Here is a 72089-nt window from a genome sequence, read left to right as displayed (position 1 = left end):
TCAGTGATAAAACTCTTTGGTAGTTAAGAGACAGGTGATCGACTCGAAGTGGACAACCAAGTTTCACTAACGGAAAGATGACTTGGTGGACACTGCTTAGGATATGTAATGTGCCCTGTTGATTAACCTAAGACTAGGACATTGATTAGTTTCAAGTCACGAGGGTTCCAACGAACCAGGATGTCATGAAAGTGACTAAAATATATGTACAAGCAAAAGTGCAGATGCAACACTTCATTATAGGAGATAAGACTAACCTGGATAAAATCCAACAGCCATACTGATTGATGTCATTGTTTTGATTTGATAATTGATAGGAATGTCTAGTTTCAAAGAGTAAGTACCCCGTATAAGACCGATTTGTCTGGTTTCGAGTGTACCCTTCCTTGTATAAGACATGTTGATGTTTGATAGAGTTTGATAGATTGATTAACAAGACATGCGATAAGTTTGATTGCAGACTTTGAGAGTTTTTCTATGGTTGATTTGGTTTGAAGGATAGTCTATGCTTTCTTGCTTGAGTTTTTCAGCTTTTTTTTTTTTGTGAGTTTTTGATTTTTAGGATTTTGTCCAAGACATTTTAGGAATTTTTTAAGGATTTTCTCAGCTATGCCCCCAGTGTACAGACCTATATGACAGGATGATCTGCAGAATGCATGTGGAGACAATGAATTCTCGATATGACCTATGTTAATGCAGTATGCATGATGAAGATGCATTTCCTATTCAAACAAGGATGACCGTGCTTGTTTAGCACTTTGTAATACACCAATTCAATTGGAGGTACAAAACATTTCATAGATAAGCGATCAATAGATCCTTAAAGTCCCTTGGAACATCCAAATCAACACACTTAGTGAATAGGATTTACAAATGGAGACACAAAAAACTTCCCCATAGTTTCTTGAAACTTTGATCTTCTTTTACCCATGTGAGTGCAAATGAGTTAATTCCCTCTCTTGGGTTCACTAAAGATCCTTAGCATCCTATATGACTAGCTATATGGATTATTCTAACTTCAATAGCATCCCGAATAGAGCCTCGCTGCCAGCAAGCCTTGAGAACTCCGACGAGGTTATAGACTATAATTTCTTGAATATTGCTCCATTGCCAGTAGGCGTTCATAGCCCTGATGGAGTTACTCGCATGGTCCCATAGTCAAGCTTTTTGTCACACTTTGTATGCATGATATTTCAATTATGTATCATTGCTCTTTTGCCTTAAGAATATTTGGCATAGCATTTTTTTTTTCTTTTCTTTTTTTTTTTGCCTTGACTTGTAAGTAATTAAACCTACTTGGGTGTGAAAATTACAGCGACACTAAAGTAGAATTTTAGATTTTTCACCAGTCATATGATCAACTAGGTGTCTAGAATGAATTAGAGATTTTTTATTGTGTTTGAGATATAGCAATTGATAGATTTTGGGTTAACAAGTCTCAAATAGTGAAATCACTACCCAACCATAAGTAAATCGTCATCACAGGGTAATGTTGAAAATGAATGACCTTAGGACATCCAAGACTTCATGTACGAATATCTAAGAAAGGAGATGACCCTTGTTTGTCTTGAATGCAAACAAATGATAAACGTGGACAATTGCCTTGTTTTATTAATGGTACTATATGCAAATGCAGAAATTGTATGAATGAGATGCATTTGAAAAATAAACTATATGTGATGCAGTGCTTTGAATAAAATGATATGCAATGCAAAAAGCAAAACCTGAACTAACCCAGCCCTTAGATATGATATTGTTGAAGGTGCATGTTGTTCATAGGGTCAGGGAGTTTTGTGTAAGTAGTTCATTGGTCTAGCATAAAGAGGTCTTTCCAAGAAGGACTCAGTGAAGTGTACATTTCCAGCATCTCCAATGTTGTTTTCCTTAGTTTTTTGGATTTTGTGATGAAACTAGGGTAAAGTCTTATGCAAAGGATTGGATAAAGGGTATGGAAGGATGAAAAGGAGGTGTTGGATAATGGATCAAATATTGAAAGTTTGGTGCATGAGTGAATGGAAACATTTGCGGTTTTACCATTGACACACATCTTGAGGGATGGTGGATTAATGGAGGAAAAGTGGATCTCAGATTTTGAGATTTGGATGGAGGAACAATCAGGGACTTTGGGACATAAGGTTCCAAAATATATGAAAGAGGTTATGGAGAAATGGATTTGGAAGGTTTGAATGGAGGAACAATAATCTTGGCTATGGATTTAGATTTTTCTTTAGACAGTTGTGCTTCAAGGAGATGCTTAGGGATCCATATGGTTTTTGATTTTCCATTCTTTTGTAGTTTCTCATAACACATTGCCTTTACAAGTGCCTTAGGAACCCGTATAGCTTTTGATTTTGCTTTCTTTTGGTTAGTTAACCTTTGTGTCTTTCTATATGGATGGAAGGTACACGAAGATGTACACCTTTGTTGATCCTGCACAAGGGATGGAGGAATATAGGGTCCTAAAATAGATGGAAGAGATGAAGGGGAATGCGTGTACCTAGATTTTGGTTTAGTAGGGATACCACCATTTTGAGGAGTGTCACTTAGACCATGATTCTTAATAGTTTCTTTAACATGGAGGGGTTCTTGCTTGTGAAGGTCTACCCCTTTACGTTTATAAATATTTTGACTTGTAGGATCATGAGAGGGATTTGTAGGCATTATGGATCCTTGAGGTGAACGTGGAGGATTATGAAAAGGAGATGAAGGTATACTTTGATCTTGACATGGAAGAGGACCATTGGATAGAATAGGAAGGGTGTTTGACTCTCCATTTTGAATAGGATCATTTGAAAATGTGGAAGAGGCATTATGATCTTGCTTAGGAAGGATGATTTGCTCTTGAGATGGAAGGGGATAATCTTGGAAGAAATGGAAAGATATAATGGGATCCTCATGGGATTCTAGTGGGTTAAGATCCTTTTCAACCATTGGATGGGATTGAGGAGCTTTGGTGTCTTGATCTTGATTTATGATAGGACTTGTTTCTTCATTCTTCAAATTATCCTCCTGGCACGAAACCACTTCCAAGGAAGGAATAGGATTTTGCATAGGCATAGGGGATTCTTGGAAGGTCTCCATATTTTGGCATGATGGCCTAGGATCTGGGTTTTTTAAATCATATGAGGAACTTATATCAAGATTGAGATTGGCTTGGATTTCCATGGGAGATAAACCCCGAAGGTCGACATGAAAAGTTTCATCATTAGGTTCATTGTTTGAAGGAGATGGTATGGATTGTTGCTGAGAAACTTCAAGACATGAAGGCATCATGGAAGAGATGGAGGCCACATATGGAGCCTTTCTAGACATAGGTTCATCATTTTGATCATGCTTGGTAATGACATCCGGTTTCTCTTTAGGTGAGTCATTAAGATCTTCAATTTCGATAACATCATCATCAATGAGGTCTTCAATTTTATGTTTTATTCTAAGCAATGTGAAGTCTTCTGTTTGTTATGTCTATGGTATGCACAATAATTACTCCAAACTTCACATCCCCATGCGGTCTTTTTAGGCAATATGATAAGATTGTTCTTAAGAAGCTCTTCCAAAGCTTACTCAATAGATTGCCCCAAAGGTGTAAACTCTCTATCTTGGGAGTAGATGTCTTTTTGTCTTGGTGAAGGTGTCTTGTGATTTTGTATGAGATTTGGCTTTTGATTTTCAGTTACATCCTGCTCCTCTTACGTAATTGTTTTAGCATTTCTTTAAGTCTAGTGTTCTTGATATCATGAAATTTTATCTCAAGAGGGGTCATTGAATCTTTTCGTTGAGCTTGAATATCATATATTTCTCTCTTGAGAACTTCAATTTGTTGAGCCAAGGTAGTCATGGGTTTCTTACTTTTGTCAGAATTTTTAGAAGAGCTTCTGGTTAGAGTAGACATTTTTACAGATTAGTGTGACCTAAAGTTGTTTGTGATGTAGAGGTCAAGATCAATTTAAGAGCTAGTTGTTCGGTTAATGTACTATTTGAGAGAAACAACTGAGATTTTAGTCTAGTTTCAGGAAAGATCTATACTATATAAGACATCTATCTAAGTTGATTCTAAGAGTAGTGTAAGATTCAGTCTGGTTTCAGGAATGATCTATCCTATGTAAGATGTTATCTAAGTGACTTAGGTTTGATAGGTAGTTGATTGAACTAGCTGAAAGATGATCGACCAAATCATGCAACACAAATGGCAGAGGTACACTGTCTTGATCTATTTATGCTTAGGATAATGATAACCAGTATTATGTTTGATGCAAACTATTTTTAGGCAAGTTTAAATGTTCTGTTCTGACAAAACTAGAGACTCATACAACATGATTTTCTGAACCAGACGATAATTTAGCAGATATAGGATGACAACAGTTTTGTTTCGTATGAGTTGTTGCCTCATACCGTATGATAGATGGGTATGTGCAGGACGACAAAAGAATTAGTGTAGTTTTGTTTCGTACGACACAAAATTTAGCTCTAGATGACAGATGAAAAGACTCGTACGACACAAGATCTGGTGCAGGATGACAAATCAGAAGACTCGTACGACACAGGATTTGGTGTAGGACGACAATTTACTAGACTCGTATGATTGTTCACAGAGCAGAGACTAAAAATTCTGAGTTTTTTCAATTGTTGAGTTTGAAAAATTATGAGATGGACTGATTTTTGACTTAGATAGGCTAGTTTTGGTCAAAATTTTGACTTAGGATGGACAAGTTCTGACACAGACAGAGTTTTGACTTAGGATGGACTAGTTCTAACACGGACAGAGTTTAGACTTAAAATTGACAAGTTCTGACACAGACATAGTTTTGACTTAAGATGGACAAGTTCTGACATGGACAAAGTTTTGACTTAGGATGGACTAGTTCTAACACGGACAGAGTTTCTACTTAAGATGGACAAGTTCTGACACGGACAGAGTTTCTAATCACTGAGTTGTTTCTTGTCTTCTCCAATTTTGGTAGTTCAGTTTTTGTTTCAAGGATGAAAACACAGAAAATACGTAGTATAAATAGTGACTCCAATCACAACATGCAAACCCTAAGGATTTTGGTGAGAGAAGAAAACCTTTGCTTGTTGACTTAGGTACACACCCAATAGCTAATCAGAATATGACCACTGAGTCTCACACAATGGATTCTCAATGTCGTATTAGCCGGCTCCAAACGCTAATGGGGGCACGATATGGCAAGTGTCTTGGGAGAGTTACTATCTCTCTTGCACAAAGATTATCCCCCCTTTCGGAGGTGAACTGGGTAGCTTCTAATTTTAATTGGAACTAGTAAGGGATCCGTTCAGTACGTCGAGGTATAAACTCAATTAAGAGGTCTTCCAGCCTTGAAAACCAAGGTTTAATATACCTGAAGGTATGGAGGAGAGCTATTCCCGAGCATTGTCATTGACTTTATTTTCATCAAATCACGTTTATTTTATAGTGGGCTGGAGTACTTGGCATTTAGCTGTTCCCACTTAGGTCATTCCCCTCACACCAGCCGTAATGGCTTTAAGAGTTTTTCAACCCCTCCGGAGGGCAGGCCTGCTAAAGATGTACAAACCTCAATCAAAGAAAAAGCCTCAAGGGTCTGGATTTCTGATTGTCTAGAAAAAGACAAGAGCATACTCTCCTATCTCTCAGAATCTTCTAAAAAACATGACAGACATATTTATTCTTTAACCAGATAGCAATTTAGGTGCTTAAAAAATGAATTAAAAGAATACACGATGTTTGGTCGATTTTCCTTAGGCAACCTGCAAAGAGAACGAATCAGTAGTCATATTGTCTTTGTGCGACAAGCATATTCTTTGGTAAGCATTCTGCAAAAATTGATTAGGGTGTGAAAAATTCTAAGATAGACATATAAACAACCATAGTCAGTCGTCAGAATAATCAATTTGAACAAAAAACCAAAATCATAAAATTTGCTTCTTTTGTCTTTTTAACCAAAAAAATACAGAATCGTACGACAATATGTAAACTCGTACAATACAGGATTCCAGCTCGTACGAGACAAGATTCTAGTTCATACGACACCTGCAATTTGTCGTTTCAGCCTGTGGGAAATGTCGTATGAGATGTACAGATGAAAATCCGAAAAATCTAAAATCTGGAAAATAACAAAAAAAAAAGCAGTCAATCTTGGAGGCCGAAAAATGTAATCTTCGGCCCCACGGTGGGCACCAAAGATGTGTGTGTGAAAAAGGGTTTGTAGCTGTAAGCACAACACTTCAATAAAGTCATTAAATGTATGGTTAGTAAATAAATAATCAATAAATAACAAACCATAACAAAGCTACTAATTGCCTTCTAAAAGATGCGAGTATAAGATTGCTTTCAAATTTTTTATAAGCAATACCAGTGACTAGACTACACCAAGACGAAGGATTTAATCTATATGATATTAACTATATGGATGTAAAATGGATGAACAATTCAAGCAATAACGAATTCAAGCAATAACGATGCAAATAATCTAAACAGCGAAATTAGCGTGATAATAATCTCCAAGCGTGTTCTCAAAAATCTTTGGGGTGAATTGAAATGAGAGCTTAAGACTGAATTTATAGAGAATTACAAGAGAAAAGCTCAATTTAGGATTAATTGAAAATAATTGAGAAATCAGTTTTAGTTAACTTTGAGATAGAGTCCAATTATAGTTTAATTGAAATGCATTTAAATTAGAAGTTCATGTTGCATTGGAAATAATATTAAATTAATTCCATGCATTCGTGATAAAAATAGATAATTCTTTGATTTATTCAAGAAAAGAGTCTTTTTAATGCAACTAAACTTCTTTTTTTTGAAAAGCTTTGAGTTCCAATTTTAGAGAATAATTCAATAATTCAATTTAATTGCTTTTTTGATTTCAAGTTCTAAATTTAGAAAAAAAAATAATATCTCAAGTTTGATTTCTCTCTCAATTCAATTCTTTTTGTTTAATTTTCAATTCAACTCTTGCTTTGTAATTAATTCCTTTTTTTTGTAATAAATTAATTCCTTTTGCATGATTAAATGGCAAATTTATTAATTAATTAATTAAATATGCTAGGATATTTAATAAATTAAAATAGGATAATTGATCAAAATGATATTCTTGGAAATGATTCAATTAATTGAATAAATATTTAATTAATATTGAGTAATTGATTTGCCATGTGATATTTGATGATTAAAGAATTAATAATGTGCCCAAGGTTGATTTAATTGCCTTTGGTTAGGACCTTGGTGTTGTTGTCGAGATTAAGGGCCCATGGTTTAGATGACCATTTTTAGGGTATTACATTTGCCAACAATGTAGTTCTAGCTGTCGGTTCTCTGCTAGATTTCTCTCCCTTTTGTTTTTCTGATGATTGTGCAAAAACACTTATCTCAGTTTAAACTTCCTTTTCCTTATCTCCTTCCTGATTTTTCTCTTTATCTTTTTCTTTCGGTTTATTTTCTCCAATATCATCTTCTTTTGCATCGGTGGCTTTGCCACTTGGTGCAACATCTGTTACTGTCAGTTCCATATTTGTTGTATCCACAACTTGTTCATTTTGATTCGAAGGACTATTTGTTGGCATATGTGCAGAAGTTTGATGACATGATGATATTGTATGTTGTCATTGATGTCAATATGCTAAAGTATGAACCGGTATATTGAAGTAGGCAAACTGGAAAGAGAACCGGTATATGTGAAAAAGTGAAGCGGTATGTTTGTTCAAGTGAACCGGTATGTTGGAATGTGAACCAGTATATGGAAAGTTTTGTATCGGGGTTTCATTTGGTATAACTACCGGTTGGTAGTCTCAGCTTCAAGGTTTCTGGTTAATGCATTTTAAGTCTATGTGATTCGACCGACAACATTTTGTGATGGGTTAGCATTTAAATGAAGATCAAATCATGCTGCCACGTCAACCTTGTGCGCGTGAAGGATTTCCTTGAGGATATTGCATGAAGAAGATTGATCCTATCTACCTCCAGAATGTGCCAAGTCTCAGTAAACGGTGGAGAGCGCGTGATGGGTTATCAGCTTCCAGAAGTGGCAAAGAACGAATGATGGAGAACATCTTGAGATTTGTTCAAGACTATTTTATTCAATGCAATGTGTTTGAACGGTCGGGATTGGACTGACTGTACTGATAACCTAAATGTTTAGGGTTTAGGGTAAATGCTACCGACTTATCTGTTTCCTATAAGGTCGATGATGACTTGCATTGAGAAGTTGTTGGCAAATGTTATGTGTGTATCCAAGTGAGAGATACTTGATTCTTGCCAGACTGGAGAAGTGTGTTGTTAGCTGCAAAGTGTGATTGCAGAAGTAAAGGAGCTAAAGTGGATCTACCTTGGCATTGTGTGTTGTTATCAAATCAGTGTATTACCTGTTGACTTCTAACCATTTCAGCAGTTAGAAAATCCCTTAACTGGGTAGCTTTAACAGGCTTTGTGTAAATATTTTAACAAGGTGACTCAATTCAATGAGTTATTCAAATCCTCTTGCGAGGTAACCTTTAACCGGGTATTTAGCCATCCCTTAACTGGGTGATTCCTAGCAGGATTGGTTCCTAGCAAAACCTATTGTAAAGTCCTTACCCAGATTAGGCTCCTAACAGAGCGGACTTCAAAAGAGTTCAAAGAACAACTTGTGGGTATTCATCCCCACCATGGTTTTTCCCAGTTGGGTTTCCACATGAAAAATCTGTGTCATGTGTGATGCCTTTTCATGTGATGATTAGTATTCTCTGTTAAATGCATGCTGATCCAATGGTCTTTATATTTTTGATGTATTACTTGTTTATGCATATGGGTGAAGTGGAAAGGAGATATTAGGTGTGGTGAAGATCTAAGTGTTACCGGTTTATGTCTTTCACGGTCATTTTGTGTTTTACCGGTAGTACCCTATTTTAGATCGATGATACTGTTTACCAGTTAGTGTAGTCTCTGCTGTTTGAGTTGTTGAGAAAAATTTTTGTCCATACTGATTCACCGCCCCTCTTAGTATCTGTTGAGTACTTTCTATTCATCATTATTCATCAACTGGTATCAGAGCGACCTCCAGGTCCTCTGTGTTGTAAGCTTAACCGCTTGAGGAAAATATCCTACTCTAATGATGAAGAGGGAAGGTCCTAAGTTTAACAGAGATAACTTTAAGATATGGAAGGACATAATGAAGATATACATTAAAAGCATGGGTGCTCAACACTGGAGCTATGTTGAGAATACTTATGTTGTCCCTACAGGTACTCTCACCGATGATCAAAGAAGAGAAATTCAGGAGAATGGACAAGTCATGGAAGCTCTTATCAACAACATATCTGATGTTGAGTTTATTTACGTTCAAGAAAAAGACAATCCCAAAGATGTATGGGATACTTTGGAGTCTATCTATGGTGGTGATGAGCATGTGAAGCAGGATAAGGAAGAAAGCTTTAGAGGAAAGTTTGAAAACATGTGGATGGTTGAAGGAGAGACCATTCAACAATATGGGATAAGGATTAAAATAGTTGTTGGAGACATCAAGAGTGTAGGAGGCACAATGGATGATTCCACAATTGTTAACAAAGTTTTGAGAACCTTGTTACTGGTCTATGCAATAAGGGTTGCCACTATTCAGGAGTTGAGATCTATTGACAAGACAAAGGTGTCCCTTGATTCTATCATTGCTAAGTTGACTGCTTATGAGCTAAACAGTTATGATGGCAGTGTTCAGAAGACTGATTCAGCCTTGAAAGCATCTGCTACACTATCTAGAAAGGGTAAAGAAGTTAGTACCAGTTGTGAACCTAGACAAAGCAGAGATATGGATGATGAGGAAATCCTGATGGAATTTGAAGCTCTTCTGGCCAAGAGACTTCCTAAGGGAACTAGTAAATACAAAGGCAAGCTCCCTTTGAAATAATTTTCTTGAAATAGGATAGGACACATTGTTGTTAACTATCATAATGGTGATAATAAGGACAAACCAAAGAGGTTCAAAAAGTTCAAAGGAGGAAATAGGAGAAACTGTCTTGTTGCAGTTGATGAAGGTGTTACTAATGATGAATTAGAAGATGAAGAAAGTGAAGACATAGTATTTGCAGCTATTAAGGAAGATGTGTCAGACAAGAAGACTATTGTCTCTCGCTTTGATAACTCTAATGAATGGATTATTGACAGTGGTTGTTCTCACCACATGACTGGTGACCAGAGAAAGTTTCTGTCTTTGGAAGAGTATGATGGAGATGTAGTCCGATTTGGTAATGATGCACCTTGTATGGTAAAAGGAAAAGGGTCCATCTCTCTAAATGGAAAAAGTAGTGCTGATAATGTGTATTGGCTAGAAGGTCTCAGGCCTAACCTTTTGAGTGTTGCTCAGCTGAATGATAATGGAATCACTCTTGAATTCAAAGATGGAGTATGCAAAATAAAGGGAAAGAATGGTAAACTGATGGCCACCGGTATGCAGACCAAAGGTAACCTATTTCAGCTAAATGCAAATATCAACCAATGTCTAATGGCTAAGTATGATGATAGTTGGATATGGCATAGGAGACTCTACCATGTAAATTTTGATAACATTGTGAAGGTCGGTAAGATCAAGGCAATTAGAGGATTGCCTATGCTAAACAAACCAGAGAATCTTTTGTGCAGAGAATGTCAACTAGGGAAAATGTCTTCCTCAACCTTCAAAGGTAAATCTTTCACAGCAGATAATTTACTTGATCTTGTGCATACTGATTTGTGTGGTCCTATGAAAACTAGGAGTATTCAAGGAGATAGGTACTTTATGATTCTTACTGATGATTGCTCAAGAATGATGTGGGTCACATTCTTGAAAGACAAGTTTGAAGCTTTTGGAAAGTTTAAAGCCTTTAGAGCACTTGTTGAAAAAGAAAGTGGTAAGAGAATCAAATGCCTTAGAACCGATCAAGGAGGTGAGTTCACCTCTGGAGAATTCAATAAATACTATGAAGAAAATGGCATCAAGAGGAAATTGTCTGCCCCCCAAACTCTACAGCATAATGGGCTAGTAGAAAGGAACAATCGGATTGTAGTTGAAGCAGCCAGAACAATACTGATTCAAGGAAACGTTGCTCAACCTTTTTGGAGACAAGCAATGAGCACTGCAGTCTACACTATGAACCGGGTACTCATCAAGAAAGGTAAGGATAAAACACCTTATGAGTACTGGACTAGTAAGACTCCTATAGTAAGCTACTTTAGAGTGTTTGGTAGCAAGTGTTATATCAAGAGGAGTGAACAGCAAAGAAAGTTTGATGCAAAATATGATGAGGGAATATTCCTAGGATATTCCACCAAGAGAAAAGCTCTCAAGTGTTTCAACAATAGGACTCAGAGAATTGTTTTAAGTATCAATGTCAAAGTTGATGAAACCTCTGAGAAACCTGAGGAAACCGACAGTGAGCAAGTGGTAGATGAACCGGTTGTAACCTTCTAGGAACTGGTTGCAAAACAACCTAGTACTAGTAACTGTGCTCCTATACCAGTAGATGTTGATGCTGATGAAGATGAGGATGAAGAGGAAAAGCAAGAGGAAACAACTAAGATCATTCCTAGGTATGTAAAGATGAATCATGATCCAAAGAAGATCATAGGAGATAAGGATGCAAGAATTCTTACAAGAAGAAAGGTTAGAGAAAATTCTTGCATCATATTTGAATTTGAGCCTAAAACATTTAGAGAGGCACATAAAGATGAAGACTGGATCAAGTCTATGGAAGAGGAACTTGACCAGATAGAAAAGAATGGTACATGGTCTTTGGTACCCAACCCTGAGCATAAAAATGTTATTGGCACCAAATGAGTTTTCAGAAACAAGTTGAATGAAGATGGCACAGTGGTAAGAAACAAAGCCAGACTGGTGTGTAAGGGTTATGCTCAAGAAGAAGGAGAAGACTATGGAGAAACCTTTGCTCCAGTAGCCAGATTGGAAGGAGTTTGAATGCTTCTTGCATATGCAGCCTTCAAGGGATTTAAAGTGTATCAGATGGATGTAAAATCTGCATTTCTGAATGGTATACTTGAAGAGGAAGTGTTTATAGAACAACCAGATGGGTTTGTCCTATCATAAGATAGTGATATGGTGTGTAGGCTACATAAATCCTTGTATGGATTGAAGCAAGCACCTAGAGCATGGTATGAACGCTTACACTCACATCTTGTAAAGATTGGATTTGAAAGAATAAGTGAAGATAGCAATATCTATTTGAAGTCAGAAGGAGATCAGATTCTGATCTGTGAAGTGTTTGTTGATGACATAATTTTTGGTGGAGATGACAAGATGAGTCATGATTTTGCAGATGAGATGAAGAAGGAATTTGAAATATCACTAATTGGAGAGATTCAGTTCTTCATTGGACTACAGATTCAACAAATGAAAGATGGTATCTTTATCACTCAATTGAAGTATGTTAGAGAGGTGTTGAAGACCTTTGGCATGGAAGACAACAAACTAGTTGGTACACCGATGGTGACTGGTTGTAAATTGTCAAAAGAAGATGACTCAACATTGGTGAATGAGAAGGAATACCGATCTATGATTGGTAAGTTGCACTATGTAGTACACAGCAGACTGGACATTGCACATGTAGTGGGCATTACTGCACATTTCCAGAAAGGTCCAAGAGAATCTCACTTGGTAGCAATCAAGAAAATTCTTTGATATCTGAAAGGAACTATTGACTATGGATTATGGTATCCATATAGCAATGATTTCAATCTCAAGGTGTTTACCGATGCCAATTGGGCTGGTAATGTGGATGACCGAAAAATCACAACCGGTGGTGCATTCTTTCTTGGTGGTAGACTAGTTTCATGGATGAGTAAGAAGCAGAGTTGTATCTCTCAGTCTACAGCAGAAGCAAAATATGTAGCAACATTTATGAACAACACTCAAACAATTTGGATGAAGCATGTATTAAGTGGTTTCAAAGTCCCTATATTTGAACCGGTGAGTATATTTTGTGACAACGCAAGTGCAATTAATATTTCCAAGAATCCGGTTTTGCATACTAGAACCAAGCACTTCGAGCTCAAGTATCATTTCTTGAGGGAGAAGGTTCAGAACAAAGAAGTTGTATTGGAACATGTTTCCAGAAAGGACCAGTTAGCAAATATATTCACCAAGCCTCTACCAAAGGCTACATTTACCTATTTGAGAGGTGAATTAAGGGTACTGCCCCTTCAAGAGGTGAACTAAAGGTTTGTGCTCCACATCAGTCAGGTATTGCATTGTCAAATCTTTTCAGGATTGGTGTGTTGAAGGATGCTACTCCTCAGGGGGAGCAACATAGTGGAACGTAGTTGTTTGTGCCTCCACTTTGGCATTGTTGTCAAAGGGGGAGAACATGTGAAGTGGAGAAGATATCTATAGTATTGGGGAGAAGATGTGAAGCAAAGAGATATCTTTGTATATTGCCATCAATGCCAAAGGGCGAGATTGTTGGAATATGTGCAGAAGTTTGATGACATGATGATATTGTATGTTGTCATTGATGTCAATATATTGAAGTATGAACCGGTATATTGAAGTAAGCAAACTGGCAAGAGAATCGGTATGATGATGTGAACCGGTATATGTGAAAAAGTGAAGCAGTATGTTTGTTCAAGTGAACCGGTATGTTGGAATGTGAACTGGTATATGAAAACTTTTGTATCAGGGTTTCATTTAGTATAACTACTAGTTGGTAGTCTCAGCTTCAGGGTTTCTGGTTGATGCATTTTAAGTCTGGGTGATTCGATCGATGACATTCTATGATGGGTTAGCATTGAAATGAAGATTAGACCATGTTGCCACATCAACCTTGTGCGTGTGAAGGATTTCCTTGAGGATCTTGCATGAAGAAGATTGATCCTATCTACCTGAGAAATGTGCAAAGTGTCAGTAAATGGTGGAGAGCGCATGATGGGTTATCAGCTTCCAGAAGCGGCAAAGAACGAATGATGGAGAATGTCTTGAGATTTGTTCAAGACTATTTTATTCAATGCAATGTGTTTGAACGGCCAGGATTGGACCGACTGTACTAATAACCTAAATGTTTAGGGTTTAGGGTTTTATGCTACTGACCTATCTATTTCCTATAAGGTCGATGATGATTTGCATTGTGAAGTTGTTGGCAAATGTTATGTGTGTATCCAAGTGAAGAGATACTTAATTCTTATCAGACCAAAGAAGTGTGTTGTTACCTACAAAGTGTGATTGCAGAAGTAAAGGAGCTAAAGTGGATCTGCCTTGGCATTGTGTGTTGTTATCAGATCAGTGTATTACCTGTTGACTAACCATTTCAGCAGTTGGAAAATCCCTTAACCAAGTAGCTTTAACAAGCCTTGTGTAAATCCTTTAATATGGTGACTCAATTCAATGAGTTATTCAAATCCTTCTTGCGAGGTAACCTTTAACAGGGTTCTAACCTTTAACCAGGTATTTAGCCATCCCTTAACCAGGTGATTCCTAGCAGGATCGGTTCCTAGCAGAACCTATTGTAAAGTCCTTAACCGGATTAGGCTCCTAACAGAGCGCACTTCAAAAGAATTCAAATAACAACTTGTGGGTATTCATCCCCACTGTCTACTCCAACTATAATAATAATAACTCTAATTGATATCTCAACCCGAAGTTTGGACATTCATTTGGTAAAGTTACTATTTTCATGGCTAGTGTTAATTTAGTTATCAACCCAGGGACGTGAAACTTGAAATGGGTATGCACTATATATGCACTAAATTCCTTCAATGGCTATTCTGCATTGCTGCAGTAACTAACATTATGCAGAAAGGAAAGGCAGGCATGGAAATTATAGAAGGCTACAAGAAAGCTTATAAAAACAATGTTGGAATGATCTAATATAAATAACAAAAATCACTTTGTTCTGGCTTGGCTACAGGAACAGTCAGTGGATCTATTTCCAGTGGCTGCAGGAATAGTCAAGGTATGAACTTCTACTGCAACTAAAGAAGAACTAATTTCAATGAGCATAAACACAAGATCACTCACCAAGTGGGCCCCCTTGGATGAGTGATATCAAGCTTCTAGAAAAATACTTTTAGTAGATCAGAACAACATATATTTTATTCATTGCTTCCTGAAAATGATTACATGTTTTAAAAAAATCTAGAATACTTATCAAAATTCTCTTCTCTATTCCTTTCTATTCTGTCTAACCTCTAAGAAAAAAGGAAGAGCTTATTAAAAAGCAAAGATCAACTACAATGGACAAATCAAATCACACCCAGAAGAAGAGGTGGATGATTGACTGATGAAGAAGATAAGTAGAGCTTGGCTGTAGGAAACGTGGATCTAGACCGAAACACAGTCTTTGCATGTCGTAGCAATATTTTGTGAATTCAATGCCCACTAGAGTTAAACTTCAGTAGTGCTACTTGGCTACTCTACTCATGCCATACCTTGCGCTCACTCGACTCCTCTTCAACTTGATCTCCAGTTATTTCTTTCGTGATTCTTCCTTCTTCGGGCGAGAAAGGAGAATATCCATTGCGACATCATTTATTATCTACACTACAAAAAAAACAACATACAAGGACATGCATACGTATTTTATTTAATTAATACATTCATTAATTCACATATGATATTACCCTAAATAATCCGCATAGCAACTGGAACAAATCATTTGGCTGTAGGAATAAATGGCATGGCTACAGGAATAGACCGACAAAGTTCAAGCATGATTTCATAAGTTCAGGTTTAACACATGGAATACATATAGTCAATTTACAATACTTCATTACTACTATGCAAACCAAAAGATGTCAAAAACCTAAGAGTTTTGATGATAAAAACATGACAAAGTCTCAACTTATCATGCCCCCCAACTTTAAGAGTTTGCTGATCCTACAGCAAAAGGAAAATTTCTAACTCTTGTTGTAACTCTTAAATCACCAACGGTGCCCTGACCTGTCCCCCCTGAAGCCAAATTCCAGTAAAATCCTTTCATTTTTTCCAGCCTGGACCATCTAGTTGTTTCTTCTGTGACTGCATCATAATTCTGCTCTATAGGCTGACATGCCAAAAGTGACCACATAAGGATTGGGGGTTGAAAGATCAATGGTAGCCAATTGTTGGCTTTCTCCCTGCCTAACTGTATGTATCTGGGGGCTCTTTGCATGGCTGCATGAAAATTTTGTAGTGAATAAAGTTCTCCCTGTTTTAACTATTCCGATAGGTTATTCTAGCGCTGAGTTAACCCTTCTATTGCAACTGTCTTGTTAGTCTAAATCAAATGCTCATATGCTTGATAGACTTCTTCTCTCATTGGAAGAACTAATTTTTTAACATCATCTCTTACCAGTAACTGCTACCAATCATAATAAAGAATTATTGGTGCTTCTAATTCCCTTCTTAATGGTAATGGACAGTCAAGCTCTATTTTTTCATACTCCTTGGCTTGTGCCCCCATGATAATCTCATTTTGGATCCATGACATTAAAGCTTTGATATGGATATCCCCAATATACAATAAAGGGTTCCATTCCCTATCTGAGGGTACAACATAGTTATGTAAGTATAATTCACATAGCAAATTCTTCACAGCAGGTGGAGAGGTTTGGTAAGCATAAAAGAATTCTTCGGGTGTTTCTAAAGAGGGGTTAAGGTCCCTAACAATGCGGTTTAGTTTGAAGTTTAGATACCGCTCTTTCAAATGTACTGCATAAACTCTTGGAGGTGCCCTACACTGCATCAACTCAGTAACCATGCCATAAATTATTTCTACCTTAGCCTCTAATTCCTCAATTCTGTTATCTCTCTTTTCAATTTCTTTTTGCTGTTTATCAATAATACCCTGCAACCTAGCCTTCTCTATTTCCCATTATCTATAAAATGTTAAAGCAATAGATAAACTACTTAGGGATGAAGGAGGTCTAATAGGTACTACCTTAGACTGCGGGATTTCTTCAATAAACTCCTCAATCTGAGCTGACATCTCTCCAATATTTTCATCAGGCTGCTATAGAATATCTTCAATAGTTTCTTCAAATTGTTGTGCCACAGAAGCAAGATTTACTAGTTTATCCTCAGCAACATTTTCTTGAATTTTATCCTTTGCAGGGCTTCCTTCTTTTGAAGTTTCCACTGTAATAACCTCTACCGGATTACCCCCAAGATGAGTCTTCTATGTCTTGCTACGTGTTCTTCTTACATAAACTTTTAGAATGGCTGCAGGAGTTTTTATTTTTGTCCTACGCCTCTTGGCTGCAGGAGGAATATGAGTTACCTGCGGCTGGGCCATAAGTTTTTCATCTGTTTCATCCCTTTCCTTCTCTTTCCCTTTCCTTCATAGAACTGGCAAATCTCTTTGAAGAGAAGTAGAGGGTTGTTCTTCACTTGATTTCACTATCTTTTCTTCCATAATAACCACGGCTCCTTCAACAACAAACAAATCCTCATCTGCAGCAACTACGGGGGAAGAGGGTTCTGCAACATTTTCTTCCTCAACCGGCGAGTTATCTGCAACAGGGGCATCTTCGACCCTAAATTGTTGTATATCCTCAAATACACCCCATTCCATTTGTGAAGCATCTCTAAGGGATCGCTATACAAGTAACTTAACCAATCTATGATGGCTAATAGAGCAATTTCCATTTATTCGTGTCTCCTTAGCACTTGTAGAAATGAGGTGGTATAAGAAATTAGGAACATTCACTTGCCGGCCATACCACAGATGACTAAGTAATTTAAAATGAGGTGAATGCAGATTTGAATACCGCCCTTCACATGTAATGTATTTCATAACATACAAAGCTACTTGAGGCCAATGTGCTGGTAGAGAAACCCTTCTAGTTCCTTGTTTGTCCACCATTAAGGGTTCACCCATGGGAATTGTGAATTCTGCTCTGGCACTCCTTGCATCTTTTGATTATGGAAAGAGTTCTCCTTCTTGCGGAAACCTCGTTACTTCTGCTATTCGCTACTCTGTAGCAATAACCCTCAAACCTTTAACTGTAGCCTCTCCTTCATTAAAGGAATGCATAAATTATGCAGCAATTTCTTCATTATAATCCTTGATTTTTAAGAAGTAATCCAACCAACCGTGGTGTCTGAAATAATGCTCACAAAGAGCATCCTACAGCAACACTTCATGAACTATCGACTCATGACGAATTGGATCACCACCCATCTCTTACTCTACTATTTTTCTATCTCTTCCGCTGAACCAAAATATCAGATAGTCTTGCTAAATTGAAATTCCCTTACATATCTCAATTCTAGCGGCAGAGTTTATTATTCACTTGCGTGAAATAATAACATAATAAGTAATGATGGGGAAAAATCAATTCGGAGTACCAAAAAGGACTGATAATTAATCACTTTGGAAATTGAACCATGAAGCACCCCCCCCCCCCCAACTTAACCTAGCACGTGTCCACACAAGCTGACAAGATTTCGGGTAGTGGAGCGGATTTAAACAGGATATAATCATAATGAACGAATAAATGCATAATTAAAATAAAACACAATATACATGTACCTGCAATTGTACGAAAATGATGGCGAAATGAAATGACAGGTAAGAACATGGGATGGAATGTCGTGGATGGGATTTTATGTACGGAGAAGAATATTCCCATATAATATGAAAATATTTTATTATGAAGTGAAAAATATGTTCACTGCAGAGGCTGCAGGAAATTTACCTCTATTACCTTGCTCAATTGCAACAGGAAGCTCATGAGTTGTTGCAGGCTCATTGTCAGTTGTTGTAGGAACCTTGTCAGTTGCTACAGGAACCTTTATGTCACTTTGTGGAGAAAACTGTTGCAGGAACTCTTCTTTAGTAGTTGGTTTATGATATAGATGTAGTCGATGACCATTTACTAAGAGTTTAAATTGAAAAGTATCAATTATGGACAAATGAACAGCTCCATTCTAGAAAACTTCTTCTATCTCATATGGACCTAACCACCTGGTTTGAAGCTTTCCCATAGCATTTTTATATCTAGAATCATACAGTAGTACCCAGTCACCAACTTTGAATTTATTTTCCCTGATATATTTATCATGCCATTTTGCTCTTTGATTTTGAATCAATTCTATCTATTGAACAACTATCTTTCTCCATTCATCTAGAGCATTTAACTGTTGAATGCATTCTTTCTGTGCTTCAGACAATGTCATATTTAATTGCAAAGTTGTCCTTAGGGTTTTATGCTCAAATTCAATAGGCATCATTGTTGTTTTGCCATAAACCATCTCAAAAGGTGTGAAACCAATTGGTGTTTTCCAAGTTGTTCTATATGCCCAAATTGCTTCTGAAAGCCGGTGAGACCAATCTTTCTTGTGAAAAGACACTGTTTTTGTAAGAATATCCTCAAGCTCTCTATTTGTAACTTCTACTTGTCCATTAGCCTGTGGATGATATGGAGTAGATTTTTTGTGCCTTATATTGTATTCATTGACCAAAGCTTTTATCAATGTTGAAGTAAATTGAGGTCCCTGGTCTGCGACAATTTCCCTTGGTACTCCATATCTTGTAAATATCTCTTCATAAAGAAACTCAGCTACCTTATTATCTCTTGCATGTGTCATGGCACGAGCTTCCACCCATTTTGTTACATAGTCTGTACATGCCAAGATATAAGATCTGCCATTAGAAGGTGGATCAATTGGGCCAACAAAATCTAATCCCCACTTGTCAAATGAGGCAACTGATATTTGAGGATATAGTGGCATATCATCAGATTTTGTAGGTCTTCCCATTTGCTGACATCTATCACATTTTCGTGTGTACTGACTTGCATCCTTATGTAATGTGGGCCAATAGTATCTTGTATTGAGTATTTTCAGTGTTGTTCTTTTGGCAGCAAAATGACCTCCACATGGCTCATCATGACATGCATGCAGGATGTCATATGTTTCATCTTCTATGACACATCTTCACATGACTTGGTCAGGTCCAGTATAAAATAGACAATCAACAATCCATGAGAAGTTAAAACTTTTTTCAAGTAGCAACCTTCTTTCCTTAGGAAAGAAATAAATTGGCATCTTAGCTGCAGCTAAATAGTTGGCAATATCAGCATACCAAGGAGTGTGAGCTTGAATGAGAAACAAATGTTCATTTGGAAAAGTGTCATCTATTATTGTATAATCTTCTTACAATTGAAGACGTGAAAGATAATCTGCAACCACATTAGACTTCCCTAGTTTATCAACAACTGTGATATCAAATTCCTGCATCAACAATAACCAGCAAGCTAATCTACCAGTGATTGATGGCTTATTCATGAGATATCTAATTGCAATATGATCTGTATGCACAAATACAGGATATCTTGTGATATAGTGTCTAAATTTGTTAAGTGCATATATGACAACTAGCATTTCCTTTTCAGTAACTGTGTAATTCAATTCAGGTCCCTGCAAATTCTTGCTAATATAATATATTGCATTTTCCAATTTGTCAATTCTCTATCCTAGCACTGCTCCTATTGCATAATCAGATGCATCTATATGGATTTGGAATGGTAGAGACCAATTTGGCCCTTTAAGAACTCATGCTTGAGTCAAAGCATTCTTAAGCTTTAAGAAAGCTTCATTGCATGTTGGGGTCCATTTAAATTCTGCATCTTTAGTAAGCAGTGAATATAAGGGACTTGCAATTTTACTGAAATCTTTGATAAACCATCTGTAGTATCCAGCATGACCAAGAAAACTTCTTACATCTTTTTGCTTCACAGGATCATTAATATTCTGAATGACCTCAATCTTTGTTGGATCCACCTAGATTCCTTGTATAGATATATGATGGCCAAGGACTATTCCTTCTTCCATCATGATGAAACACTTTTCACTATTTAAAGACAAATTGTAGTCTTTACATCACTGCAAAAGTTTCTTCAGATTACCCAATGCTTGATCAAATTTAGAACCATAAGTTGTAAAGTCATCCATGTAAATTTCCATAATATCTTGAGAAATATCAGAAAAGATACTGATCACTGCTCTTTGAAAAGTGGCTGGAGCATTACACAACCCAAAAGGAAGAACAAAATATGCATACGTGCCCCATGGGCAAGTAAATGTTGTCTTCTCTTGATCCTTGGGAGCTATCTGGATCTGATTATAGCCACTAAATCCATCAAGGAATGAAAAATATCTCTTACCAGTTAGAGAATCTAATACCTGATCCACAAATGGCAATGGAAAATGATCTTTTCTTGTTGCTAAGTTTAGAGCTCTATAATCAACACATACCCTCCATTTTCCTCCTTTTTTAGGGACTATCACCAAAGGTGATACCCACTGACTATCAGAGATAGGATAGATAAACCCAACTTTTAAGAATTTCTGTAATTCTTCTTTAACTATCTCCTTCAAAGCAGGATTGATTCTTCTTTGAGGTTGTCTGAGTTGGCAACACTCATCCTTTATATAAATACAGTGGGTACAAACTGTTGGATCAATCCCATTCATATCCTTGTAATCCCATGCAAAAGCATTGTTATGAAGTTTCAGCAAGTCCACAAGGCCCTCTTTTTGAGTATCTAATAGATCTCTATTGATATTCAAATATTTATTCAATTCCACCTCTATCTTAATAGTAAGATCAATCTGGTTTATATCAGAAAAATGAGAAGAAGATAATTCCTGCGGCAACAGAGTATGCAATATATCAGTGGCTGCAGGAAAGTCCAAACCTGCAATATTCGAAACCAATTCCTGCAATTTTTGCTCTTCTATGAATTCATTTATCGGGATTTTATAAAGAATTAATTCCTCGTCATATAACTGCATGAGTGGTCCTTGATTAATCATCATAAGGTGATTAATAGAGTCAATTTCTTCAGATTCTTCTCCCAAGATAGGCCAAACAGTTTGTTGTTGTTCAAGCTGGGGCTATGCTAGAGAATACAAGGCTAATGTTTTTGTAGAACTCCCATTTGAAATAGTCATATCCCCTAATCTACACCCAATATATGCATTAGCTGTGGCAAGCCAAGGTCTACCCAAAATGATCGGATATCCTCCCAATGTTGCCTTTGGAGATAAAATCATAAAGTATGTAGGATACTCCCAAGAATCTAGAATAACCACTACATCCTCTATGATACCATCAAGTCTCAATGTAGAGACATCAACAAGCTGTAGAACTATGGGTGTAGGCCTTAAACTATTGATCTCAATATGTTTCATTACTTCCCTTGTCATTACATTAATGGCTGCCCCTAAATCAATCAAAACATTTTTTATTTGACTGCCATTAAGGACTATACTCACAACAGGACTACCTGGATTAGAATACTTTGGGATGGCAAACTTACCTAGCATAATATCAGCCAGTTGACCCATAACATGCACTATTTGTGGATCATTTTTCTTCCTACCAGGTTTTTTAAGACATGCTTCTCTCAATGACTTACCATATATGGGAACATCCTTTATTGCTTGCAATAATGGAATTTTAACACAAATGTGCTTCAGTTGATCAATAATATCAAAGCTTTGTTTTTGTTCAGTGGGGACTTCTTTTTCTTGCAATCTATGGGGAAATGGTGGCAATATTTGATTCTGGGGTATTGTATCTATTGGATTAGAGATTTATTGATCCTCCTATACCTCAGTGATAACTGGATGAGAGGGATTCGGTAAAGTTGTTCCAGATCGGAGGTGAACGCCATCTAGTGATAAAGAATAGGTTGGGCACTGATTAACATCAGCTGAATAAGCTTGTTGTTGTTGTTGTTGTTGTTGTTGTTGAGACTTGATATTTGGATTTGGCAATGGTTGAGTAGGTAATTGTGTTGATTTAGATGGTGCAGTAGTAGCTGTAGGAGGAGGCATTAAATCAGGAGGTTGTGGCTGCTGAATAGGCGACTGATAACCAAAAGATTGAGCTGGCCATGGTTGGCTTCGCCTCCATTAAGAAGTAGGTTGCCAATTCCCTTGAAACCAATTTCCTTGGCCCTGGTGTGTGTACCAGTTCCCTTGTGGCTGCTGCCACTGTGGCATTTGATTAGCAAAATGCTGCCCTTGGCCTTGTGAACCATACCAATTTTGATAGTTACCAAGATTTTGAGAATACTGTGGTTTCCATTGGTTTTTTGGTGCATAAGAATTTCCACTATAACCAGAAAAAGAAAGTGGATCGGGTGGCATACCTTGTCTTTGAAAATTTGGTCTTCTTTGAGCAACATAGAAGACTTGCTTGTCCTCACCTTGAATTGGCTTGAAGTCAGGTACCTCTACATTTGCAACCATCTTACATCTGCAATCTTTCTTTCATTGTTTACAATGAGGACATAATTCTGCGAGGAATGCATTAGCTTCCTCATGCTTCTTCTTAGCTGCCAGTGTATCCAACTGGGTAGCCATATTGTTTATAATGTCCTCCTTGAAATTCTTTAACAGATGACTAAGATCCATTCTAGAAACTCCAGTTCCAGATGTTGATAATGGTGCACCTGGTTTAAATCTCCTATTCTTCTTAGAAGTAGATCTAGAATACTTCTTGCAAATTTGTCCCATATCAGCCCAAGTGGATTGTGTAATGTCACCTCCTCCCATAAGATCCAAGGAATTAGTGCATTCATCACCGAATCCCCTCAAAAATATCAATTTGAGGGAATCTATATTGAGAGTGCTATGCTTGGACTTTTTGACACTAAATAGAAACCTTTCCAAGTAATCTTCAAGACTCTCATCTTCAGTTTGTGTCATTCTAAAGATATCATCCCCATGATGATCAGTACTCTACAATAATCTTTGTAATTTGCAAGAAACACACGTTTCATCCCATCCCATGTATTTATTGTGCTACTACCCAAGCTCATGAACCATCTCAAGGATGACTGCTTCAAAGTGGCAGGAAAATTTTTGAGTCTATGGGCATCTGTAGTATAGTCAAAACTCCTACAAAGAACATCAAACTCAAACAAAAATGTGTCTGGATCCTCTATCACCAATCCATAAAATTTAGGGAGTGAAGATGCTGGTATGTTCTTGAGATTAGCATTATCATGTTGATCAGAGATGGGAAACTCAAATGTTGGACTTGGTGGTGGTGGTGGATTATTCCCACCAGGAGGAGGGTTCCCCTACATTAGACTTGTGGGGGTTGTTACTATAGGAAATTCCTCTTCTTGAAGATCAAAAAGGAACTAAAGACTACCTTCCGGAAATTCAGATTCAAGGTGATTCAAATTCTGTGGGGCTTGGTAAAGTTCAGCAAAAGGATTTATATCTGGGAAATTATCTTCTGCATGATTAGGATGAGTGGGCATAAATCTACCTCTGGGGTCTCTTCTTCTTCTATGCATGCAGATTCATGAAATTTTCAAACAATAAAGAATCTCAAAAACAATTAACTGGAAACAATAATAACCATAAAAGGTTCTTAGTTTGACACCATCCCCGGTAGGGATGCCAAAAATGTCTACTCCAACTATAATAATAATAACTCTAATTGAAATCTCAACCTGAAGTTTGGACATTCATCTGGTAAAGTTACTATTTTCATGGCTAGTGTTCATTTAGTTATCAACCCAGGGACGTAAAACTTGAAATGGGTCTGCATTATATATGCACTAAGTTCCTTCAATGGCTATTCTGCATTGCTGCAATAACTAACATTATGTGGAAAGGAAAGGCAAGCATGGAAATTATAGAAGGCTTCAGGAAAGCTTATAAAAACAGTGCTGGAATGATCTAATATAAATAATAGAAATCACTTTGTTATGGCTTGGCTGCAGGAACAATCAGTGGATCTATTTCCAGTGGCTGTAGGAACAGTCAAGGTACGAACTTCTACTGCAACTAAAGAAGAACTAATTTCAATGAGGATAAACACAAGATCACTCACCAAGTGGGCCCCCTTGGATGAGTGATATCAAGCTTCCAGAAAAATACTTTTAGCAGATTAGAACAACATATCTTTTATTCATTGCTTCCTAAAAATGATTACATGTTTTAAAAAACTCCAGAATACTTATCAAAATTCTCTGCTCTATTCCTTTCTATTCTGTCTAACCTCTAAGAAAAAAGGAAGAGCTTATTAAAAAGCAAATATCAACTACAATGGACAACTCAAATCACGCCCAGAAGAAGAGGCGAATGATTGACTGATGAAGAAGATAACTAGAGCTTGGTTGCAAGAAACGTGGATCTAGACCGAAACACAGTCTTTGCATGCCGTAGCGATATTTTGTGAATTCAATGCCCACTAGAGTTAAAATTCCATAGTGTTGCATGGCTGCTCCACTCATGCCATACCTTGTGCTCACTCGGCTCCTCTTCAGCTTGATCTCCAATTATTTCTTTCATGATTCTTCCTTCTTCAGGTGAGAAAGGAGAATATCCACTGCGGCATAATTTATTATCTGCACTACAAAAAAAACAACATACAAGGACATGCATACATATTTTATTTAAGTAATACATTCATTAATTCACATATGATATTACCCTAAATAATCCACATAGCAACTGGAACAAATCATTTTGGCTGCAGTAATAAATGGCGTGGTTGCAGGAATAGACCAGCAAAGTTCAAGCATGATTTCATAAGTTTAGGTTTAACGCATGGAATACATATAGTCAATTTACAATACTTCAATAATACTATGCAAACCAAAAGATGTCAAAAACCTAAGAGTTTTGATGATAAAAGCATGACAAAGTCTCAACTTATCACTCACCATGGTTTTTCCCAGTTGGGTTTCCATGTGAAAAATCTGTGTGTCATTTGTGATGCCTTTTCATGTGATGATTAGTATTCTCTATTAAATGCATGTTGATCCAGTGGTCTATATATTTTTGATGTATTACTTGTTTATGCATATGGGTGAAGTGGAAAGGAGATATCAGGTGTGGTGAAGATCTAAGTGTTACCGGTTTATGTCTTTCACAGTCATTATGTGTTTTACTGTTAGTACATTGTTTTAGATCAGTGATAGTGTTTACCAATTAGTGCAATCTCTGTTGTTTGAGTTGTTGAGAAAATTTTTTGTCTATACTGATTCAACCCCCCCCTCTCAGTATCTGTTAAGTGCTTTCTATTCATCATTTTTCATCACTATTGTCCTCAACATCTATAACCTGTTCGTTATGTACACTAGATTTTTTTGCTTGTATCTCCTCTTTATCTTGTACATTTGCTTCTGTCGAAGATTCTGTATTTAATTCCTTGGCATCTTTCAAAATTGTGGATGGGCTATCCACTACACCTTTTCCTTTGCCATCAACCGGGATGTCTGAAATATCAAACTTAGGATTAGCTTCTAGTGATGTAAATAAATTAGGGTTGTCAATAAATAATTTAACCCATGCCTCACTGGTTTCACTGATTATTTCTTTGACTCTACCTGTCATAAGGCTAACTGTCTTGTGCCTGCTTCTGAAAATTGTTCTATTAGCAATTTCAAGGCACCTATCCATCTCCTCCAGGGTAATTGAACCACAATTAGTTAATAATGCTTGAATATTTATGTGTGGGTCTTCCTCCATAGAAAATAATATTCTAGCATTTAGATTGGAATATAATTGTGTCAGTATTTGCTTTTCAATCTCTAATAAAGCCTTCTTATATATGTCCAAGTGTAACAAAATTTCTTCCTCGGTTTCTTTTTTCTCATCATCATCCAAATGTTCATAATAATGTTGAATGTTCTTTAACATACCATTCTTTGTTCTCATCTATTAACTCAACACAGGACATAGGTAGAATGATAGTTACATTACTGGTTTCAATAGCTTCATCTATGTCTTCCTTATTCTTCTTCTTGTTAGATGATGTAGGAGTTTCTTTCACTGGCCTTTTCTTCTGAGTAGGCTTCCTTTCAGCTGGCTGACTTGCAGGTATCTTAAAGGTTATCTTCCTTGTCAACTGCTTCCTTGTCTTCTCACCTTTCTCCTTTGGGTCTTCTACCTTCTTTCTTAGCACCCTCTTGAAAGATAGAGGAATTTCATCCTCAGTCTCAATATCTAAAGTAATTGGTGCAATGAGAGCTTCAGTTTGTTTCCTCTTCTTGAATTCTTTGGCTGATGAGGCATCAATAATAGTCTGAATATCTTTTGAGACCTTTTCAACAAATTGACTGTTTCCTTTGTTTCCTCTCTCTCTTCTTCTGATTAAATTCAGTTTTAACTTCAAGTTCCTTTTTCTTTGCAGTTCCAAATGATTTTTCAGATTCATCTGTCGGTGCCCCTGTAAGCATCCTAGCATATGCATCCAAAATGCTTGCATCTACCTCATAACCCATTTCCTCAATCCATATCTTCTGGGGTATCAAATCTTCCATAAGAGTTTCATCATTTTTCACCATGAAACAGATTTCAGTTGAGTATTTCTCAACTATGTGCTTTGGAATTCTTTCCCTTGACTTCATGGCCTTCTGAAATGATTTGGAGTACCCCCAAACTTTTTCATCTCTTTGGTTTCCCAAACCGGTGATAGCACCCTTAATCTGCCTGCCTACTGGTATATCGAAGGCCCATTGCCTTTTTCCCAAACCCGACATCTCATTCAAAAAGAAAAGCATTAGGCACACTAACAGATTTCCATATCGAAAAACTCCTTTCTTTTCTCCCTTAATCTTACCTAAGTTCATAATCAGCTCCTCTTTCATCCATTCACACAAATCATACTTTTCATCCTTCTTCACCATTTGATATTCAACAAAAATGCAAGAGCTAGAAACAGAGTTAAGTTGGTTAGATTGGGATACCTTGTAACCTATAATCATGCTTACGAATTTGACATCCTTGTCAGTAATGGTACTGACTCTCATTGACCAATTATTAGAGGTTGCACCTATGACCTTGTTGACTTGATCATTTAATATCTTCTTCTCTGGTTTTTGACCTATCTGAGGTAAGCCGGTGATGGACCTGATTACTTCCTTGGTGATCTTGTGGGGTCTATCCAACGAAATAAATTCACCATGAACTCTGCTCAACACATATTAGATTATTCCATCCTCAAACTTAGGAATATCCAAGATTCCGGTTAACCCTAGGTCTGTAATATGCTTGAATTTGGGCTTGATGATTCTGGAGTCATTCAATAGTTCAAATATGTACATTAATTTGATCTCATATGTTCCTAAATCCTCTAGATTGTAGTGGATGTAAGCTCTGACATCCTCAACATAAACAACACCTTCGGAAACCCTCAAAAAAGCGTTGACTGAATCATCCAAAGTTGCAATATGTGGGCATTTCTTGAATATTGGTCTCAGACGGTCCTTAACCTCTACTACAGATGGATTTTCAATGAAATTAGGGACAAAATAAGAACAAGCCTCCATTTTGAATGTCTAAATTGCGAAAAAATACCTGGAAATAGTCATCGGTGTTAAACCCTAGATATCTCCTTTGAATGTAGCTGAAATCGTTGATGGTTGCTTCTGATTGCTCTGAATCGTCTCTAACTCACTCTGTATTGCTCTGAATGCAAGGTGAAAATATTGAAGTGAATTCTTCCTTTTATCCTTCAAAAAACCCTAATTCGCCATCGACATAAATGCCTTCCGGTGAGACATATCAGATCTTGATTCAACATATATGTGTTGGATAAACTTTCTCAGATGTCTGAAACTTCCTTCCAGATATCTTTCCCGAGGAATATGCAGGATTTTCATGAAATTTTCCTATCCCTAAGGCATCTGCTTCAATTGTCGGATGAGCTTCCTACTGGTGTAGGAACATTCTGCTCTATCGGTTGAATAACCAGAGCAGTTTCACCTCCCGATTGATCATCTGAATTCCTGACCCATCTCTTGGTATGATCATGTCGGATCTCATTGATCTTTTTCTTTCCTTTTTCATTTGATCCATCATTGCTAACCGGTGGATTTTTGCTTCTACAAAACTTGGCTATGTGTCCAATCTTGTTGCATGCATAGCATGCACCATTGTTCATTTGAATTGCTTTCCTATATCCAAAATAATTGCTTGGCCTGCACTAATTAGCCATGTGTCCAAACTTTCCACATGCATGACATTTTACATTCATTCTGCAATCTTCTATCTTATGACCATACTTATTGCATTTTGAACATTGACCGAGGACAAAGTTATAATTCTGATTTGCTCTGCTTCTACATTGTCTAGCCATATGACCAAATTTATTACAAACAAACAATATACCATTAAATTTGTGAGCATTGAGCTGCCTTACGAGTGTCCTCTGGTTCCAGTTGTTATGATCATTATGCATACCGGATGTGTGATCTTCATTTGCAGTACCAAAGCTTTGACCTTGTTCAAATCCAAGTCCTCTAGAGTCTCTATTCTGCCTTTGGCTCTCCAGTAATTCATTAAGTTGTGTTGAAAAAGCCTTAAATTTTTCCTTATACTCATTTGCAATAGTCAGATCATCTCTTAGGATTGTCATCTATCTTTCAATTTCTTGTTCATTGTTTTGGAATTGCACTAAGTATGTTCTCAACACATCATTTTCATGAGCCAACCTGATGCATTCTTCATATCTGTCCTTCAGTGATCTAGCAAGGTCTTCTTCCTTTTTCTTTTTGTCTTCAATTTCTTTTTCCATCCTCATAGCTAGGGCTTGTGTTTCATTTTTCATAACTTCATTTTCTTGACTCAGCTTCTAACATAGGTTCTTCAGAGTGTCCTTTTCTTCATCATTTTGATCTTGCAATTGTTCTCGCAGTTCCTTCCTTTTGGCTTGATCATTTGATAGCTTTTCTTGCAGAGTGATAATGAATTCTTTTGTAGATCTAAGTTCATTTTCTAGCTTTATGTTATTAACTTTTTCAGCTTCAAAATCTTCAAGAGCAACTTCAAGCTATTGTCTCACACACGTCTTCATGGATTCTAGATTCAGGATCTCCCTCAACCTGTTAGGCTTCCTTCGAGGCACAAATCTCTGATACCAATTGTTGGAATCCAAGAACACTGAGAGGGGGGGTGAATCAATGTTCTTCCGAAATATAAGATTTTAGCCTTATCAAAGAATTCATTCATCAACTGGTAAACATAAATACATGTAACTAAAACAAATAATGCAATCACACAAATGAACACCATAACACTAAGAATTTATACGTGGAAAACCTCAATGAGGAAAAACCACAGTGGGATTTGTGACCCACAATATCAGTTCATTGGCCATATGAAGAGATATTACATATAATTGGGGCCTGCACATGCAGGAAGGCACACTGCCTAGAGCACACTGCTCATCACAAAGAGTCTCACTGACTACAATCACTTTCTGATGCAAAACTACAAAACTGAACTCATATAATGCATTTGCTATGCCTGATTGAGTTCTAGTTAAGGCTCTGACTATTCCAGTTCTTACACCCTAAACCCTTGTCGGAATAACATACACCTTATCAGTACCTTAGAAATCATCTACAAATCATTATAGAATATTGCTTTCGCACACAAATGATCCTGCATACAAAAACTTTGCATTTCAAATCTTATCACGAATGTTACATCTTAAGTGACCTAATAGACTGACTTATACACCCTTACAAACATGTATGTCATATGTCGGCTTACATACAAAATGATAATACATGTCGGCTCATTACAAATATATATGAATTATAAAATGCTTTGCCAGATACTACCCTTTGCCGGATCTCCAAGTGATGTCGGCTTCCCATACTATCCTTGATGTCGGTGAAGTGTCTATCAGATGCCGGTGAACCAAAATATGTTGCCAATGTTGCCATCAATGACAACATAAGAAACTGAATGAGTGTCAATTGCCAACAATAAAGGCTTAGACCCTATAAGTGTATTGTAACCATTTATTAATAAGCACTACATCAATTTGCTTTAGAGTGTGGAGTGCTTTCTAAAAAGGGTTGTCCCCACATAAATCATTGTGTTATAGTATATTTATTGTGTATTTATTTCCTAGTAACTATATGATTAGTTATATTTTTGCACATATGTCCTCTCATAGATAAGTGTAGAAGGTGTAATTTATACCTTTGCTTCCTTTCAAAATTGATCATGATCAATGTCAAATTGAAGTAAAATTTAAAAGCCAAATTTTTAATCTTTTTTATTATCATTTTTTCCACAGTCCATTATGAGCCTAGTTGGTATAAATTTGCATGAATAATTAATATGTATTAGTATACGAAAGCATCCAATGTGTATTTATTCACATCTTATTTTAATCCAAAACTAATATGCATTAAATAGAACAACAATTCTAGTAACACTTCACTTTGTAGTACTAAAAAGAGTCTAATCAATATTTCATTCATCTAAGACACCTACATGCCTAAAAAATATTGTCTTTAATCTATTCCATGATTATAAAGTTAATCCAATCAAGGGGCTTAACCTAGGAGAACTTAGACCTTGCAATTCTATAATTTCTCTAACATATCTTGTGATATGATAGTTATTACACCAAACCAAACATTAGAGGTAGAGGTGAAACAAGTCACTTAAGTACACAATCAACCAATTCAAATCCATGTAGTTCATATTTGTGGCACTTATGGAATTAAAGAATATATGGTGTACGAGATTAATCCATAAATTCAAAGAGTGGTCTAATTTGTATTTTTTAATTCGTCTTCCAATGCGTATGAGAAGTAATTTTAATTTACAGTTCAAAATTTATTACCAATATAGTAGACAACTATCTAATGACCAATTTAAGCAGCATAAAGATAGGCAGATGGTGAATAATAAGAGGGCGGTCCAGGATACAAAAGATTATGCTACTTGGACTATGGGGGAAAAAAGTATGATGTTAGAGATTTTAAAGATGAAAGGTGAGGCAGTTGAACTTTTAAAGAGAAGATATGATCAGAAGAACAATGAGATCAACCAGAAGATGATGCAAATTGAGGAAGGTATGAAGAAAATTATGGATAATAGTGTTTCTATGATGAAAGTTTATGCAGTCAATATGAACGCTTTGGTTTCCAGGTTGGAGAGAATTCATAATGAGATGAATGTTGTGGATCTGGTAAATGAAGTTGGGGCCTCAAGCTCGAAGATGACTCCTCGCACTACTAAGATAACAAGACAAAGCACTAAATTGGTGGAAGATTCTCTTCCACAGGACTTGTTGGACCTTAAGGAAGTTGCCAAGGCTATGTTGTTGCTTGAGAAGGAGGCCTCCCAGGCCTTAGACATTTTTAAGTAGGTGGTCTATGTTTGTTGTTGTTGCTAGCATCTCGCTGGCCTTTTGCTTGTCTTTCTATGGCTATTGGGTTGTATTGCTTATGGATTGCAGCCAGTTTTGTTTCTTAGACCTAGGTTCTTTTATGATACTCCAATGCTTTATCTTGAACTCTTTGATGTAAGGGGTTTCGGGTCCCCTCAAAACCTATTTTTGCTTAATAAAAAACTATCTAATGACCACTAGAATCAACTAAGTGCTTTTTAATTTTTTCAATTTTTTGTTACAATATGTCTTATTTATAAAACCTATTTCTTGTGAAGAAGACCTTTTATTTTTTATTTTTTTGTGAGCTCATTTTCTCTTATAAGTCCTAGTTTCTCCTTTAAGGGTTTCTCCCTCATTAGATACTTTTCAAATCTATATTTTTCTTATGCTATGTATTTTATTTTCCATATATTAATATAGATTTAATTTCTCCTTTCATACTTTCTCCATATCCATATTTTTGTTTAGAATTTGTGGTTTGTTAATATCTATTATCATTCCCTACTCTACCCATGCCTATATTCAGCTATAGGGTTCTATTTTTAGATGTGTTTGTTTTTATGTGTATCATTCATCTCATATCTAATTAGGGTTTTTACCCACTTGTATGTGTGGTATTGATTTGTTCATATTAGGGGTTGTCTTCACATTGTTCGATATTTTACCTCCAACTCACTTTTGTTTGTGTATCATGACACTCACATAACCTCTATCCATGCATATGTTTTTTAATCAAAAGAAGCATTAACTAGGAATTTGGCCATTTGACATAATCATAGACTATCCATAGTACTTCAACGGCAAAAAACCAAATGAAATTTCAATAGAAAGCAACCAAATATGAGTTCAGTAGAAAATAAAAACAATAGGGGCATACCCTGGATTAAAACATAACAAGAAAACCTAGGAACTAAGGGGCCAAATTATGTGCTCCTATCATGTTTATAACCCTCTCCCAGTCCCCAGAGAGGAACTTGTAGAGTTCCTTGGTATCCTATTTTTCATTCTCGTCTTCAGCAATCCTGTCACAGAGTAGGGAAAGAGTCAATGCTGAGTTGTGCAAAACCTGGATGTAGAACTTATTGATATTTACTTTTTGTTTGTCACTCATATCCAACTTGTTGTTGTTAACCCAGATCTCTTGTTTCAATTTCTGAATTTCCTCCTCCAATTTAGGCCTATGGATGCAGAGGTTTTGTAGCTCCCCCACCATAGAATCAGTGGGTTCAGTGTCCTCCTCATCCTTGGGGTCCCCATCCTTTCCCTTTTTCTTCTTTATCTTAATTTTCCTTTCATTACCAATACCTTTCGGGGTACCCACATCATTCTTTAGAGTTTGAGGCAAGACCTGACTCCAAACCATCAATAATATTGTATAGGTACAGATTCATCTGGGTTTCCATGAGTTGAGAGGAATCAAAACCCATAAGTGGGTCAGGGTCCACCAGACCAATGCAATCCATGTTGGTAGCGATATTCTCTTTCTTTTTGGAGTCATTATCAATTTTCCTTTCGTCACCCCCATCAGGATCTTTTTCCAAAGCAATATTAGTACAAACTTCAACCTTCTTATCCACAAAGTCCTTAGAAGCCAACCTGTAAGATCTCCATCTACCAATAGTTTCATCAATGGGTTCTTCCTCTTTCGACCCTTCAGAGCTAGAATTATCAATGATAATTCTTTTTCGTTTCTTGGTTTTTCCTTTATCTTTAGAGCTCGAAGGTTTCTTGTCTGACCCCAAGGAGGGCAGGGGGTGATAAGGAGAGATTAATTAAATGGTGGTAATAGAGGAAAAAGGCATCACATGAGAGGCAAGAGCCTCATTAGAAAGTTGGAAGAACCTAGGTGGTGTAAAACTAGAAGTGAATGTTGTCAAAGGGTGGGAGGTGGGTAAGGGAGGTTGAACTACCATAATATTCTTGGGTGGGCAAAGGGATAGATGGTAATCATAAAGCCTGTATATTAAACCCTGGTGGAGGGGAATTAGGGGTTTGCCTTCATTCTTGGGATCAAGGGTATCTTTGATAGATCTCTCCATAGAATGGAGTAAATAGAAGGTCAAACAGAGAAAATCATTATTTCTAAAATGGTTCATAAAAGGTAGATGATAATAGTAAAAAATCTTATGATGACCCTCCAAAGTAAAGTATTTCATGATTAGAAGACATACCACATCCTAGGGGTACTTGAGTTCTTCCCTGTCAAATCCACCTTGGAGTTTAACCGAGGTTTCCTTCCTTCTAAAGAATCTTCTCAAACCTTCACTATTGGTTGTATGGTTGTTGCATTTCCACCTTCCTTCCAAGGAAAGGCCGATAGCCTACGCAATGACTTCCTCCGTCACCTCGAAATAAAGTATGCCCACCAAGACTCGCCTCTTATTCCATGAAGTAACAAATTATATGGAGAGTTGTTCACTATGCCCTTTAAGACATTCCATAAAATCCACTACTCTCTCAATACAATAGTTCCATATCATAGCATCCTTCTTGAAATCCTCTAGACTATCCAGCTCATTGTGAATCCTATCTCCCCCTAACGCAGTCTCCTTAGCATAGATAGCTAGAGTACAAACATTAATATGTCCATGTTCTTTGTTACTTATGATTATTTCATCCTTCATACTTTTATGTCTTTTTATCCTATGGATAGAGGTGTTTCCTCTATGGATGTGTTGTTTCATCATGTGTGTGATCTTTCCTCTATAGATATTTTTATTGTTTTTCCCTCTACATTAGATACTTTCAATTTATTTATCCATGAGCTTTATGATGTTTTATTCTTCCTATGGCTAGTGATAAAAATATACATGAGTATAATGGAATATTACATTTTAACACCTCTCTCTCCCATTTTGATGATATTTTCATCTTAATCTCTCATGATGCATCTTGAGATCTTCCTTCATGTGATATTTATATACATAGTGAACCCATCCCTTTTATACATCTCATAATAGTTTTCCTTGTTCAACTATGGGTTCTCCTACTTGTGCATTTCTTGCTTCCTCTTTCCTTGATGAGCCTAGTGATATTGATATGCATTTTCCACCTTCAAATGAGGTTAGTATTTCTTCTATATCTTGTGGCTCATGGTCTATTGATAATATATTTAACAATGAGCATTGCAATAGTTTTTTTATCTTATCTTGATGTAGTTAATGAATTTTTTTCATAGCATTTTTTTTCCTATGATGCACAATATTTTAACACTCTTACGAAAAAGTTGCTTAGTGGTAAGGAAGATGCAAGGTTTCATGTTAGATCATTTTTATCTTAAAATTATTCTTTTATACATGATGATTGTACCTTGATGCATGTTTTTGGTGATACCTTGACTGATAATGCTAAACACTAATTTGATTCATGACATGATCCTTACACATAATTTCATGACCTTTCCTAGGTTTGTATAGATTACTTTACTACTAAACCTAGACCATGTGTTACTCCTGATTCTCAATCTTCACCTTCTAGTGGTGTTTAGTGGACCCGATCTATTTTTAAATGCATCATTATGATTTACCACTAATTAATGGATGCCCTCATTTGGATTCATTCACAATTTTACATGACATGACCAAGAGTACTCGTGGAGTACCTCCTCCTACATCCCATCTTACACATGATTTAGACATTCCTAAGAATGAAGAAAAACATGAGGATTTTTTTTCCATTTTAACTTGGTTCCACCACTACTTGGCAACACATCTCTCATTACTACACATAATATAAAAACACATATGGGTATGGGATGTCTTGAGAATCATATTTCACATTATGTGAACTACCTCATTAGTGAAACAACTCATCTAAAAGTTGGTATTATACATGCATTTAGCACATGACATTTTGACTTACCCTACACTAGGTGGATTTATATCTCCAATCTTCACAAAGAGTGATGATAAAAGTAATCCATTATGATACTAAAAAAATTTCGAAGTTATGTTCCTACCTTATTTTTATGGGGATCAATTAATTTCTAAGGTGTTCTCTTCAATTTTGAGTGCACGTGCACTTACATGGTTTTATTCATGATCACATGCTTTAATCACTTCCTTTCACAATTTGGCTAATGCTATCATGAATAAATTTATTAGTGAACCTAAGATATGTGTGTTATTAACCTCATGAAATGAAAAAATAAAAGTAAAATCCAAATCCATTACATGTCATATCATTCATTTTCAAAGTTTTGCACTACAATATGTAAATGTGAGTGTGCTTTTATTCAATAGTCATATTTTGTATCAATACATTTATAGCACTTTGTTGTATTTGGATAATGAGAATGTATCTTGTGATGATCGTCATGCACAACTCAAAGAAAATAAATTTAGAGAATTCACATTACTAAAGGGGACTCCATACATAGTATTAGAGCAACTCTTGAAAACAATATCATGATCTTACCCACACATGCATACATAGATAAATTGAAGATAAACATTGAGCATGTTCACAAGTCCATAACCCCCTCATCTTTATGAGGTTAAATATATTAAAGAAGATTATGTACATCAACAATTTGGTCATGTTCACTCTAACTCACCCATGTTAATGTTAGATGTGAAATAATAACCTAAAACACCTAATATAAAACCAACTACTAATATGTATGTAAACATTATCACAAGAGACACACGATAAAAGAAGAAAATCATAAAAAATGTAAGAATCAATGAAGAACATTATTTTAATATATTTTGGTATAAGGATTACAATGAGGATTATCCTAAACTTGTTTAATAATCTATGAGCATTACCACATACTATATATTCACTAATACATTTGGCCACAAATTCCAATGCAGGTTTCCGACGGACAAGGCATTTTGTGATCAAATTTGAGTTTTTTTTAAATGCCCAATAACGTCGAAATGCCGAAGACATTTTTTGATGAAGCCCATGTTAGTCAGAATTCCAACAACCACGGGCATTATTAAAAAATAAATAAAAGTGTGGGTTCATTTGAAAACCACGCGTGACAGATTGAATTAACTCTTGACTTCCTCTGCCTCTACCAATTCCTTTGTTTCTTTTTCCTCTTCCTCTACCTCTGCCTCTGCAAATTGAGTTCAACGTGTCCTTTGCCTCTGCCTTTGCAAATTGGGTTGTCTAGCAGGTGATATCGAAGGATTGAGTAGCTAGATTGGAGGGTATCGAACTGTTGGAGATGGTGAAATTCCTGTAGATTTTTGCATGTCTGTAAATTCTTGTGGACTTGTAGGTTGTGTGTTTGAATCATGTAAAGTTGGTTGCAAACAAGTTCATTTCAGAGTGTGTGTCTCATAAATTTGAGCTTGTCATCCTACCGATATGTTCTCATTTATCTATTTTTCTTTACTTTCCTAATGTTGTAGTTCCTAGTTATTGAAAAGTCTTCCAATTATCGATTATGTTAGATAAAGGCTAAAAGTATTGTATAAACATTAAAAAATAAGTAAACCCTATTTACTATACCAGAATCGGGACTTAAACAACAGTGATGTTCACATATTTATCAAAGTGGTGTTACAAAATAGACTTCAACTTCCAATTTTTGTCAAATCCACAGAAAATCCTTTTAAAATCAAATAAGATGATAAGCATTTGAATCTTCCATAGTTCAATTTGGCACCAGTTGTAGAGTGTGTTGGGATTCAATCTAACAGTTGGAAATTTTGCTTGAATGCCCCTTGTGCATATAGCCTTATTTTTTCCATCATATATAACAGATTTGAGAAATCTTTAAATGGATCTCCCTCGGTCAAATTTGTCTTGGTGTCATTCCCCTTCATTCTACCTGCTATTATCATATGTTGAAAGTTGTAAAACCCCCAAACATTTCTCTGTCCAGGAAGGTTTTGGTCATTTTTCTCACTTTTTGTGGAGTTGCAGACTTTTTGTTGACTACTGGACTTATTCTAATTGTCTAATATCCAGTTCCAACTATCCGTCCCACATGGAATTTGTTGGTTCCCAAAACCATAGATTGGAAATCAAAGAGTTTTGCCACTTCTCTTGATGAATTCTGAATCAGTCTTGGCCAAAAAATTGGAATGATCGATAGATCAATTTCCCCTGCACTTCAGGCTTCGCTAAACCAAGGCAGGTGAACCTATATCTAAAACCTAAAACTTTAGGTTAAAGACTTTTCTATAGAAAATTTAAGAAATTAGGTGACTTCAAGATGACAATTGTTCCTGAACCTAATCTTATTATCTGAAAACTGTAACTGCTTGCTTGTAAATGAATGTTTATAAAGTAGTGATTGTATGAATTAGAAATATGATTCCTTAATGAAAATTTCTTTGGAAATACTTTATTCAAATAAACAAAATCAATAAAAGACTAGTGCCTTGATTCCTTACTGGTTTCATATCATTTCAAATGAAAAATCCTACGTTTAACCTTAGAGACAGTTTTAATAACTTGTTAATGAAACAACACCATCATCTCAAAGGCTTCCATACAAATTGAAATTAAAATGTGACATCCAGTTAGTCTTACTAAATTTAACTTTACTTTGAAAGACCAATAAGATAATTTGAAGTTTGCCAACCAATCCTTCAAACTGATATTCAAACTAAAAAATTAATCTTAATTATAATAAACAACATGAGATTGCACAATGAAACAACCTATGTAAATAGATTTATCCAAGGAACTGATCAATCCATTGAAAAGATATATACCATCATGAATGAGAAACACTTGAATCTTTATATTGAAAATAAAATACTTAAACCAGTTGATTTCAGTGCATATCCTCCATCAACTTGGTACTTCCAAACAATGAGTTCATATGAAAATGCATAGAGATTTTCTTGATAAAAAAAACTATAAACTTGTGATATCTGTCTCTCCTAAAAGATCCTCCACATATAGATGAGGATTCAGTTTAAAAAATGAAAGGGCATACCCTTTCATTAAACTAAAATTATCCAGAAACTAACTAGAAACTAACTACCTAAAAACTGCCCTAACAAACTAAAACTATAAAATGCAAAGTCACATCTTTAAACATCTTTTGATATCTATGGCTTGTCTCCAAGCATCTAATCGCACTTCTGAATGTGCTTCAAATATCCCTCTAATTTGTAGGTATTTGCATTGTAGATAATATCTCTAACCACAATCTCCAAAGTGATGAAGTTTTCCATCTGCTCGATTTTCTGTCATGTCAAGTACATCAGACCGGGCAATGTTAAGGGAAGCACTGATAAGACTTTGGCACTCCACAATCCATTTATCCTTAATCTGTCCATTCTGATCTTCAATTTTTAGAAAACTGTGTTGTACTATTTTCTTACATTCATTAAATTCATTTTGCAATTCTGTGTCAAAGTCTTCATGCTTTTTCAATAGCTTTTGTATTTCTTTAATGACTTCACCATATGTATTGGAGTTCCTAGTCTGTTATAATTCTGGCTGTGAGATGTTGTATTATCCATATTCTTTTGATAAACAACCCAAAAATCTTCAAGGAAACCCTGCAATGTTTCAAATCTCTTAGTCAATAAAATAAAGGTTGTGTCAGCCCTCACACTCTATATTTGCCTTTTCAACTTTGTAATTTCTAGTTGCACTTCCTCACATTTCTTTTTCCACTTGAGACCCATCATAGACTTGTGGCATGAGATGTCCTCCTCTTTTTAGCAATTCTTCATATAATCCCTTGTGATGATCTCTTTCTTTGATCACTTTGACCAATTGTGCTTTATTAAATTTTGAAATATCAATACCCATATCAGCAATAACAATGGGATCTACTTCACCAACTTTCAATTTCATCAAGTGACCAAAGGCTTTATCTCCATAAATGATTTTTGGCCTCTTATTTGGAGGGTAAAGAGCCCAAAAAAGAAAAGCCTCTTCATTCTGGTCAAATCTAGAGCTGACATACACATCATTTACCCCCTGAATATCCTATTTAAAATCCTTATTCTTAGAACGTAACATACTATCAAAAATAAATGATGCACTCATGTCCCATCCTAAAAAGATGATGATGCCTGCTTCACTAAGAATTTGTCTTCAACTTTGAGGGGTTATAGTGGTCAATTCTAAACTAATTTCTTCCTTTAGTTTCCCCAATAATTTTGATTCTTTTTTAGGGGTTACATTTGGGATAGAGTCTCTCAGCTTTTTCCTTTTGAAATTATATAAAAAGGATTTAAATTCTTTTGACTTAAAAAAAACATCATCAGACACAAAGGCAGAATACTCATCGTATCTTGCATCACTATGGATGTTCAGCCCAAAAACAATTTTCTCTTGCAATTTTGGCTCTTCTGTTGTGTCTGGTGCTTGATGCCTAGATACCACCTCAACTTCTTCGGACTCGCCTTCACTCTCTTCTTCTTCAGTTTCCATTTCTTGTAATCTCTTTTTCTTTTCTTCCAATTTCTTGTTTAATTCATCAATGGTTGTCTGGGCCTCTTCCTCCTCCATGTTTCTAAACATGTCCTCTGCTTCCAAGTAAACATGAAGATAATCTCCCAGATTTTGACTTTTCTTGCAATTGTGAATATATCGCCTAGGGTCATAATTGACCCTAGCAGCATATTTGAACAAATTGTATTCTTCAATCAATTTCCTATTAATGGCTTCATAAGCCTTTGTTGATAAAATGGTAAAATCCCTAAAACTAAGAGTCCCAGGAAGGAAAGTCTGCTTATGCGTATCTCCAAAATGTTTGGCATTCGAAACACTTAACTGTCTCACAATATCTAGATAAACAATTATGTCTGGTACAAGTTTTGGCAACAGATATGGGGTTCCTTCAAAATCATAAATCCTAAAGCAAATAAAATCCTTGTGAACAAACCAATCGCCCCAGTTGTGATTGACAATACCTCTTTCATCAAAAATAGTAGGTCTAAGAAATATTTTAACTTCAGTGGAAATAGATCCTTCACACAGGACACCATACATCTGGTATAATGGCTTTACTATTGTCTTTTCAAACTTGATGTAGTTTGATTTCACATATCATGAATCCCAAACTGATGTCCACATCTGTACTGGTTGTTCTTTACCTGCTCTATCCATTGTGTTCAATTTTAAATTCATTGGCCACATACCCCTAAATCTTCCATAAAATAAAATCAAATGCATTAACAATGAGTAAAACCTGAAAGTGGGCTCCCTATTATCTCTGAGGTTCAAGAAACCTTCATGTAATTTTTCTACAAGATAAGTAGCATAATCAAAGGGTCGGCTCATAGATCTGTACATTTGCTGCTAACACCAACGGCCCAATATTAGCTACATCAAGGACCTATATACCTCCAACAGTATTTGTATGACATATAGGTGTACTATAAGTAGCGTCTGAAAATGTCCATGTTGAATGGGGGACCACCCTCTTTGATTAGAATTCCCTTCTCAACCCTATGGAAAGCTTTATAAGTAGTATCCATTTTAACAAATTCCTCCTCTAGTTATTCAAACGACAAGGGTACATCAGGGTTAGGGTCTAAGCTATTAACTTCATCTATGGTGCCACAGATAAATCCGATAAACACTTCGCCATTTGGAAACTAAATGCATCTCTTCATAGAATTATAATTTTTGACCAAGACTTCCATCAATCCGATATTTATGAAAACATTTGGAACAATTAGTTTACCTAAGTTGGTTATCCACGAGTTACAAATTGGTACTTATCTGTCCTTTCTCAAAAAATGAAACAAGAAGAGTTCATAACCTCTCACCTTTTTCCACACATATCCAACCCCTTTAAACCTTTCCTCAAGTTGGTCTTTTCTGGGCAAATGCTATTTCGACCTCCTTGATTTTGGGCCTAGGGAGTGCAATTGATCAATGATATCTTGATTCAGTTTCTATGCAAGAGGGACTTTCATTGTTTTGGATTTTTAAGACGTGGATTTGAAGCCCTTAGAACTCCTCTTTCTTCCTGATGAACTTGCAGCCTCCATGATGCGTGATGAATTGTGAGCAATAATTCTCCCCTTTTGTGTTTTTTACTAAGACGCAACCTGCATTTGGTTCTTAATTTGCCTCATGTGAGCCATCAATCTACTCAATTGCACACATTAAATATAGGTTGCTTTAGTTTCAGTTTTGACTTGTATCTGTAACGACTCATCGGTATATGCTTTCCTGATGAATTACTCCCTTGGTGCCATTGGCAATATTTTATTCCTTAAGACACTTTGTTTTTTATCGGTGCGTGTCTTCTAGAATCCTCCATCGGGTATCGACATAACCTTAAACAACCTCTGCCGCTAGTTACTTTTTCCCCGATGAATCTCTTACTCTATTGTTTCCATTGGGCATCGGGATAGCTTGACATGTTACACCCCACTCTCTTTAAGTTGTACCGATGACTAAGGCTTCTCTTCCTATTGATCTAAGTCTTATCAATAGCCTTATCAACTATCGACAAGACAACAATTTACATGTTTCGATAGCGAAAGTCATGCTGATGATACTTTAGTAATGACTCGGTCGGTGTATATCCTCTTGATGTGTCTATCGAGTATTGGGATAACTCCTATCCCTTTTAGTGATAGTTAATCACTTCCCGATGACCTTTGGCTTTGCTAGGGTGCTTTCTTCAAGGTAGGCTACACCAATGGTTTGATTTGCTTATAAAATGTGCTCCCCTTAATGAAATACACATGTTTATGATTTTTTACATATAAACTAAACAAAACCTTACACAAGCTCAACCTTTGATATATCACATAGATCTTGCCTCTTTGGCTAAATTTGTCAAAGTGAAAGCCTTATCTTTACTCAGTGCCACCCCCCAATTGCCCGGCTGATGGTTGACTCACTAGAGACAGATCACATATGGATGGGAATTGATGTTGTAGGATTACTCCCACACATAAAATTTCAGCAGTAACTATTCTCATGATAAAAATACTTGTTTAAAACAATAAGCAAATAGTATCTCAATAGCATAAATAATTTGAAAATTTATGTGCTAACAGAAGCTCTGCGAAGTATATTGGGTTTTCTTTCTCTTCATCTGCTTTTATTTCCTCCTTTTGTGGGTTTTTAACGAATAGTTGGACTTTTGTCTCTTTGTCCCAATATTCCATTCTCTTCTACATCATTGCATTGTCATGTACTCCGAACTTTTCTTGCATTCTCTAACTTTGCTTTCTTTTGTTACCATTTCATCCATTTTGCATAGTTACAGACTCTGGGGTTCATTCTTCCCTTTCTCATCCCAACCTTTGGTCTTTCTTTGCTCCCAATTTTTGCAAGCCTTTTATCCTCTTCCATATTCCCTTTTGTGGAATTTTGGAGGTCATCCAAACTTCTTCCCATCCTTGTCTATCGTGCGACCTCCCATCCTTCTTTGTAGCCCCACAATCTTCAATAACTTCTACTTTGCAGACTTGTGGAGTTATAATGGACTTCTTCCATTTCTCTTTCACTTCTAGACATCCATACTTAAAGACATTGATACTATCTTGTTTCTTAAAGAAAATGGAGAGCTAAATGGTACTAATATTAAGAAGCTACATACTCATCATGAGTAATGAGAAATAAACAAGCTTGTCAAGCTTGAAATCAATGTGTAAGGCTAACTGAGCCATTTTGTCAAAAGTTGTCAAATTGTCCTATTCAGGTCTTGATTGTTCAAATAATGTAAACGTACCCATGGAAAGATAATAAAGGTTTAATATGTTGTTTTTGGTCCATTATAAGGTGTTAAAAGTATCTAAGTAATGTTTAGTGGTCATTCATGTCAAAAGGAAAAAGTTGTCAAGGTGTCACTAAAAAGTTGTAATGCAACAATGCATAAAATGTTGTCAAATTGTACATTTCAGTCTTAGGGGAAGTTGGAAAATTTATAGAACCATGAGAGGCTATAAAATTCATCATTTATTCGGATTAAGTGTGTGTGAAAAAGTTGGAGGAAATTCTTGTAAGGTTAGATCAAATAAAGCCTCTGACTGTCACTTAACTATGCAGGGTTGTGACATTTACAGGGTTGTATATCAATTTGAAAGTAAAACTTCCATGTAATTGTTTGTTGGATAAATAGGAAGGAAGTGTTTCTATAAACTATGTATTGTAAATTATTTTTGATGAAGATTCAATTAGAAAATTGATATTTTGTTCAATACTTTTAACTGTTGTTTTTGACAATCATGATTATTTGTTGCTTTAGATGTTTTTCCTAATAAGATTTGGATTGAATCCGGCCCCTAATAACCTATTTGAGGTTGTATAATGAAGAGTTATCTTTAATTCAAGACAGGTTTGAAGGTCATCCATGGATTATAAAGAAATTTCTAATGGTTTTTGTCAAAATTGTAATAAAACCCTTGTTGACAGGGTTGCAACAAAAGAATTGATTATAACTCTTAATGTAACCGCTCAAGTTTCTTCATATTTTGGATTCTAATAGTCAATTCAATTCTCTTTCATATGAAGTTGGTTTAATTTTCATTGGTTGTATAAATTATAAGAAATCTTATGCCCTAGCAGGATAAATATAGAATGAGCCTAAATGCCATTGACTCAAAACCACATTATGAATGATAAAACCTTAATACATTATGAATGAATTGATTGAATTCTTCGTAAATTCATCATTCCTAATTTTATTCTATTAGATGACACAATAAAAAGGTTTCTCTTTTTTTAAAACTCAAATATTTTTCATCAACTTGCCAAAATCAAGCTTCTTTTTTAGCCAAGAAAACTATCTAAATAAAATAGTCTTCATAATTGAAGAGTCTAAATTTAAGTAACATTTCAACTTCTATATAACTAGTTTTGAGAATACTTCCATACTTGCGATATCCTTTTACGTAGTTAGTGAAGGTTATGCACTGAAGTTTCGATAGCCTAATTTTTTTGCATGTGAAGAAAGACCATGTCATAAAATATCAGCGAAGAACAAAATAAGGAGACAATTGCTAGATTGTGGTCTAACTTGAAAAGAAAAGGTGATGGAAAATGTTATTGTCCTTGGAAAATTTGTAAGGGCTTAAATACTAGAAGACTTATAATAAAAACAACTAAGAAACATTGTAGGCAGCATGGTCACATTGAAGGAGGACATGATTATCATCCATTGGTAAGTTGTTCATTATATCATTTTAATAATTTATATACATAAGAAATCACTTCATGATGAGATCATGATCATGGTTTATTTATGTTGATCATTTTTATATAGGTTGATCTCCCCAGGGCGCATGATATGGACCAACACAACCCAGAGAATATGTTTTTCAAAGTGGAGGAACATGGAGGTATTAATATCGAAGCTGAAGATAATGATCACATGGAAGATGACGATCATGCGCCAAAAAACACAATTGAATATGATGGTACAAATACATTGATCCATGACACATTTAGTACTTGCGTAGCCGATCATGATGATCAAGATGACTTTGATGTTGTTCATGATTTACCTGTACTTGAGAAGGCATATGAGCCCCTTTATGAAGGCTCCCAAACAACTCTTCTCTCTGATGTATTATTGCTGGTGAACTTCAAGGTTATGAATGGTTTATCCAACATAACAATCTCACGTATGTTAAGGTATGTCGTATATGTCATTATAGTTAATAAAGGGTGAATCATGTACCATTAATATTCTTTATATTAACAAATTAACATTTTGTAGATTGATAGGTGAGTTTTTGTTACCACCATCAAATATTCTACCTCGCTCATACCGAGAATTATCTTCCATTCTGAAAGATATTGGAATGGAGTATCAAGAAATAGATGCTTGTCCCAATGATCATATTATATATCATAAACAACATGAATTTGCAACAGAATGCCCTGAATGTCATATCAGTAGATATCGAACAGATCAAATAACAAAAAAGGTGCCTAGCAAGGTTCTTCGTTATATTCTCATTATTCCACGTATGCAACGATTATTCAAGTGCACTAGCTTGGCACAATTTATGGATTACCATGCACACAATAGAAGTCAAGATGAAATTATTCGAATGCCTACAGATGGTTTAGCATTTATGGACATAGAGGAAAAGTGGTCACACTTTAAAGAAGAACCTTGTAATCTCAAGCTTTCATTGGCAGCAGAGAGTGTCAATCCATTTGGAGAGATGAGATATGTTTACTCGGTGTGGCCAGTTTTTGTTATCAACAATAACATTCCTCCATGGATGTCAATAAAGAGGGAGGACATAATGTTGGTGATGATTGTTCCAAGTATTTTATCATTTAATATTCATCTACATTTAATTATAAATATTGCAGTAAAATGGTCATAATAATTATGTAATGTTTTTGTTCATTCAACTAGGTAAGTACCAAGTTAAATACATTTGAGGCGCACAAGGGAAATCGTGTATTTGTATGTGCGATAAAATCAATAAGTGCAGGGGAAGAGCTGCTAATCGATTATAATTTGAATCATATAGATACAAACAAAGTTACTAACATGGGGGTGGTACGTACTATATACCATTTTAACCAACCTCCAATTAATGACCCCAATATACCATCTTATTATTAAGTTTTTTTGCTAAGTCTATTGGTTTCATTTCGTTAACGTGTTTATATTTTTTCTTTATCACAGGGTGACCTGGATCCATCATATAGCACAGACAGGGATGTAGGTCCCGACACTTCTACCGAGCAGGTAAACCTCATTGTAATTGTACAAATTAGATAGAAGCAAATTGTTACACTATTATGTTATTTTCTTGAGTGCTTTGGAGTAATTTTGATTGTGTTAATAATATTCTTGTCATAGATGGATGTTTGGGGAAAGGGAAAGGAACCTCCCTTACATAAGAACCTCAGCACAGTATTAAGCGATGAGGACTACATAATTTCCACAAACCCTATAGAAGTGATAAAAATGTCTATCACAAAAATTAATAAAGAGATTGTTGCTTTGGTATGCACAACCCCTCAGTCCAATGAGATAAAAGATAGGATGAATCAATTGATGCAAGCAGCAGAAAACATGCGAGTAAGAAGTAATGAAAACTTTAATTATAACAAAAGTTCAATAATGGTTTATAATTTATACTCTTTTATGTCACTAACTAAAATGTGTACATGTTGTCTCTATAGAATTTCATGTGTCATCATCAACCTAGTGGACATGATCAGGGTATTCCTTCTTTGGACTTGTGAACTTGCTTTTTTAATGCTAGTGTTATTTACACAAGCCTTTCCCTATCTACACTATTGCTCTTTCTTTAGAATGAATAATAATAGTTTTGTGTGTATATGTGATTGTAATAATAGTTTATTAAACTGTTAATAAAGTATTTAGTTGCACAATTAGAAGTTCTCATTTGATCTGATCTAATCACTTGTATTTTAATTTACTATTATTAAATTATATTTCAAAGTAGGGACATTACAAAGACCAATAAGACAACATGAAGTTTGACAACATGAGATAGCACATTGAAGCAATCTAAATAAATAGATTCCATGGACTATCTTTTGTAAGGACTATATTAGTTTATCACTTACACTGCCCTCTTGTCACAAATTTCCATACCTTTGTCATGAATCAAAACCTACCTTCCTTATTCTCCTTCATACTATTGTATCATTAAGATTAGCATCAAACACTTAATAAAGGTTCATATTTCTTTACAACTCTTAATAAAGGTTCATCCTTGTTTATAATTCTTGCAGTTTTCATATATTTAATGTATTATTCTTCAGGTGCTGCCAATGTTCCTGTGGAAATGCTGCCTCATTCGAGGTTATCCCCATCTATATTGCTGACTGCAATGTTGGCAACAGACAACATGTAGACGTCCTCTACTACTCATCATGTTGACCCACCCATTGTTTGTAGATCCCTCTTTTGCTCTCTCTTTTGTTATGTGTTTATTTTCCTTGAAGTGTGTTCTTTCTTGGGGGAATTTCATAGTGGATTCATTTTCTACATCAGGAGGTGCACATGAGGATGTGCCAGAGGCGAATATTAGTGATAACATACCATCATTTCTTGGATTTTCCCGTATTTCTAGTATGGGAACATTGCAAACTACATTGGTGGTGAGCAACGAAGAATTGCTTCCCTTGAAGATACAGAAGGTTCCAGGTACTTTAAAATTATTATTATATATAGTGTAATTGTAATTTACTTACTGATCACTCATTTTGGACTAATTATCCCATGATTTTTTTGCAATAAATGATATTTTTTATAAAAATCTTAATGACATTGCATTGCAGATGTTTGGGCCCACCATACGTAAAAGGTGGAACATCATATGTGAACTAACCCTAATCCACTATTTTTATTTCATATCATTTCTAGAATAGTTTTCCTTTGATCCATTTCTTGAACTATATTAAAGGTATCTTCAGTTCATTTCTAAATCTAATAGGTTTTTTTTTGCTTAAAAGGTGGAATGACCAAGAAAACAGGTTAAAAGATGAACTCACAAACCGTATGGTTGAGTTGTTCAGAAATGACACATTCGACAAAACCAAGCTCCTTGAAAAAGCTGGCACATATCTAAAGTATGTGAGGGACTAGTACAAGACACATTCAGAGAAGAACGTAAAGTACGAGCGTCCCCCCATGATTCCAGAGAGGGAGTGGAAGGACCTGATTTTGGATGCGAAGGAGAGAATTGAAAGGAAAAAAGGAAATACACCACTAGATGCCAGAAGAAGGTACGTGATACTATTAAGAATGTAATTATGTACTAATTACTCTTTATATTTATATAATCTAACATATTTCAAACTTTTCATAGACTGAGTGACACGTCAATGGCAACCAAGGCAAGACAAGAAAAGCACGGGCAACACAAACTCGATTTTGGTGGTTATATGAAACTTGCACGAATTGTAAGAATCAGTAAATGAAATTTCACATCAAAATATTTATAAATTACAAACAATTTTTTTTTTTATCAAACAACACAAGCAAAATTCACGATACTAAGAAAAAATGAAGGGCTCTGAATTCAATAGATTGCCCACAGAAGATGACAAGAGAATTGCCCATTAGCAAGGCTATACAACCATGGCTGAATGGCTACGAGAGTTGAGTGGGAAAACACAAGATTCTGGTGCATCCGTCACACATGTAAATAAGCTATATGAAAATAATTTCAAATTGAATACCTTACCAATAATCTATTTGATGTTAAGTTCCAACATAAAGTGAATTTATTTGTTTTAATTAAGCAAGCAATTATAACAATGTGCATGACATTGGAATGCAGGCTGATAATCGTGGAACACAACCTCCACATGAAGGTCTAGATGTGCATCCCAGTAGTGGAGGTATTCATTTGCTATTCAATTTTTTTTATGTAATTATTAATACAAATAAATATCTTAAATTGTAATTGGTGTAGAAATTAACGTAACCTTTTTTGTTAATATTTTAGAGCATGTAGTTGGTGGTGACCAAGTGGAGCATGATCTCGGTAGACAACATCAGGAACGTGATGTTCCCCACTGAGGTAAAGAGGACCACTGTTATTCCTTTAAACATATTTAATTGAAATTGGTGTATTGATTAATGTAACCTTTCGTATTTCAACTCCAGAGGATCTAGAGGGTGTTCAGCATGTTGAGGTTGAGGCTAGACAAAATAATTTTGAAGATGATGTGGCCCCATCAAGTAAAGAGTGCCATGGTTGTGTTATTTAAATTAATGAAATAATTGTAACAAAATAAAAAATAATTTGAATATAACCCATTTCTTTGCTATTGCAGAGGACCCCCCTTTGCATCGATGTCCTCATCCTCAGAAGAGGACTAGGCATACATCAAGATCACGAGAAGAGGGTAGAACAATTGAAGAGGGGGGAAATGATGAAGAAAATGATGCTCCACTTAGACTTTCATAGCTTCAAAAAAAAAAATTGATTTTAATCTACATTATTTGATAATGACTAATTTTTATGTGTTAATGAATGTAATTATGTTCTAATGAATGTTCATGAATGATATGTGTTAATTAATATTGATGAATGTTGTGTGTTAATGAGTGTTAATGAATGTTATGTGTTATTGAACATTATGTGATAATGAGTGAATGTTATATTTTATTAATGGATGAAACAATGAATGAATGTTAGATGTTAACGAGGAATTTAGAGTGATGTTAGGGGGGGGGGGAGGGTCCAAATGAGTTTCCACCTTCACGTGGTTGGCCCTATTAAGTAGAGAATATTAAACTATTCTCAAAACCAAGCAAAGCTCAATAAGATGACACACTTTTCAATATTTCATTATGTTGCATAGTTAATCTTATTGAATAATGTATATTGAATCTTAATTGCAGGGTCCAACAGAACCAACATGAACAACAACACCACAAGTAAGTGGTTTGTTTTTTAAGTTTTTATTTTCATGATAATCTGGGAAGGTTCATCTGTAGTGTTATGTGTAACTGTGAAGGTGAGAAATTTATATTTTTTGTGTTGTGACATTTATTTTTTGTTCTAGGTGGATGACTTGGAAGAGGTCAGTGATTTATATCAAAATAGGGGTCACTTTGATGAACTCATATCCGTGTTTGTGATGAGCAACAACATTGGAAGGAACTTACATATTTATATATTCAAGATGACGAATATGATAATGTTGCCACTACTATCATGAACCATTCTCCAGAGGCATGGGATCATATGCAATTCAAAGATGTTGTAGTTAAAGTGGCCAATGTTGAATTGTACTACAAAGTTGTACACTTTTATTTGCAAGAACACCCAGATCTTATTAATGACCTCTTGAATGTCCTTGCCCTTAGGGTAGACCACACACGAGTGGTTGACATCATGCATAAGGTATGGCTCTAAACTCTTTTATTCTATTACTATTTTTAGGATTACTGAGATGTCTTTCACTTGGTTATTAAGTTTTTCTAGGTGTTCTCTTTAGCAGCTATTTGGTTTGGGAAAATTTCATGAGTATCTTTCGTTCTATTGTTTTTGTTATCCACGTTGGACATCTTCATCTTGTGAATCCATACATGGTTGCAATACAAAGCAAAAATGTAGTTGTTGTTAATGAGTCTTTGAATGAAATTTATATAGAAGAGGGATATTATGATAGGCTTTGAAAATCTATAGATATGCATGATAACTTTGATCAGATAGGACTTGCTCAGAGGGTGAGAGGAACTTCTCTATTAGTTCTTTCATTTAAGTTAAAGTGGGATGTAATTTAGCATTTGAAGAGTTTTCTAATGATCTTCAATTTCAATTAGGTTGAGAAACATGAAGTTCTTGAATTCCGGTTAAAGGCTTTTCTATAGCGAATTTTCAAAAAATGAGTGACCCTTTGAGGAGGCAAATGATTCTTGAATTTTGTCTAGTTATATTTATTGCTTGCTGAAAATTATGAAATACTTACTTTTAAATTTTTATGAATTTGTGCCTGCATAAATTAAAAGTATGATTCCTTGATGAATATTGCTTCATAAAATACCTAATTTAATTATATCATATCAACAAAAGACCAGTGCCTTCATCCCTTACTGATTTCATACTATTTCAAATTGAAAGATCCTACGTATAACCATGGAGACAGTTTTAATAACTTGTTTTCAAAACAAGACCATCACATCAAAAGAATCTATATGGATTGTAACTGAAATATAAAATGTAGTTAGTCTTATTAAATTTTAACTTTTCTCTAAAAGACCAATAAGACAATTTGAAACTTGCCAACCAACCTTTCAAACTGATGCTCAAACTGGAAATTAGTCTCAATCACAATAGCATAAGATAGCACATTGACACAATCTAATAAAATAGATTTATCACATGGAACTAATCAATCAATTGAAAAGCATATACCATTCAGAATGAAGAACACTTGAAATTTATATTGAAAATAGATAATCAAACCAGTTGATTTCAATATGTATCATCCATTAACTTTGATATTTCCAGAAAACAAACTACATAAGTGTTATATAAAATTGTCTTGATAAGATCATAAAACTTGAGGTATCTCCCCCACTTGTTCTAAAAGATCCTCCATTTATAGATGAGGATTTAGTTTGAAAGTGAAAGGGCATACCCTTTCATTAAAACTAAAACTAACAAAAACTAACTTCCTAAAAATTGTCTTTACAATATGAACATATTATAAAAACATAGAAAAACATGACCTTGGGCTCCAACTTAGACATCAGGTCTGGTCTCCCAGCATCTTGTCACACTTTTGGATATGCTCCAAGTACTTCTCTGACTTATATGTGTCTGCATTGTGGATGATATCCCTAACAATGACTTCCAACATGACAAAGTTTTCCATTTGTTTCAAAGTCTCTTTCAATTCAATTCCATCAATTTGGGCAATATCAAGGGCGACATTGAGAAGACTACGACATTCTAAGATCCATACATCTTACTCCTTTATCTCACCCTTCTGATCAATTAAATCTGGGAAACCATGTTGAACAATATCTTTGCATTCATCATATTCAAATTATAATTCTTCATCAAATTTATTGTGTTTAGCTAGCAACCTCTTTATTTTTTCAATTTCTTTTGTTTCCGCTTTGGCCGTTGTTTTATCATGCAACCTTGTTCCCAATCTGTTTGAAATTTTTTTGTGTGAAATTGCATTGTCCATGTTCTTTTGAAATATTGTCTAGAATTCTTTCAGAAAGCCTTGTAACACCTCAAATCTTTTAGTTAGTAATACACCATCAATATCTTCCCTCGCATTTTGCATGTGTCTTAATAGCCTTTTATTTTCTTGCTGCAACTCCTCGCATTTTTTCTTCCATTGAGAGTTATCTGGAGTAAGAACCATTGGCATCTATTGCCCACTTCTCCTTAGCGTTTCTTCATACAATGCCTTGTACTGGTTCCTCTCCCTCACTACTCTGACCATTTGTTCTTTATTGAATTTTAAAATATCCACTCTGATATCAGTAGAAACAATTGGATCAATTTCACCAACTTTTAGTTTCATCATATGGCCAAAGGCCTTGTCAACATCAATGATCTTTGGTCTCTTGTGGGGAGGGTACAAAGCCCATAACCTCAAAGATTCCTCATCCAATTTTGAACCAATAAATACATCATTTACACCTTGTATATCCAATTTGAATTCCTTGTTTTTTGAATGCAATAAACTGTCAAAGATAAAAGAAGCACTGAGGTCCCATCCAGGAAACAAAATCACCCCAGCCTCTATAAGAAGTTGCCTCCCCTTTTGAGAGGTCATTGTGGTTATCTCTGCATCAATTTCCTCTTTTAATTTCTTTAACAACTCAGCCTCATTATCAAGTGTTATTTTGGGAATAGAGTCCCTCAATTTCTTCCCTTCAAAATTGTACAAGAATGATTTAAATTCTTTGGAATGAATAAAAACATCATCAACAAAAAAAGCAAAAAAATCCTCTAACCGAGAGTCAGCATGAACTTCTAATGTTGTCTCTATTTGGCCCTACATGTCTGGCTCTTCTTCCTCCTCTGGCACTTGCCATCTAGAGACAACTGCATTCTCATCAGATTCGCTTTCTGCCTCATCCTCCTTGGTTTCAATAGCCTGGAGTCTCCATCTCTTTTCTGCTAGTTCATTATTCAGTTGATCAATTACCTCTTTGGCCTCTATATCCTCCTTGTTCCTAAAGATATCTTTGGCCTCAATACTGACATGTAGATAACCTCCCAAGTTCTGGCTCTTCTTGCAAGACTGAATGTATCCTTCAAGATCATATTTTTTCTTGGCATAATGCTCAAACAAATTGTATTCTTCTATCAACTTCTTATCAATTATTTCAGAAGCTTTGGTTGACACTATGGTGAAATCACCAAAACTCAGTGTCCCTAGCAGGAAGGCTTGCTTACACATATCTGAAAAATGTTTAGCATTGGACACACTCAATTGCCTCACAATCTCTAGATAAGCTATTTTGCCTGGTACTAGTTTTTGTAGCATGTAGAGGCTCCCCTCAAATCCATATACTCTAAAACATTTAAAATCCTTATTCACAAACTAGTCCCCCCAGTTGTGATCAACATGTGTCTTTCATCATAATCCTTGGGTCTTAGGAGCCTCTTGATCTCGTCAAAGATAGACCCTCCACATGAAATCCCACACATTCGGTACAATGGAATCACAATAAGTTCTTCAAACTTAATATAGTTGAACCTCATATATTGAGAATCCCAAAGAGATGTCCACAATTGGACGGGCTACTCCTCACCTTCCCTGTTCTTGGCATTTAATTTTAGGCCCTCATGCCAAAAACTCTTTACATATCCATAAAATAACACTAGATGCATCAATAGTGATAAAAATTTGAAATTGAGATGAGTATCATCCCTAAGGTTTAAAAAACCTTTGTGCAACCTCTCCACCAGATATGTTGCATATTCAAAAGGCCTAGGTTCATAAATTTGTATATCAGAGGCTAACACCAGTGGCCCAGTTCTTTCCAGATCAGGCACCTCCACCCCTCCTACTTACACACACAACATATATGTGTACTATAAGTAGTGTCTGAACAAATCAATGCTGAATGGTGGCCTGTCTTCCTCTTTAATTTTCCTGCCTACCTCTTGTGAATGGAAAATTTCCAGCCAGTATATGTAGTGTCCATTATGAGGTATTCTTCCTCCAACTCCCCAATGGACAAGGGCTTATTACGACTGGGGTCTAAATTGAAAACCTCATTTATGGTACCCGCAAAAAATCTAATAAATACTTCCCCATTTGGGAGTTGAATGCACCTTTTCACCGAATTATAATTCCTCATCAAAACCTCTAGCAATCTTATGTTTACAAAAACATTGGAGACTGATATCTTACCTAAATTTTTCATCCAAGCATTGTAGAGCAGAATCTCCTTGCTCTTCCTCAAATAGTGGAACATAAACAGTTCATGTTCCCTTACCTTGGTCCAAACATCTCTGACCTCTTTGTACTTGTCTTATAATTGGTCTCTCCCCAACAGGTGATGCTTCAACCTTCTAGATTTTGGGCTGGGTGCCTGCATTTGGTCTATCGGGTCTTGGTTTAACCTCCTAACTGGAGGCACCTCTTCAGTTTTTCCTTTCTTTGCCTTAGACTCAGGGCTCTTGGTCGCCCTCTTCTTTCCTGTTGAACTTGAAGCTTCCATTTCTACAATTACAATCCTTTGCTCTATTTTTCAAAGGTGCAATGTGTTCTATCTGTGTATTCTTCTTTCACCAACATAGTATTTAGACAAGACAATTTCTAGTTCCACTGTATTCTTTTGCAATAATGAGCTTCTCATAAAATTTGCCTCGTACAAACCATAGATGCATCTACTGCAAGTATTAAATAGAAGATTTTTTAAAAAATTTGTTTTGAATTCTCATATGACAACGACTCGTCAGCATATGTCTCCCTGATGAATATTTCCCTTTTGGCACTCTCTAAACAACCCTTTGTCTACTTTTACATCTTACTTTCTCTTATCAGGATACCCTAAGCCGATGACTCCTTTTCCTCCTCATTGATATATCTCAAACTGATATTCTCATCGAGTGTCGGGTGAGCTCATTTAGCATTATCGTGATAGGCATTGTTTCCCCGATGGACTTCACCATCAACATAGCTCTTCCCGATGCAACCGGCTTCATCGCCATGAGTCTTCCTGATAGTGTCTTCACTCCACTTAATCAGTTTGCTCCTTCATTGGGTATCGAGGTAATCCGAAACAAAACATACCAATGAGAAAATTCTTCCTGATAGAGTATGTTCCATTGGTATATGTTTCACCGATGATTTCTTTGAGCATCAGGGTGGCTCAAAGTAACACATACCGATCATTTTGGTTATACCGATGCAACCGGCTTCATCACCATGAGTCTTCCCAATAGTGTCTTTGCTCCACTCAATCAATCCGCTCCTTCATCTAGTATCGGGGTAATTTGAAATGAAACATACTGATAAGCAAAGTCTTCTCGATAGAGTATGTTTCATCAGTATATGTTTCACCGATGATTTCTTCAGGCATCGGGGTGGCTCAAAGTAACACATACCGATCACTTTGGTTATACCAATGGACTCTTCTTTTTCCACTCTTATCAGTATAAGTCTTACCGATACCCTCATTGGCTATCGGCAAGACAATTCTCCACTGCTACCACTAGTGTTGTAGGATTTTGCCAAGATCAAGGGCACAATGAAAAGCATAAAAGAGACAATAGAATGACAAGAACAAACTGTATTCTCATCAATATGCAAAATGATCAACTGGATTAACCAATACAATGAATAGAGGCCTGCTTATATAGGCAAGGCCATATGGATGTATGAGCAAACAAATATGACATGTGGCTCAATGAGAAACAAGGGTAGGTAAGAAATACTAAGGGTAGGTAGGAGAAATAATATAATATTCCACAAGAGGTGGATGACCCACCGAATGTGGAGTGTAACAGCAAAATAAGACCACAAAAGGTGGAATTTCTCCTACAAGCTCTATCCCTATGTGCACACTTCCCTAAGTGTCTCAAATCCAAACTACGAAGAGATGCATTATCCTAAGTTAACTTAAGTAAGTGTAATTATATCCAAAATGAATATTTATTTACACCAACACCCCCCCTTAAGTGCAACTTAGGGGAATGAAGACTCAAGTCAACAATGCAAGATGGGTCCCGGCTACTAGGCCATGATAGGTACCCATGTACAATATGCAAATGCAAGTAAAACTATGCAATGCAATCTCTCAGAAATGGAGAAAGGGAGAAAACCCAGTGGAAAAAAAACTCCCCCCCAAAAGAGAGATGAATGTACAAAAGACTCTCAAAGAAGAAGGACAAAACCTCAAAGAGAAAAAAGTCCCCCCCATAAGAGAAGAAGGAGAAATCAGCTGACCCCCCCTAATGACACATCCCGCACCCCCAAGAGAGCTCGCAACTGCTGGAACTTACTCTCGGTGAAAAGTTTGGTGAATATGTCAGCAACCTGCTCTGTTGTAGGACAATACTGCAAATCAATGACCTGCTCCTGGATGAGCTCTCGGATATAGTGCATATGAATCTTGATGTGCTTGGTCCGTTGGTGCTAGATAGGGTTCTTCGAGATGGCAATAGCACTCTGATTGTTGCAATGTAGAACTGTCGGCCGTGGAGTGGTGAATCCAAACTTTGTGAGAATCTGTTGGAGCCAAATGGTCTCAGTCGCTACGTTAACAGCACCTCAATACTCAACCTCAGTCGAAGAGAGAGCAATAGCATGTTGCTTCTTGCTCTGCCAACAAATGGGGCCTGAACCAAGGTGAAAACTGTAACCAGAAGTAGACTTACGATCACCTAGATCGCCAGCCCAATCGAAGTCTGTGTAACCAACCAAGCGAAGTCTTGTGCCTGCTGCATAGTGAATCTCATAGTGATGTGTACCCTGGATGTAATGAAGGATGCGTTTGGCAGCTTTCCAATGAAGCTCATGTGGATCCTGCATGAAGTGGGAAACCATGCCAACTGCAAATGAAATATCAGGGCATGTATGAGTCAGGTAGATGAGACTACCCATAAGCTGATGATACAAAGTGGCATCAACTGGTGGAGAAGAACAATGAGCCTCAAGCTTGACTCCTGAAAGAAAGGGAGTCGGGGCAGGCTTACAATCAGCCATATGAAAGTGTGCAAGTAGATCAAGAGCATACTTGGGCTGTGATAGTGTAATCCCGGAAGGGGACTGTGAAATCTCTATCCCAAGAAAGTAGTGCAAAAGACCCAAGTCAATCATAGCAAATTTGTCATGCAAAGAAGATTTGACCCTGCTAATGATGGATGAAGTACTCCTTGTAATGATCAAGTCATCAACATAGAGCACAAGTATCAAGTGAGAGTCATCCTGTCGCAAAATGTAGACATTCGGATCAGAATGACACCTGGTGAACCCTGTGGAGAGAAGAAAGGAATCCATCTTGGCGTACCAAGCCTTGGGGGCCTGCTTAAGGCCATAGAGAGATTTCCTTAGTCTGCAAACCAAGGAAGTATCCTAGATGAAACCCTATGGCTGCTCCATATAAATCTCCTCATCAAGATCACCATGAAGAAAAGCACTCTTCACATCCATCTGATGTACATCCCAACCATGAGCTATAGCAATAGCAAGTGTCAAATGAATGGAGTTCATCTTGGCTACGGGTGCAAAGGTCTCAGTATAGTCAACACCTACAACCTACGAGAAACCTTTCGCAACAAGCCGAGCCTTATACTTATCCACACTACCATCCGCTGCAAACTTGGTCCGATAGATCCACTTACATCAAACCATCTTTCTCCCCTTAGGAAGATGGACTAAATCCCATGTGTTGTTCCTCATCAATGAACTATACTCTTCCTCCATAGCTTGGTCCCACTCAGGAACCCTTGATGCTTCCCTAAATGTCTGTGGATCGGAAGCGGTAGCAATGAATGCATGTGGAAGATCCTGATGTTGTGATTGAGTTCTCCGTGTCTCTGAAGGATTCCCAACAAGAGAACTCACGGACTCAAGTGTCTGTCGAGCCCAACGAGGTCTAGGTGGAGGTGGAGAACGAGGCTCCTCAATTGCAAGTGGACCCTGCGGAGGTGTTACCCTGCGAGTCGGAGTTGAGGGAGTCTCATCATCTGAATCACTAACATCACTATCCACAATGGAGGAAGGTGGAGGAGGTAGAGAGGCTAAGCTAGGAGAGCTTTCCTCAAAGTGAACACTCCTCTCAATGAATACCTCATGTGTCTCTGGATCCATCAATCTGTATGCCTTAACACCCTCAGGATATCCAACAAATATGCAAGGCCGACTCTGAGGTTCCAATGCCTTGCATTTCTGTGGAGGTATGCGAGCGCATGCTGGACACTCAAAGACTTTAAAATGTCTCACAATCGGTTTCCTACCAACCCAAGCTTCAAAAGGAGTAATACCTTGCAAAGCTTTGTGAGGAACCCGATTCTGGATGTGTGTGGCACAACTGATAGCCTCTGCCCAAAAAGCAGAATCAAGAGAATGTGCATGTATCATACAGCCAGCCATTTCTTTGAGAGTTCTATTCTTGCGTTCTACAACCCCATTCTGCTGTGGAGTGTATGCTACAGAATGCTGAAGATCAATCCCCTCAAATGTACAAAAATCCTCAAGTCTCTTGTTCACATATTCCCTTCCATTATCTGTGCAAAGAATCTTGATCACTTTCCCTGATTGCTTCTCCACATGAGTCTTGAAGTCCTGAAATCTGTCAAATACTTCACTCTTATGAATGAGAAAGTAGACCCAAGTGAAGCGGGAGTAGTCATCAATGACGGTAAGAACATAGCGGGCTTTACTGAATGAAGGTGCTGGAAATGGACCTGCTACATCGTTGTGAACAAGTTGAAGAACTTCCAAAGCTCTCCAAGTTTTCCCTTTATCAAACTTCTCTTCGGGATGCTTGCCCATGGAACAACCTGAACATACACCCTCTAAAAAACTGATTCGAGGTAGACCTGTGACCATGTCTTTAGTGCTTAGCTGCTAAAGATAGCGGTAGTTGAGGTGACCAAACCGCTCATGCCATAGCTTACTTTCTGAATTTGAATGAGTAAGCAAGGCCCTAGAAGGTGAACTTGGCACAAAGTGGGAAAATGAATAAAGCCTTGAGTTGTCATTGACTTGTCCCACTGCTACCAAGGCATCATCATCAAGTTCCTTTACCACAACTGAGTCTGGTGTAAACTCAACCTTTTTCCCATTCCCATAGTGAGTGATTTGGTAGATGGAGAGAAGGTTGGTAGACAAGTTAGGTACATAGAGAACATTCTCAAATGTTCCATCATCCATGTCAACTGAATGTTTCCCTTCAACCTCTACTTGTGTGTCATCGCCTATGTAAATGTGAGGTACCTTAGATGGCTCCAATGAAGAAAACTACTCCTTTGTAGAACCCATGTGATATGAGGCACCCGAGTCAAGTATCCATTGCTATGAAGAACTTGTTGTAGCCACAAATGCTTGCCCTTTTCCCTTAGACTGTGAGGAAGAGGAAGGAGATGAATCCTTCTTTGTGTAGGCGGATGGCAAGTTGATGTTGTTTTTCTTGAGAAGATTGGTTAACTCATCAACTTGCTTTGTGTGGCATCGATGCTCATCATGACCATACTTTTTGCAATATGCACAAGTTGGTTTATCCTTCTTAGGTGGTGTCCCCTTCTTGGAAGAGGATGAAAAATCGCCTTGCGATGGAGAGGATGATTGTCCTTTTTCCTTGTGTGGCTTAGACTTGGATTGCTTCTTCTTCTTGTTGGAATCTTTGCCTTGACTTCCTTGATTCCCTTGATTAGCCACCAAAGCCTTGGACTTTGAAGACTTGAGAAGCCCCATGTTCAACAACTTAGTTTGTTCCAATATTAACATTTATGTGAAAGCATCAAATGAAGGCATAACATAAGAACTCCCCACTGTCAAACGATGAGTTTGGAAGCTAGATGCAAATGCTGCATATTCTGGTGCAAGCTTGTCCAACAAGTTGAATATCAATTGAGCATCCTTTTTGTCAATTCCACAATCCTTTAGCTTTGCTCTTAGCTCATTTGCTTTGGTGACATAATCTTGGATTGTATCAAAACTCTTGGGATCTAAGTTGGTGAGCTCATTGTCAATCTGATAGCCTCTGATTTCATCAACTTGTCCATACAATTTCTGAAACATATCCCAAGCCTCTTTGATTGTTTTACACTTCTCAATGTGAAAAATGAGGTCATCTGATACATACTTGCATAAGGTTCCAAGAGCCATGCAATTCTTTGTGAGCCATTCTAATTGAGCAATTGGATCATCCTTAGGATTAGGTGGTGTTGTTATTGTTCCATCTATGTAGTGTGTGAGACCCTTTTCCACTAGTTTACTCCATACTTTAATTTTCCATGATGCATAATTATGTGGAGTTAAAGGTGGAAATTTGTTAGGACTCATTGCAACAAGAATGGAAAGAGCACAAAGAGAGGCACAATCACACAAGACACCCCCCCAAATTCACTCAATCAAAGAACCCCCCCCAAATGTGATGATTTGGCACTTTATAAGTAGTGCATATACAATGGGCCACTTGCAAAAAATGGCAAAGTGGACTTCTGATTACAATTTTACAACTGCCTCAATAAGGCCAAAAGAGACTCAAACTAATAATGCAAGAGATCTAACTAAGATCCAAGCAATTTACAAGTACCTAATAGGCCAAATAAGACCATTATCTGAAAGTAGAATTTCCACTCAAAATCTCTAAAATCTAATCATAGATTCTAAAAGTAGACGAAAAAATAAGCACTTTAAAAAAAAACGGCACCTGAAAAGGAGGTCGTATGAGCTCAAACGAGGCCTTTGAAGTTGCAGAATTGAGGATTGGATAGGTACAGCTGAGAGAATCCAAAAATTCTAAAAAACCTGTGCACCAAAATCAGAAAATAACCACACCACTGCGAAGATCACAAAATTTTAGCCCATTTCAAAAAATATTGCACCAAAAAAGAAGCAAAAATGAGCAAGATATGGCCTTTCAAAGTTGGATTGCAAAACTGAAAAGCCCAATGGAGAGAGGTCAAAAAAATTTCAAAAAGTGCTGATGTGGCACTGATGTCAGCAAGTCACTATGTTAAATTTGATGGCCATATGACCGTCACAAAAACTTCGCCTCTCTGCTAACTGGGTGTCCGTACTATACGAACTGTTGACTATGCAATACAGATGATGACGTGGCACTATACGGACGGACTGCGTGGCACGGTGATTGTGTTGTCGTACGGTCGACATGGCGTGATGATGTGGCGTACGGAGGTATGTCATGGTGCGAGTGACATGGCGTACGGACGGCTGTTTGAGAGCCACGTGGTGGGGTTGGTATGTTGACTGGGTGTTTGCGTGGTGGTCGCCGGAGGTGACTGGATGGTCGCCGGAGGCGGTGGCTGGTCTGGTGCCATCAGCGGCCTGCAGAAGTCTCTGGCGGCTGCGGAAGGCAAAGACCGGCGATCTGCGGCTGCATGCAAGTAAGTCAGCTGGCGGGAGGGAGCACGGCGGCGGTGCGGCGTTCGGAGCGGCCGACGGCACGGGTCTCGGCGATCTGTGGTGGCGGCACGACAGAGTACGGCCCTGCAACCTGCAGGCAGAAAGGGTAAGGCCGAATACAAGGGGGTCTGCAGACCCCCAAAATTGCAGAAAAAAACTTTTTTTTTTTTGCTTTGTTTTTTTTTTTTTTTCGAAATTTTGAAATTTTTTTTTTTTTTTTTTTTAAATTTCGAAATTCGTACGATAATAGCCAAAATGGGGAAAAAAATATTTCTCACCAAAATAGGTCGACTTTATAGTCAAAATTTATGGAAACGGCCTCCCAAATTCAACGGTGATGTCCAAATTGTTGTATGACGCCCCCAAAAAATGAAGATCCCCAAATCCGAAAATAGAAGCCTTCCACGATGTCTCCAAAAACCGATCAATGAAGCCCCAATAGCTCTGATACCATGTAGGATTTTGCCAAGATCAAGGGCACAATGAAAATCATAAAAGAGACAATAGAATGACAAGAACAAACTGTATTCTCATCAATATGCAAAATGATCAACTAGATTAACCAATACAATGAATAGAGCCCTGCTTATATAGGCAAGGCCATATGGATGTATGAGCACACAAATATGACATGTGGCTCAATGAGAAACAAGGGTAGGTAAGAAATACTAAGGGTAGGTAGGAGAAATAATATAATATTCCACAAGAGGTGGATGACCCACCGAATGTGGAGTGTAACAGCAAAATAAGACCACAAAAGGTGGAATTTCTCCTACAAGCTCTATCCCTATGTGCACACTTCCCTAAGTGTCTCAAATCCAAACTACGAAGAGATGCATTATCCTAAGTTAACTTAAGTAAGTGTAATAATATCCAAAATGAATATTTATTTACACCAACAAGTGTTTACTATGCCAATCGGTCATATCGGTATAGTTTTTGTCGATGCATCAATTCTCCTCAACTTTGCTCCTTGATCGGCATAACTTCTGCCGATGAGTACAACTCCGGCTTGCTACGCTCTCTCATCAGTATATGGTATCCCGATGCAAATTTGGTCTTTGTTAGTTTAAGTGCCCTCATCGGTATAACTTATACCAATAATGTGAAATTTAAATCATTTTCAACTCCTTTAAGATACAAAAATTGATAATGGATTTAATACAATCTGAACAAAAACTTTGTTTTGCATGGGAGCTTTACCCTTTCTGATAATTACTTGTGCACTTTGATCAATCCCAAGAACCTATTTGCTAGGCCTCCTCACGTCAAAAGGAAACCCAAAGTGCTTCATCTTATCTCCATGCCACCCTCAATATGCCCACCTAATGGTTGAATCTCTGGAGAGAAGTCACAAATGGATGGAGATTGTCACTACAAGATTACACCTACACATAAAACCCCGCAGTAACTATTCTTATGGAAAAAGTGCTCAATATATAAAAGGAAATTATAGAAAAATAGCATTTTTAAGAGCATAATTAATTTAAAAAATTATTTGCTAACATGTTGCACTGTCTAAAAAGGATAATCTTTACAAGGATGCAATGGAAACTAGTTCTCAATCGAGTGATCGTGAACTTGCAGAGAAATTGCTGGTGTATTTTGTGGAACAGGTATACAATTGGTAAAACATATAGTTGGTTGTTCTCTCATAGGATAAAGTATATTTTGAATTTTCTTTTTGGATTGGGGCATTGAAATGGGGCTTACTTTTGCATTTGGAACTGCAGGGCAACAAAGAATACTTTGCTTCATGCTTGTTCATATGCTATGACTTGATCAAACCAGATGTGGCTTTGGAACTTGCCTAGATGAATAATATGTTTGACTTTGTGTTTCCATACCTACTTCAAGTTCTTGATATACTCTGATGATTCTGTGAATATTTTAAGTTTCTCTTTAATAAACATTTTAAATCTTTTGTAGAATTAAATAGCTAATATTCAAAAAAATTCTTTTTCAAAGTTCATTCGAGAATACATGAAAAAAGTTGATGAGCTTGTTAAGGACAAGTTAGAGGATGTCCAAGAAGAAAAATCCAAGGAGAAAGAAGAGAAAGATCTTGTTGCTCAACAAGTATGCATTTTGCTTAATTGAGCCTCAAGGAGCACATGTTCTACTCTACTGATGGTTTTTAAAAATTCAAATAAATATTTGCCTATTTTGTTTACATAATATGTATGCTCAACTTCTTCCCCTTGCTTTGCCAGCACCTCTAATATCATTTTAAGAACATAATTAAGAAAATTATAGAAAAATAGCATTTTTAAGGAAATTATAGAAAAATTATGTGCTAACATATTGCACTATCTAAAAATTATAATCTTTACAAGGATGCAATGGAAACTAGTTCTCAATCGGGTGATCGTGAACTTGCAGAGGAATTACTGGTGTATTTTGTGAAACGGGTATACAATTGGTAAAACATATAGTTGGTTGTTCTCTCTCACAGGCTAAAGTATATTTTAAATTTTCATTTTGGATTGGGGCATTGAAATGGGGCTTACTTTTGCAATTTGGAATTGCAGGGAAAGAAAGAATGTTTTGCTTCATGCTTGTTCATATGCTATGACTTGATCAGACCAGATATGGCTTTGGAAATTGCTTGGATGAATAATATGATTGACTTTGTGTTTCCATACCTACTTCAGGTTCTTGATATACTCTGATGATTCTGTGATTATTTTAAGTTTCTCTTTAATAAACATTTTTAATCTTCTGCAGAATTAAATAGCTAATATTCAAAAAAATAAATTCAAAGCTCATTCAAGAATACACGACAAAAGTTGATGAGCTTGTTAAGGAAAAGTTAGAGGTTGTCCAAGAAGAGAATTCCAAGAAGAAATAAGAGAAAGCTCTTGTTGCTCAACAGGTATGCATTTTGCTTAATTGAGCCTCAAGGAGCACTTGTTCTACTCTACTGACGGCTTTTAAAAATTCAAATAAATATGTGCCTATTTTGTTTATAGAATATGTATGCTCAGATTATTCCCCTTTCTTTGCCAACACCTCCAATAGCATTTTAAGATCATAATTAAGGAAATTATAGAAAAATAGTATTTTTAAGAAAATTATAGAAAAATTATGTGCTAACATATTGCATTGTCTAAAAAGGATAATCTTTACAAGGATGCAATGGAAACTAGTTCTCAATCGGGTGATCGTGAACTTGCAGAGGAATTGCTGGTGTATTTTGTGGAACAGGTATACAATTGGTAAAACATATAGTTGGTTGTTCTCTTTCATAGGCTAAAGTATATTTTGAATTTTCATTTTGGATTGGGGCATTGAAATGGGGCTTACTTTTGCAATTTGGAACTGCAGGGAAAGAAAGAATGCTTTGCTTCATACTTGTTCATATGCTATGACATAATCAGACTAGATGTGGCTTTCGAACTTGCTTGAATTAATAATATGATTGACTTTGTGTTTCCATAACTACTTCAGGTTCTTGATATAGTCTGATGATTCTGTGAATATTTTAAGTTTCTCTTTAATAAACATTTTAAATCTTCTGTAGAATTAAATAACTAATATTCAAAAAAATTCTTTTTCAAAGTTCATTCGAGAATACAAGACAAAAGTTGATGAGCTTGTATTAGTGGATGCTCTTGAAGGAGCCAGAAAAATAGGTAGGATCCTTCGAGAGATCAACAACACCTTTATTGCCCTCATCCCAAAACAAGCCTCTATTGTCTCCCTGGATGAATTTAGACTAATTGCCCTCTGCAACACTATCTAAAAAATCTTTACAAAAGCATTAGCTAATAGACTCAAACCTCTTCTTCAAATCATCATCTCGGAAGAACAGTCGGGCTTTGTGCCTGGTAGATCCATGCTGGATGGGGTTATTCTTGCTCATGAGGCAATCCACTCCTCTCATTCTAACTCTAGACCCTCTATGCTCATCAAGTAGATATCAAAAAGGCTTATGACAAAGTGGATTGGAGATTCCTATGCAAAATGATGGCAGCCTTCAGCTTTAATAAAAGTTGGATCAACCTGATATATGAATGCATCTCAACCCCCCAATTCTCAATTCTGGTTAATGGTTCCCTACAGGGCTTCTTTGCAAGCTCTCAAGGCTTGAGACAAGGAGACCCCTTATCCCCCTTCTTATACATTATCATGGCAGAAGGTCTAGGCAGGACCATTCAGAAGTCTCAAGTGCTTAGCAACTTAGAAGGGATTAGAATTACGAGCAATGTCGACCCAGTAACTTACCAACAATTTGTAGATGACACTCTGCTGCTAGGTAATAGCTCCCTATCTGAAGCTCGAAAATTCAAAACAATTCTAGAGTGGTACGTGAGAGCCACTGGTCAGGAGGTAAACAAAGCCAAAGTCGGGGTCTTTTTTCTTAACACTAAATCCAATTTAGAAAAGGATATTCTCAGCACTCTAGGCTTCCAGCCAGAATCTTTCCCATGTATCTACCTAGGGATCCCTTTGGATAAAGGGACTAGAGCGACCAAGCTTTGGGATAGCGTTGTAGCCAAATTGGACTCAAAACTGCAATCATGGAAAGGTAAATGGCTATCTTTAGTAGGTAGAATTGTTTTGATTTGTTCTATCCTTTCAGCAATCCCTCAATACCACATGTCTTGCCTAGAGATCCCTGGCTGCATTAGGGATAGACTCATAAGGGTATTGAGATCCTTTCTATGGCAAGGATTGGGAGATAAGAAGAAGTATGCACTAATAGCATGGGACGCTCTCTGCCTACCTAAACCAAATAAAGGCTTAGGCTTCCGGAATATATATAGTCAGAATAGGGCACTTCGAGCCAAATTAGTATGGAAAATCTACAAAGAGCCACATTTGAAATGGGTTAAAATAATAAAAGATAAGTATCTAGGTAGTCTCAATTCAACTAGCATCTTTAGAGCTTCTCTCCTCCCCAAAGGCTCCAGAAATTGGAATTTCATCTCCTATTGCAGGGAGTTTCTCTCTGAACAAATTTCCTGGAATATTGGTTTAGGTGACAAAGATTTATTTTGGGAGGACTCCTAGGGTGGTTACCCCCCTCTTTGTAGCCTAATTCATAATGATTCTTTAAAGAAGGAGATAAAGAACTCTTTAGGAACCCGAGTCAGGGACTGTGTTTCCTTTCCTAAAATGGATCCAGCTTTAGGATGGATCTGGAAGCCCCTTTCAGTATTCCTCCCCAACCAAAGAGGTTTTTCTCTACTTCTTTCTATCCTCAAGTCTAGGAAGCTTTCATTCAACTCGAGCCAAGACCATTTGATCTGGCTTGGCTCCCTGAATGGGGAATACAGTGTTAAATGGGGCTATAAATCGACGCATAAGTTAGAAACCAGATAGGCTTCCAACCTCCCTCTGTCCTTATGTTGGCATAAGTCCTGTTCCCCAAAAGCGGGGACCTTTCTTTGCACTACTCTACAAAAAAAAATCCTCACAAAAGAGCGTTTCTGGAAATTAGGTTTTGCAGGTCCCTCAAGGTGCCCTTTGTGTTGCAAAAGTGAGGAAGAGGTGGAACACCTTTTACTCAATTGTGATTTAACCTCATCATGTTGGTACTGGTTGTTTAATAAACTCAATTTAAGTCTGGCCTGCCAACGGGACCTCCTCTCATTTCTCCAGAGTTGGCCTGTTTCCCAAAATTTTGATCACTATGGACACATCTGGATTATATCTCCCTCGATCCTCCTCTGGGAAGTATGGAAAGAAAAGAATATAAGAATCTTCAAAGATAAACCCCTCATCTTAGAATCCTTGATTGTCAAAATTGAGGCATCCATTATTGAGATCGCCAATAATTTTATTAGGAATTCCCCTCTAAAGCACACAAAATTTTCTCTTAGGGACGAAGCAATTGGGAAAAAATGGGCCAATATCATTCTCCCCATGTTTATTGGTTTAGGAGATAATCACAATTTATCGGATAAGGAATTGTGAATGGGCTCCCCCACCCCAACGCTGGTTTAAGCTCAATTTCGATGGAGCTTCTCGGGGTAACCCAGGTATAGCCAGGATAGGTTGTGTTATTCACTCTTGGGAAAGGGAAGAGTTGGTTGTTCTTGCTAAACCTATAGGTTCAACCACTAATAATGTGGCAGAAACCATTGCAGTGGTAGAAGGGTTGTTGCTCTGCCATGAAATAGGGATACAAAATTTGGAAATTGAAGGAGACTCTACAATTATCATTAACTCCCTCAAATCAAATAACTCTTGTAACTAAAAAATCAACAATTTAATTAAAAGGGTCAAGGACTTGCTTCCCTAATTCAACTCTGTTATCATCAATCACATCTACAGAGAAGGAAATTGTAGAGCTCATGAACTTGCCAATATAGGAGCAGATGGCAAGGATCTCAAAATCCTAGGCATAACTAATAATCTAGCCAATAAGGCAATCCACCCTCCTTCATCCTCCTAGATATCATTTATAAGTCAATCCCTATAGATCTGTAATATGGGTTCGTTCCCTTATTTCTTCCCATTCTCCCTCTCTTTCAAAAACAAGCAATAGTCATTATACCATCTCAAGTCTTTTCTTAGGTATATCAATAAGCATAAACCGTATTAAGAATGTCTCATCACCCCTACTAAATTCCTGACCCTCCTTCTATAAGATCAACTTCATCCTTCCTCCATGTTCTCTTCCATTTCTACAAACTCTTCTACCCTCAGATATAAAGCTTTATTTCAACTCTCATTTAATACACCTTTTTACATATTCAGAATAAGAACTACAAAGGTTCAAATCCTAACTTCAGGTCAACCATTCCTTCCCTCATAGGTCGAGAGATACATTTGTAAGTATATGTGTGTGTGTGTGTGTATATATATATATATATATATATACATATATACATATATACATATATATAGACATATGTATATATATATACATATATACATATATACATACATATATGTATATGTATATATGTATATATGTATATATGTATGTATATATGTATGTATATATATACATATATACATACATATATACATATATACATATATTTATATACATACATATATGTATATATATACATATATATATATATGTACACACACACACACACACACACACACATATATATATATTTATATTTATATTTATATTTGTATTTGTATTTGTATTTATATTTATAAATTTACATATATATATATATATATATATATACATTCAAATATTCACAATTAGATAAGAAGTTATACTTATATATATAGGTATATATCTAGATATGCCCAACTCAAATCTTATATATATCTTTGTAGATATATGATTATAGATATATACATAAGGTATATACATACATATATATTATATGTTGTAAAGCAGAAAAATCGAACCCTAGTTGTTCTCCTCTCCCCAACTCCAAGGAGAGAGAAGGGAGAGTCACTAGGGTTGATGGTTTTCACTTAGGAGAGACTTTACATTCAAAAGAGGGGTTGAAACCCACAAGATCCAATCCCACACAATGCAAGATTGGATTCTAAATGAGTTTCAAGGGTTAAGACATCAAGGATGCCCTCTTTTGTAAAGAATGTAGATAGAAAGATTGAACTAGGAATGCATGTAAAGTAGGAAAGATTTGCTTATAAACAGAGATAGGGATATGGGATGAAGTTGCGGACCTGGAATTAGCAGTAAAATGTCAAGACGGTGCTGTTCTACAAATTTGAGCGAAAGTTGACGGGATGATGGCGCCCGGCGTGCACACGGTCCTCCAAAAAATCCGCGAAACGAAGGGGGATCTGTTCGTCTCTGCACAAGGATTCCAGATCTTCAATTACAGCCGCGTACCTGCAACCTACACACAGAAAAGAGAGGACGATTGGGGGGTTAGGGATGAGCGGTTTGCCTTTAGGTCAAACCCTGGTTTTGGAATTAACCAAGAAATGAGAATGTTGTAAATGTAAATGTTTGTAATGTAAACAAGTACTGATACCTTGTTGTAAGAATGTTTGTATTCTTACATGCGAAGGTGTAATGTATGTAGTATGTTGTATGTTGTATGTGATCTCCTCTTCAATGGTTGAATCCTTGTCTTGAATGCAACACTTAGCCTTGAATGGAGACTTAGAATGCTCAATTGCTTGAAGGAATGCTTGAATGCTTGAATGTTTGAATATCGTTTCCGCCTTTTTTCCATCTACCAAAATGGGAGAGGAAATGTAGTTTATATACTTGTCAATTAGGGTTGATAGACTGATTTTCCCGACCTTAGGCCGACCAGGAAACATTATTTTCCAATTTACAAACTTAAAGACCCAAAGCCCCAAAAGAGACCAGGCCCAAAATAGGGCCAGGGACCAGGGCGCTGGGCACCATGGTCCTGGGGGACCAGGGCACTGGGACCCTTTTTTCCATCTACCAAAATGGGAGAGGAAATGTAGTTTATATACTTGTCAATTAGGGTTGATAGACTAATTTTCCCGACCTTAGGCCGACCAGGAAACATTATTTTCCAATTTACAAACTTAAAGACCCAAAGCCCCAAAAGAGACCAGGCCCAAAATAGGGCCAGGGACCAGGGCGCTGGGTGCCATGGTCCTGGGGGACCAGGGCGCTGGGTGCCATGGTCCTGGGGGACCAGGGCACTAGGCGCCCTAGTCCTGAAGGACCAGGGCGCTGGGCGCTGGGCGCCATGGTCCCACCTCCAGGGACAGCAGGGTGCAAGGAGGATCAGGCCAGGGTGCTGAAAAATGTAGTTTTTGGTGTCATAAGCAAGTTTCGGGGTCTCCATTCAAGTTTCGTGTTGCATTGCCATCGTGAAGACCCAAATGCGGTCGAAATTGCAAGTGTCACAATTTTAGGACACTACATTTAGCCCCCACTTTAGCGGGAGTATAAGCGTACGCTCATACTTTCGGTAAAGTACAAGGAAACAACATTGAAAAACTTTCACCACGTCAAGGAGGCAAGATACACCAAGCCCCCAGTGGACTAAGGATCTTACGACTTCGATTGACAAAGTAAAAGGGAAGATCATGAGGGAGAACCATAACTGTCAGTAGTAAGGTTCCCTCACTATGAGTCATGCCAGAAAGATATCAAAAATTTTCAAGGCAAAGCTAAATTTGTCAAGAAATTTTCAAGTATCTTGAAAAGATATGGACGGGATGTATGCCCCCCTACGTTAAAGCGATCGCACACGCCTCACCGGGGGTGATTGCTTTAAGGTAGTGATACATATAAGAAATGAGAAAGGAGCACGTTATCACAAGGATTTAGCCCCGAAGTGTGAGATAAGCCCAAGGATAATAGACACAAAACACAAAGCACAAGGTGACTTCGCTTTCCTCGGGGTCAGTATGTTGTATGATAATTCATGTATATCATATGTATGTATGCATAATTGTTCTTCATTCCCCAATCAAGGAAGGTCACCTAGAAGAAGGGAACACATGTGTCTTTTGAGTCAACATGAGAGAGACCAAAAGAGATCTCAATGTTTTGCATCGTCCTCAAGTAGACAACACTAAGGACAACAAATAGAAGAATGAGAATAACACATAGAAGAAGTAACAAAAGAGATCAAGAGAGGAGGAGAGAGTCTGCTATGCTAATGAAACTAGTCTAGCACGTCATCTACCCCACGATCTTGCTGATCAATATTTCGGGAAGGTAGGAAACACACTAGAGGAGGAACATCCAACACAGCAGATGGAGCTATCACAAGATCCAAACAAGGGCTATGTTCATGTCCCAAGCCATGTTGTTCTTGTCTAGGAGCTAGGATAAGTGCTTTAGAAAATTCGTTAGATAAATGGTTATCAACATCAACATATTCATATTCACTATCAGGATGAACAGGAGTAACATTTTCATCATGAATAACATTTTCATCTATATCATCATCAAGATTTATAAAAATAGGATCTTTAACTCACACAGGATCAAGACCATCATGCATCTTATGTTTAGGAGATTTCGGCTCAATCGTCGGCTGAGGAGAAAATGGAATAATACTAGCTGAAGGTGTTTTGGGGGATTGCAAAGTTTGAGAAGCAGCTGCCTGAGCTCTAAGACGACGCTTTCATCGGCGTTCACATGCAGAACGATTTCATCTAGT

At 36.7% G+C, this 72089-nt stretch overlaps 1 pseudogene; it reads left to right on the top strand.

Annotated features, from left to right (window-relative positions):
- The first annotated feature begins 35076 nt into the window (after positions 1-35076).
- LOC131859006 (clathrin heavy chain 2-like) lies at positions 35077-65063 on the top strand (annotated as a pseudogene).
- Positions 65064-72089: the final 7026 nt, after the last annotated feature.

The sequence above is a fragment of the Cryptomeria japonica genome, chromosome 10 (assembly GCF_030272615.1).
Source record: "Cryptomeria japonica chromosome 10, Sugi_1.0, whole genome shotgun sequence".
Lineage (NCBI taxonomy): Eukaryota > Viridiplantae > Streptophyta > Pinopsida > Cupressales > Cupressaceae > Cryptomeria > Cryptomeria japonica.
Note: the sequence above shows the minus strand (reverse complement) of the source record. Positions and strands in the feature narration are given on the sequence as shown.